The sequence below is a fragment of the Lycium barbarum genome, chromosome 9, assembly GCF_019175385.1.
Source record: "Lycium barbarum isolate Lr01 chromosome 9, ASM1917538v2, whole genome shotgun sequence".
Taxonomy (NCBI): domain Eukaryota; kingdom Viridiplantae; phylum Streptophyta; class Magnoliopsida; order Solanales; family Solanaceae; genus Lycium; species Lycium barbarum.
The window spans coordinates 5,242,098-5,313,996 of NC_083345.1; the positions used below are offsets into that span (position 1 = coordinate 5,242,098).

At 33.3% G+C, this 71,899-nt stretch overlaps 6 protein-coding genes and 1 long non-coding RNA gene across 10 annotated transcripts in view; 5 read left to right on the top strand and 2 right to left on the bottom strand.

Annotated features, from left to right (window-relative positions):
* Window positions 1–521: 521 nt before the first annotated feature.
* LOC132610123 (cyclin-dependent kinase inhibitor 4-like) lies at window positions 522–4,220 on the top strand. The gene is made up of 3 exons (XM_060324400.1): window positions 522–1,193; window positions 3,464–3,652; window positions 3,732–4,220. Exons 1-3 carry the CDS (start codon window positions 853–855, stop codon window positions 3,799–3,801), a joined length of 600 nt encoding a protein of 199 aa, XP_060180383.1. The 5' UTR covers window positions 522–852; the 3' UTR covers window positions 3,802–4,220.
* Window positions 4,221–16,321: 12,101 nt separating this feature from the next.
* On the bottom strand, window positions 16,322–19,149 carry LOC132609999 (transcription factor FAMA-like). 3 transcript variants are annotated; one of them, XM_060324235.1, is made up of 5 exons: window positions 19,013–19,149; window positions 18,789–18,918; window positions 18,297–18,674; window positions 17,486–17,905; window positions 16,841–17,002 (listed from the first exon to the last, which is right to left on the bottom strand). In XM_060324235.1, the coding sequence occupies exons 2-5, from the start codon at window positions 18,810–18,812 to the stop codon at window positions 16,913–16,915; spliced, it is 912 nt and encodes a 303-aa protein (XP_060180218.1). In that variant the 5' UTR covers window positions 18,813–18,918; window positions 19,013–19,149; the 3' UTR covers window positions 16,841–16,912. The 3 variants fall into 3 exon arrangements, with proteins under 3 accessions (XP_060180217.1, XP_060180218.1, XP_060180216.1); XM_060324234.1 differs by lacking the exons at window positions 18,789–18,918; window positions 19,013–19,149 and adding an exon at window positions 16,322–16,588 and having other exon boundaries at window positions 16,906–17,002; window positions 18,297–18,778; XM_060324233.1 differs by lacking the exons at window positions 18,789–18,918; window positions 19,013–19,149 and having other exon boundaries at window positions 18,297–18,778.
* Window positions 19,150–24,621: 5,472 nt separating this feature from the next.
* Window positions 24,622–33,741, bottom strand: LOC132611201 (26S proteasome non-ATPase regulatory subunit 1 homolog A-like). The gene is made up of 13 exons (XM_060325609.1): window positions 33,440–33,741; window positions 31,402–31,465; window positions 31,180–31,285; window positions 30,602–30,713; window positions 30,335–30,503; window positions 29,102–29,595; window positions 28,873–29,008; window positions 28,527–28,775; window positions 28,218–28,438; window positions 26,603–26,861; window positions 26,100–26,332; window positions 25,493–26,009; window positions 24,622–25,322 (listed from the first exon to the last, which is right to left on the bottom strand). Exons 1-13 carry the CDS (start codon window positions 33,589–33,591, stop codon window positions 25,002–25,004), a joined length of 3,033 nt encoding a protein of 1,010 aa, XP_060181592.1. The 5' UTR covers window positions 33,592–33,741; the 3' UTR covers window positions 24,622–25,001.
* On the top strand, window positions 33,613–37,357 carry LOC132611202 (uncharacterized). Its single transcript, XR_009571503.1, has 4 exons — window positions 33,613–33,747; window positions 35,006–35,077; window positions 35,989–36,039; window positions 37,094–37,357. It is a non-coding gene; the product is annotated as an uncharacterized LOC132611202 (long non-coding RNA).
* Window positions 37,358–51,721: 14,364 nt separating this feature from the next.
* LOC132611558 (probable caffeine synthase MTL3) lies at window positions 51,722–54,683 on the top strand. The gene is made up of 3 exons (XM_060325976.1): window positions 51,722–51,808; window positions 53,091–53,351; window positions 53,788–54,683. Exons 1-3 carry the CDS (start codon window positions 51,722–51,724, stop codon window positions 54,154–54,156), a joined length of 717 nt encoding a protein of 238 aa, XP_060181959.1. The 3' UTR covers window positions 54,157–54,683.
* A 12,312-nt stretch (window positions 54,684–66,995) lies between these two features.
* On the top strand, window positions 66,996–69,534 carry LOC132610529 (large ribosomal subunit protein uL13z). The gene is made up of 4 exons (XM_060324849.1): window positions 66,996–67,318; window positions 68,458–68,574; window positions 68,670–68,757; window positions 69,218–69,534. The coding sequence occupies exons 1-4, from the start codon at window positions 67,047–67,049 to the stop codon at window positions 69,359–69,361; spliced, it is 621 nt and encodes a 206-aa protein (XP_060180832.1). The 5' UTR covers window positions 66,996–67,046; the 3' UTR covers window positions 69,362–69,534.
* A 661-nt stretch (window positions 69,535–70,195) lies between these two features.
* LOC132611020 (probable pectinesterase 29) overlaps window positions 70,196–71,899 on the top strand; it is a 6,845-nt gene continuing 5,141 nt past the window's right edge. The window contains exons 1-2 of one of the 2 annotated variants that reach the window (XM_060325435.1): window positions 70,196–70,368; window positions 70,608–71,899. The exon at window positions 70,608–71,899 is cut by the window's right edge and continues 22 nt beyond it. In XM_060325435.1, coding sequence (XP_060181418.1) covers window positions 71,689–71,899 — 211 coding nt within the window. In that variant the 5' untranslated portion in view covers window positions 70,196–70,368; window positions 70,608–71,688. Of the gene's footprint in view, window positions 70,369–70,607 lie in introns of those variants that run through there. The other variant, XM_060325434.1, reaches the window with a different exon arrangement.

The window sequence follows — 71,899 nt, forward strand, 5'->3', positions numbered from 1 at the left end:
AAAGAGTATGTATTTTAGATGATTTCAATTGGTTTAAAGAACTTATTTGATTGAAAGTTTTCATAATCATTATAAAGATAATGATTTCAAATTGGAAAAGTTTTATATTCTTAAAAGTTTTTGAAATGATAGGATTTGATAGAGTGAATGTCTAAGGGTTCGCTCGACTCTGATGAGAGTCGGGTGCCCGTCATGCCCTAACACTGTTAGGATGTGACAAAAATCAATAATTTATACGTGAAATAAACGAGCCTGAGTGAAAAAAAAAGCCAAGAAAATTGTCAACAAGAACACTAAATACTTTTTTATCTTTAATTAAAGTCTCGGCGTCGAGCATCAGGTATGAATCCATCTTTCTTAGGGAATACTTTAACCCCAATAGAAACTTTTCGTCTCGAATTTTAATTTAATTGAGCTCCAATTCAGCTATCCAATACCGAGTGAAAAAAAAAAAAGAGAGTAGGAAAGAAAAAAAAATTGCAAGATAATTATATTATTTGAACTAAATATTGAAATAAGAAAAAGTGAGGTGATATCTTTGAAAATAAAATAAAAATGAAGTGTAGTGATAAACTCAATATGTCATGAGATAACTAAAGATAAGTACACATAAAAGTCCCCACACTCTCGCCTGTTTTTTCCCCCTCCTTCCCCTGCTCTACTATATATTCATCTTTCCCTTGTTATTCTCATTTCTCTTTCTCTAACAAACAACTGATTATTCTCTGCCTCTCTCTCTTTCTTGAATATTCATTTCTCTTTCTTTTTTTCTCTGCAAAAAAAAAACTCCATGAAAAGAGCTTGAAAAAAGAAAGAAAAAAAAGTTGAAGATTTTATTGGTTCAAGTGAGAAATGGGGAAGTACATGAGGAAGTCCAAAAAAGCAGGGGAAGTATCACCAATTGGTGTTCTAACAAGGGCTAAAAGTAAAACCCTAGCTGCTCTTCAAAAATCATCAAGAATGGTGGTGTCACCGGTTACCGGCAACGGCGGTGATGGTGAGTCCTACTTAGAGCTTCGTAATAGAAGGCTAATCAAACCCTTTTCAGTTCTTGATGGGAAAAAACAGAAACACAAAGATCCCAATTTGGCAAACCCTAACCCTAAGGGAAAGGACTGTTTGGATGCTCAAGAAATGGAAAATGAGAATAGCTGCTTTGGAGAAAACTTGTTGGAATTTGAAGGTGGAAAAAGGTGGGGTTTGTTTTATTGTTTTTTTTTTTTCATTTTCAGAAAATCTTATGTCTTGTTTGGTTGCCAAGAAAATTTTGAGGAATCTTCTGTTAAAGGTTTTACTAGTTTGCATGTTCATGTATGTTACTGAAAGATTAGAGCAAGGCTTGAAAAAGATTCCTCTTTTTTTTTTTTTTTTACTGTTTCTGTTCTGTGTTTTCACTTGATGACTAATTTTTACTATTTATTGCAAAAATAGTTTAAAAGATTAGTAATATATCTTGTTTATAGATTGCTCAGAAATGTAAATTTCTGGTATTGATTTTTGGTGTTTGGGTTATGAATAGTTTAGATTTTTCTTGATTTAGAATGGAAAAAAAAAAATCTCTGGCTGATTTTCTAAATCTTTTTTCTTGCTTCTAATTTTATATTTATTTGCTTTAGTGGTTTTTCTTAAAACTGGGATAAGAGTGTTGTTTATTGATTCAATATTTGTGTGTAGATTTTTCTTTGTTTCTCTGTATCATTTGGATGATGCAGACAATTGAAAATTTGTGTTCTTGATATTGGTTCAAGTTTTAAGGTTTTGTTCTTCATTCTTGGATTTGGTGTTTGCTTTTTTTGTAGAAGTTACTTTCCACACGGCTCTTTATTCCTCACTCTTCTTTAAAGTTCCTTTTTATGGAGTGTGGACATTTGTTGCAAATATATGAAAAGTAAATTCATGATAAATTTAATTTTATTGAGAAAGTATAGGGCTTATAAGGTCCCCCCAATGGAACCAACCAAAAAAAGGAAAAACTTTAAAAAGCAAAGTCTGCTATACTGGTTTATCTCTTTTAAGAGTGCTGCATTTGGTTACTGAATTAGAACTTTATGGCTGTTTTCTTGAGATTGGTTCATTGATGGAGATTTTTCAAAACTATTAGTAGTAGATTTGTAATTGAACCTCTATCTTGGAGGATTTGTAAATCAGCAGAAACGTTGACGTGCTCATATGGTTCCAATTGAATAATTATTACCTTGTTGACCCAAAATGTATTGCTGATCGTTATCTGAAGTAGTAAATGTTGTCGTATTTGTTTTAGAGATGCCTTATGTATTACCTTTCATTAAAAGAAAATCTTACAGATGTCTTCTTCCATCATGTATATCTTGTTAGATCCTGTTATAGTTTACTCTCCATGTGGTAAAAGTGAGGATTTGTAATTCAGCAGAAACATTGATGTGCTCGTATGGTTCCAATTGAATAATTATTACCTTGTTGACCCAAAATGTATTGCTGATTGTTATCTGAAGAAGTAAATGTTGTCGTATTTGTTACCAATCAAAAAAATGTTGTCGTATTTGTCTTAGAGATGCCTTTTGTATTACCTTTCATTAAAAGAAAATCTTGCGGATGCCTTCTTCCGTCGTGTATATCTTGTTGGACCCTGTTATAGTTTACCCTCCTTGTGGTAAAAGTTAGACAGTTGTATGAAATATTTCTTATAACTACAAGAAAAGAAATCTGGAAGTAGCTACGAACTTCGTCGCTAAATAGATTAGCCATGGATTTTGTGGTTTAGTTCCATCACTAATTCTTGTTTTTTAGTAGTGTTATACTTCTAGATTGATGCAAGAGGACCATCTTTTGGTTGAATCAATGTTTCTCCATGGTTTAGTTGAGTTCTCTATGGCTTTTTTAGCTTGCGCATTTTGGCACTATACTCACCTAACACCACATCCTTGTTGCATTTGATAAATGGCTCTGATTTTGTTCTAATGCGGGGAACTAATACGATTTGCATCACTTTTTTTTAACTTTTTTTTTGATTTGGTGAGTGAAGTAAAGCAAACTGGATGAACTATTTTCTTGATGATTCTGCCTAACATAAGAAAAGAAAAAATAAAAAAAATGGATGGCTGTACTACTAGCTCTTTAGATTTGCCGTCCCATAGGCTATAGTCCATTTATGGTCGTTGAAACTTTCATGGTGAAAAAAAGTTGTTTTGTCTGTAACTGCATGATGCATGCATATTAGTACTTTTCTGCCTTAAATTTGCAAAGTAGCAATGATTGTTGAGAGTCATTTACCTTTAAAAAAATGAATGTGGGGTCCTTCTATGATTGAAGTAATAGGTGGATAAGAAAGCTTTTTGACAGCCACTAAATATTTGCCTTTATTCAGTATGTGTAGCCTTTGCGATTCTGAATTTACCTTCCTTATTTTCTACTATTGATCTGCAAAGATTTAGATCTGAAAGTTTAAACATTTGAATAGAGTTTCCTTCTTTGCTCTTTCTTACAGGACTACCAGGGAGAGCACACCTTGCAGTTTGATAAGGGATTTGGAGACCCCTGGTTCCAGTACGAGGCCGAGGCGTATTAATGCAAATGAAGTACCAAACTCCGTGCGAGCGAATATCCCAACAGCTCATGAAATGGATGAGTTTTTTACCAGAGCAGAAGAGCAGCAGCGGAGAAAATTCATTGAGAAGTACGACTTTGACATGACACATCTTGTACTTGTTATTTATGTTGTCGTCTAATTGACCGTGTTTTGGAACCATTTGCAGGTACAACTTTGATCCAGTGAAGGAGGAGCCCCTTCCCGGACGTTATGAATGGGTGAAAGTAGATTGTTAAAATGCCTTGTCCTGCATTTTCTATGTTTCATCTTTAGGCTTTTAGATAAAGATAGGAAAATAGCATGTAAGTTTTAGTGGCTCTAAGTGGTGGATGGTGAAATTTCTATTTCCCGTCACTCTGAGACTTGTAAAGAAAATTAGAAGGTAGACTAATGATCTGTAACATAGCAGAACTTGTGACATTAAACAACAAATACAAGGAGAGAGATCCTTTGACTAACAGATCATGCAAAAGGGAAAGAAGGGGGGTTGTTGTGGGTAGGCTTAGTAGTAGTAGTAGTAGTAGTAGTAGTGGCATAGAAGGTAGATCTACTAATCTCTTTGTTTTCAGTAGTCTCTCTTGTTCATAATTGTACTGATGGAACTTGTTTTAGACATTCTGAATAAATTGACCCTCAAAGTTTTTGGCCCCTTTCACTTTTTCTTCTTTTTTTCAATCTTATCATCTTTCTCTATCATGTTCTGCTTAAATGTATGGTTGCATTTTGGCTTGTTCCTCTAACATGTGAGACATAAACTGTTCATCAACCGCAACTTGTTGCTGTCTTTCACTATAGAGATGAGGCACTTATTGCACAATTGACCTGCCATTTTTTAGCTGCTTGTGAAAATGGTAGGTTCACTACTATTAGCTTAGGGGGTGTATTGTGGGGTTGCTTTGGTTAGTGGGAATGTCTTCAAAAGATTCTCTTTTTCTTTTTTTTTTGGGCTTTTGTTTTTCTTTTTGTGAAAAAGATAACTATCATGTCTTTCTTTGTACTTATTATTATATGTCAGAACAAAATTTGTTACGATTGGTTTGCAAATTTTGTTCGGATTACCGTTGAAAGAGGGAAATTTTTTAGCGGTGTTGGTGGTTTGGTAGAGGGGTTGGGGGGCTGAGGAGGAGAAGGGCAGGTGAAAATGAAAAAAAATCAATTCAAAAGAATTATTTAAGTAGCCGCTCACTCAATCTCTTAAATTAAAAATAGCTGGTGAATGTACAACATATATATCCTTTAGAATGAATTATGCTGGCTGTTTGTATAAAGATCCCGAAAATTTATTCTACTTGTGCTTTCACAATTACGTGACCGAGTTTTTAAAGAGATTTAACCATAACTACGACAGTGGTTGGATTTAGATTGATCTTGTTTTCTAATCATAGTTTGGTATTGATCGAAGAAGAGGTGTTAAGACCGTCAAAGTAGTTAAGACTTCAATTGTTTGTTAATATGTTAGATTGATTTCTTGTTCGTTTGTTTTGAACTTCTTGTGCCTATTTGAAATTTGTTAACCAGTCCCCTGCTTGTCCATTTTTACGTGATTAAAAAAGGGTCAATTTGGTACACAAAGTATATTGTGTTTATGCAGGATCGTGCTCTAAAGGAGTATGATATAGATAGTGTATATATGCAAACGTCAAGTCTGAAAAGATTAAAACAAAGGAACTCACTTTTTTTATAAAAAAAAATTAACTCACTTTTTTTTGAAAAAACAAATCTCTCTTTTGGAGCTATTTTGTGGAAGGGGAATCTTTTTACGGCAAAGTCTTCAATGGCTTTTCCTTCCACTTGCATTTTTATCCATGCAAAAAATTCAAAAAGAAAAAGGAAAAGTTACAAGAAAAATAACTTTTAATTTGGTACTTTCTTTTTCTCTTGTTCATTTTCTTTGGTACTCCTCATGTTCTAAGATATGTTTGCTAAAGTTAAATGGAGAGGAAAAGCATTCCATCGTCTTGGAAATGCCATGTGGTGAAGTTCGTTACTTCTTTAATGCTAGTACTCCCAAGGTCCGAAATAAGTGTGGTCTTAGCAAAAATCACGTCCATTAATAATTATCGTGCCCACGGTAAATACTAAGTAGCCAAGTGCGGAGCGAATGACTGCTGAAAGCATCTAATTAGTAAGCCCACCGCAAGATGAGTGTTTTCCTATTCCGACAATAAATACAATGTACAGTTTACTAAACTACCCCTATTTATTAGATGTTTTTTGAGAATTGAACAATATTAAAGAGGACGACTTCTTTAACACTAAGGGCATAGTTGAAAACACTTGTCAATTTTTGTCTTCAATTCCTAAGATGACACTTATTTTGGAATAATATTATTTTGCCAAGATGACACTTATTTTGGGACAGAGGGAGTATTATTTATTATGTAAAATTTAGGAAAAATCAATTCCCAATAATCTCTTACTCCATTACATTCACACATTAGACATAATTGTCTACTCTGTTTTCCTTAAGTGGGCATTGATTGACACTTCCTGATCAATTGTTTAATCCTGTTTGAAAATATTGCCTCCCACAATAACTTTGCTTTTGACTGCTTTCAATTTATTTGATCATTACGATTGGTCAGTATATTTTGATATCGTGTGCTTGTCTTAAGTTTAAAAGTTTGAAAAGATTAACGAAAGCTTTTATTTTACTACCTAATGTAAATAAAAGACAAGTCCTTGTCTGTTTTACAAATTATTAAAAGTGGCCTTGAAAAGACAAAGACTATGCATCATGTTGATAATATTATGCATAATGTTGACATATTTCATTCTTCTTGCTACAAAGAAAACAACAATTATACCTCGATCGCGAACTAATGGATAGAGGTTGATATATGTGTCTTCACTAATGGATAGAGGTTGAGATTTCCAGTCATATAAAATATTTTAGAGTTCATTAGTACAAGAATTATCTTGACTAAGCTCTATTATTGCGTTTATTCGACATATGATAGAGCTTTTTTTAATAGTAATTAACTTTATTTTATGTTATTTGAAATCCAATCATTCTCTTTTAATATCTTCTAATACCCGGTTTCATACTTGCATAGTGCATGTACTAGTACATCTGGAGATATATGTAAAAATTATCTAGTAAGAAGTGCCACAAATACTTAGAAACGACATGTTTTTAAAATGGTTGAGGGTAATTCTCAAAGTGTTGCATAAAATGAAGAAAGAAAAAGGGTTAAAGGGTAACTTTCAAACTGTTGGTTCGAACAAAAATGGGAGGCAGGTAGACCCAGATTGTTGAGGTTTGTGCTTATCTGGTAACTATGAAAATTACTATGCTCAGATTGTGTCTCCTCTCTCCTGTTCTCCTTCCATCCCATAAACACAAAATATTTACATGTACCGACTTTACATCAAATTGAAAAATAATAATTTTAGGAATCAAATATTAAAGCTAGGGAATGTATATATGTATTAATTTGTTGAAAAATATTAATTCGATCAAGTCCACCCGCAAGCAGAGCTAGTTAGTCCATCAGTCTATTAATTAATCCTCCACCCAAAACTCCATTACCAGCCTATATAAACACCATTATGGGTGTTGAAAAGAATGTACTTTTCATATGATAAAAACGACTAGACTTTTGAGAACTGCTCTATATTTTTAGGTTATGGACAGAGAAAATATGTTCGTATCGATTTCTGACGACCACTGACTCAAATTGTGATTGGTGTAGATCCGTCTCCGTTAAAAGAAACTGTAAATCTCCTAAACTCGTATTTTAAGTAAATACTACATTATTAAACCATAATATATTGATAATTATTTAAATGCAATACATATGCCTTGACCATAAAAAAATGTGGTGAAATGGTAAAGGTTCCTCCATCGTTATCAAATATTTCGGGTTTAATTTTGGGAATTGAGCTTTCTTTAGTAGGGAGCGCTAAGACCTCCGCCGCCCCTCCCCTCATGCATCCAAGAAGTACATGTTCTAATGGTCATTGAAATGGATTGAGAACCATGATAAAATCAACAAGGTGATTCCTTCCCATTTATCAAAGCTTTGGAGGACAAATATATTACCCTGTACGTACATGTATTAGTGGGAGGTATAGCTTGTATCCCGTGAAATTAGTTGAGTTGTGGGTAAGCAACACAAAGAGTACGTGAATACGAATCAATAGAGCCAGTGAATTCTAAACACCGGATGGGTTAAACTAGAAATAAAAAACGAAACACTTCTAGAATTCAGTGATTTGATGTAAATATAGATCGAGTTAGAGTAAGAGCCCGTTTGGATTGGCTTATAAGTTAGCTTATAAGCTGTTTTCAGCTTTTTTGAGTGTTTGGCTGGCCAGCTTAAAGTCATTTTATGCTTAAAATAAGCTCAAAAAAATAATTGGACCCATTTGACTTAGTTTATCTAAAGCAGCTTATAAGCTGAAAACAGCTTATAAGCCAAAAAAAATAAGTTGGACTACCTCAACTTATTTTTTTCAGCTTATAAGCTGCAAACAGCTTTAAGCTGTAAGCCAATCCAAACGGGCTCTAAGTCTTTTTCCACTCTTACTTCTTTGAATATTTCTCATTTGACGACATATCTAGTGTTTCTTTCTTGAAGTCTCTGCCATTACATTTACATGTAGCAACACATGTAATTTAAAGCACAAATTACATGTGCTTTCCTAGAAATACGGCTGCCATTAATGTGTACAGTTTGTTGCGGTCCTATGCCAATGTCTTTTTTCCCTCAGAGCACAACAGCCAACTGATCCAAATTTTCCTTTTCAATACGTATCTCCCAAAAAGGATTGCTTCCAAAATTTCCTTGGGCCAATTTGATATTAAATGTTTCAGGTCATGGCCTACACTTATGATCGTTTGTGATGAAGCTAACGGTTGATCTTTATCTCTCAATAATTTGGACATGTGAAAAGTTTAGTCAGGGTCGCTGTGACAAGTGCGTCCAGCACATAAACAGTGATATGTGTACCCTTAATGTTTTTAACTCGAACTATATAATATATGTACGTACAAAAATTTTAAAAATACTGTATATACTTTGAATTCGTTTCGGACAGTGCTATAGTTACAGAGAGGGGAGGTAAAATTTGTCAATCATCACATACTAATCCTAATCGGTAATTGGTGTGATTTGGTTCAATAGTGTGAAAAATACCAAGGTGCAATCCATACAGCTGACACAATATAGATTTAGATAAGGGAAAAGGATCAAATATACCCCTCTACTTTTGTTTAATAGTTAAATATACCTTCCGTTAGTCAAAGTAGATAAATATACCCTTTCTGTTAGTCAAAGTAGATAAATATACCCCTTCCGTTAAGAAAGTACACAAATATACCCCTCAGTTGACAGAATCCCCAATTCCACCATTAATTATACCCACCACCACTACAACCAACCCAACACAACCACCACCACCACAACCAGTAAATTCTTCATAGCCTTCCTTAACCATATCCTCGGACATCACTGAACAAAACAATAAAAATCATTCGATCTCAGTAAATACATTAAATCCTTAATACAACATTGAATATCATATGCAAAATACTAGAGAAAGCATGATTGTCATCAGTCAAACATGATTATTATAATATTTCACACTTTATAAAATACTTAGCTATCCAACAAAGAGCTCTGCTTGGAGCAAACTGAGATAAATTTCTTCAAGTATCACTGTATCACATATCCAGGTAGCTAGCAATATTAAAATCAATAAAAATGAAAGCTTTAGGCTCAAAAAGGCTAGAAAATCCCCACCACAAGCCTCCTTTCTAAACAACGGTCCTCCAATCTAAAATTAAAAACTAAAAATCAACAATCTCTTGAAGTTTCAGGCACAAAACAATTGGGGTTGTGGTTAAGGATGGTTATGAAGAATTTACTGGTTGTGGTGGTGGAAGTGGTGGGGTGGTTGTGTTGGGTCGATTGTAGTGGTGGTGGGTATATTTGAGTGGAAAGAATTTAATTTGCAGGTCGGGGCAGGTCGAGCATAGGTTTTTTAAAGTTAAATCGGGTAATTAATGGTGGAATTGGGGATTCTGTCGACTGAGGGGTATATTTGTGTACTTTCTTAGCGGAAGGGGTATATTTATCTACTTTGACTAACGGAAGGGGTATATTTATCTACTTTGACTAACGGAGGGTATATTTAACTATTAAACTAAAGTAGAGGGGTATAAAGTAGAAAGAAATGTGAGCGGAGGGCTAACTTTAGACGTATAAAAAAATGCGTGTGACTTAACGAAATAGTATGAAACTTATAGAAGTTCAGCATTAAGGTTGGATACACATACTCGGAATATTCAAGTAGACTAGTCTTGTGCTGATGATATTGCTAAAGATACACATATTTGGACGATCAAATTCATATCTTATCGGATGCCAAAAATATGATTGATACTATACTAAAATGGATGAAAATCTCATGGGAGATAGATGTTACATGTGAAGTTTTCTGCAAATTGACGAGTCTTCGAAGATGTAATAAGGTATATATTCCTAGATCTTGAGATATATTACCTCACAATTTAGCTAAATTTCTATTTCGACGTTGAATAGGATTGATTGGGTTTATGCTTTTCCGAGTTAAATTTTAAGTGATATTATTGCATCTTTTTGACTATTTGAGATCACCTATTGTGCATTAATATAATAAAGTTATTAAAAAAAAAAAGTGTTACCTTCATTTTTTTTGCAGGTTGTGCTGCTCAATATGACACAGCAAATATTCCGTGAAATAGTACTTGAGGTGCATGTAAGTTTTTGAATATCATCATTTAAATGGGTAAAAACTTAGCTTTTTTTGATAGATGGTACAATAGTTTTTGATATTTCAACCATTTTAAGATATCGAGAAAGATAAATTAAATTCACAAACAGATATAAAAAACTTTAAACAAATAAAAGTTTTGTTGCATGTTTTCTGCTGTTCAAACAGCTAAACCGTCATGGCGTCATCCTTAACGTTTCACTCTTTAGGGGTGCGATTATTGGTTGGAGATTTTATCAACTGTCCAAGATTTCTATGTCTTTATGGCAATGTAACTGCTACTAATCAAATGATTAATCTTGCAAGAAATTGGTTGGATTTGTTCTTATCCTCTATATCTCCTGGGAAACTTGAAGTTAATGCTAAATTCTTTTTAAGGAGGAATTTTGGCATGTTGCCTCTACTTGCTTCTTAGATACCTTTACCTTTTTGGAGTACAATAATAAGTTATAGTATTACCTATTCAAATAAATAATTTGAATGAAATCTTTTAATAGAGGTAGCGATAAAATATGAAAGTAAACCTTAAGGAAAAGGATGGTTGGATCAAATTTGGATGGACGAAAAACGATTAGTATAATAAACATTCGTGATCTAAATCTTCTAATGCTTATTTAGGTCGATTGGCACTACTAAAACTCAACTAGTTTAAATCAATTTTTTTCCTTCATTTTCATTTTATTTCCCAATTTGTAATTATATTATTGTGTTATAACATATTTCTCAAATCTCTCCTTGTCCCATCCCCCAAATACCTTCACCTCCCCCCTCCCTCTCGACAAAAAAAAAATGCTCCAGGGTAGGATACCTGTAATTACCTTCTAATTTATCTTATTATATAAAAAAAAAAAATTATATCGTTAGCGGACAGAATTTAAAATCATACTTTTATAAGTTAATTTTGACGCCCCCATATGTAATGGATCCTTAACAAAATTTCTAAGTGGGCCGTACCTTGGTCCCGCATATACATTGGGTCGCAACTTGGCTTTTTTTGGGACTGATAAACCAGTTTTTAGTATGACAAGTTAAACAACTACTCAATAAAAGTGGATTCATTTCTTGTATAAGCAATGTACTTTGCTGAGTAACTGGATCATGAGTAGCCATTCTCAGCTGATTAACGCAAATGTCAATTTTTAGGCTATCATTTAAATTTAATTCTTATTTTTAAAACTTGTGCAAATATAACCATTTGGACTGAGAAAATATTAGGATGTCGTCTAGCGTGTACAAAATTTTAGATCGTGGTCTAACGTTTTCTCATAAGATTTGCAATTTGCTCAAAAAATAGCTTTAAACCACGGCCTAAAAGGTCCATAAGTTGCAGGAGAAATAAAAAGAGAATCATTTACGAAGGAATTGTCGCAAAGCGGGACAATTTGCCAAATTCTGATTAATAACCCAATCCAAAAGTGACTACTTTCTACGAATTTCCACATACTAACTATTTTTCAAAAATTGATCCGAAAGGTGGCTAGCCAGTGCAATTTTTTCTATAATGTTTGGCTCTTAGACTTGAGGCTAGTTGTGGTAATGAATTATTCAATTGAACACAAATTCACTTGTTAGATGATATTTAGGTAATTCTCAATGTTGGGCCGAATAGAAGCACAATGAATGGGCTCAATATGAATTTTTGCCAAACTTCGACAGCTAGACTCGACCTAAATTTAGCCCAATCTGACCCATCTTGATATCATTTTCCTAATCTTTTATATTTCACATTTAGGAGAAGGGTCATTCACTCCCTATTCTTTTAGAGGTTGCTTGCGACGGTAGCATTATTTAAGAAACAGAAGAAACATCCCATCTTTTATGTAATTTCCATAATATATATATGTATAAAAAATAAAAAAATAAAAAAAAACTCCAACAAATTGTTCTATTAACATTTGACTTTATTTATATGAAGTTTCTTTCACACTGACTACGACATGAATTTAAGTTTTATGCTAGATAGTATAAATAGAGTTAGATCACTTATAAGGTATTACATGTAAAATTATGGGATAAATATTAATTGATAAACCCATGAAAATAGCAGTTAACATGCTAAGACTACATTGATTAACATTGTAAGTGTATCCAGCTTAAATAATCACAAACGATGAGAAAAAAAGAGTGAAAACGTTCTTGTCGGTTCCCAACCACTTAGGATAACAAAGACGTAAAGTACTGTAGTGCTAACGAGAGCTTTTAGCATAATAAATCAAAGCCTAATAGGTTTCAATTTCATATCCCCTTTCCCTATTTCCCATTTAGTAGGAAATATTAAAAAGAAAAAAGAAAGTAAAGCACCAAGAATGGAACATCTTCCCTGCCAAAAGAAAATGAAAAATGAATGTAGAAGAAAATGATAACATAATCTACAATGTTGGAGGGTGGGATAGATAACATCTCTTCATTCTTAATCAGAGGTTCCAGATTCAAGCCCTGTATATAAAAAAAATCGTAGTAAGAAGTGTTTCTCGTTCTAACATTTGTCTTACACCGACAGGAATCCAAATTAGTCGAACCACAAATAAAAAGAAAATTATACAAGTCAAATGTTTGAGTAATAGGAACATAGTAAAAGCCAAAGTCATCTGTTATTAGGACTGGGTACATTTTTGTCCAGTTGACCTTTTATGAACATATATATCTGTCAAAAGAGGAGGGTATCATATATATAGAAACAACAATCAGCAAGAACACACCATAATGTTCTGGTCTGATTTTTTGTGAAAGTATTATTGCTACCATATGTTTTAATTTCAGTAACCAAGAGCTACTTAATTCAGCGTAAAGGACCACCTATATATTCAAGTTTATTGTATTTTCACTTGCTAACTATTTCTCTCTCTTTGGGAGGGGAGAAAGTGAAAGAATGATCCTCTGTGTTCACTTACAAATTAAATAGTAAAAAAATGAGCTTACAATAACTTTCTGTAATTTTGATTGCTAGCAACTTCACTAAGGTGGAAATTAGTAATGAATTTACCAACGCTTCTAGATAGTAAGGGTCCCGGGAGAAAGTGAGTGATTTTTTGTGTCCACTTACAAATTAAATAAAAGAAAAGGATCTTATAAAACTCTTCTGTGTTTTGAGTGGTAGCAACTTCCACTACGATAGAAATCGATAATGAATTTACTAAGGCTTCTGAGTAGCGAGGGATAAGCTAGCTATTATAATCACCAAAATGATCTTGATTAAGCTAATCTCGTGAGACAAGAACTAGTATATGTACTTTCAAGAACAAAACTGGTGCAAAGATTGTTGTTAGTCTCATTGTCGATCTATACTCAATCGTGTTAGGTGTGAATACTTTTAATGGTGTATACGAGATCTTTTGAGAAAAATCGTGTGAGCTTGATTAAAAGTGGACGATATCAGACCATACTAAGAAATATCTTTGAATATTTTTAACTCAACAAGAGATCACACATCATGCTGTCATTATATTTTTCAATTTCTTTTTGGCTTATCACACTCAAAATTATGTACTTGTCACTTTTTAAAGAAGGGAGTTGCGTTTGAGTTTAACTTGGAGATTGAAGACTTCTTTCTTTACTCGTCAGTGTGATAAGACCAAGCTCATGAGCTTATGGCCCCAGGTCGGAGCAAGTTGTTAAGACCACCTTTTTTATGTACCCATATGTTTCCCCCATGCGGCGACATGGGGGCGAAAAGGAAACAGAGGGATGGACTTTCTCTCGCTTTTGGCATGCGGATCCCTAGTGGGAGGCTCGCACGAGGGGCTATTAGCTCAGTGATAGATTGCGCCCCTGATAATTATGTTGTGTCTGGGCTGTGAAGGCATTGTTTTAAAAGACAGTGTCAGGACTCGCCCCGGGGCTCGCCTCGGGGCAGGGCAGTGGCAAAACGCCTTGGGGCTAACGTGCGGGGCTTAGTTCCTATGAGGCTTACGCCCTAAGCGCCCAACCGTACGCCCTAAACACGCGTAACGCCCAACGCCCAGAGCTCGCCTAACAGTTCTTACACAAATTATATTTTAAATTCATTAATTAAAATCATTCACCCTCATAATTGTTTAACAAAATAATGATACTTAATAGTTTTTCATCTATAGAAATAGAAGATTGGGTGTAACTCATATAACAAGTCGTAGTATTGGATATTTACTATTTGAGAACGTCGTGAGGGTGAATATCACTTAATTTTTTTAAAAAAAACACATAGCGGAATTGTACATTTTCACTTGTCATTGGTCATAAGTCCTATGTATCAGAATTATCATATAATTTTATTTTTTGTTCATGAAGAAGTTATGTTTTAATTGTAATATTGATTAATTTTATTGATTATTTGCTTATAGGGAGATAAAATGAATAGTATGATAGTAATAGTGTTTTAAGAAACTGTGTTTTTTTCGTGTTTGAAAGTTAAAATGTTAGAATTGTTTTGCATTTCATAATAGCTTTTATTTCATTGTATTGTTTATACTTGTAAAATTATGTTATATATAATTACAAGTTATAAGCGGTGTATAATGGATTGCTTTGATCATTTTTTTGTGAGGATCAAGCGCGCCCGCGCGCTCACACACACACACACACACACACATATATACATATATACATACATACATATATATATATATATATATATATATATATATATATATATATATATTTCATTTATTTACAGTTTTTTTTAATGTAATTTTACCTATTTAAAAATATTTATTGTAATTATATTATTTTAAGAAATACTAAAAATTAAATACCCATGAGGCTTACGCCTCGTCGAAGCGTATGTAAAACGCCCCGCCTTACGCCCCCGCCTTTTAAAACACTGTGTGAAGGCTCTCATCCACATGGATAGTCCAATCAATGTGCTCATCGATGCCTCTCATCGAGATCATTAATATTATACCAAACCCCATCAATTGAATCATTTTTTTGAGAAATATGAGACATTTAAGTTATACAAGAAAAGAGATCTATTAGCTAACATATTTATAAATATTTTGTGTTTCTTATATAACCATAAAAGCAAATGATTGGACAGTTCTAGATCTTACTGATGCATATGTCTGTAGACTATACGAGTCAAAATCGAAACCCCACATGCCATTCTTTAGCATGCGCGCATGAATTATCAAACTGCAAACATGACAAAATTATTTATGTAAGAAAACTGTCTGGGAACCCCAAAAATAAAATAAATAAATAAATAAATAAATGATGCCTGATAAATTAGAAGACCAAACCAAACTCCTAGGACAGGTGACCCTACAAATTAAAGGAGTCTAATACTTCCAAGATTTAATCCTGACAAAGTCAATTCCCTCCAAAAACAAGGTACAATTTGGCAGTGCATGAACGTTGACCTTCTCTAAGTCACATAATTGCAAAAAGAAAAAAATCCCCTCACTTTATATCCATTTATTATCAATTGACACCTTTAGCAGCTTAGCTATAGATAGATATTGTCATTATAACCACTCTTATTTTTTCCATTACATGTGCCGCTTTAGCATTTCTCTCCAGAAATGTTATGTTGATAGCGACCTTTGCAGTTGTATTTTTGGCATGAGAGAGGATCCTTTTATTTCAAGTTTTTTCAATTAGTGTATCTCAGTGTTTTTCATTTACTTTTCACTCGCTATTCGGTATCGTATTGAGTTGTGACTAAATTTGAATTCGTGCCGGAATCTACAATAGAATAAAGCGTTCCCTAATAAATATAATTTCACACTCAAGGCTCAATTATGAGACCTCTGATTCTCCACTACAATCCGTGTTGGTAGTGTATCTTAGGTATTATGAACATGAAAACGACCATCCAAGGGGACGTCATGGGATGCAGTAGTGGATTTGATCCATCCACCCTTAACTATATGTTTCGGGTTAGAGCCTTGAGAATGAAGAAAATTTTTGTAGGGAGCGATTCTATATTAGTCAGTTTAGTGAATTTTGGATACAAGATAGTTAAATTTGAAATAAAAAAAAGAAACATGAAACGAGGCAAAACTGTCAATTTTCTCTCTTGGGGGGATGATCGTGACATCTGAATTGTGTGTACGTTGATTGCTCTTTTGGACCTACTATCTCTCACCAACAGAGACATCGAGCAATTCTATCAATCCAAGTTGGCCAAATGGACAAAAATCACTTAATATTTTTTGTTTCTGCTTACACAATGATCATTTTCTTATTTACCTATTTCGTTGATCCTACACCACAATCTTGATGCAATCAAAATTTTGTTGTAGCTTACACCATAAGGAATAGAGAGAAACACATGGTGACAATTGCCTGCCATGCATCAAATCATTTAGTTACTAGCTAAAGACCAACAACAGATATATGACAATTCACAAGAAAGAATTCTGAGCTCATCGTAAAGCACAAAGAGACCATAAATGTATAGGATCTTGCCAAGTTCATAGATACACATCCATGATTTTGTGCTTTCAATGAACTTTGAGTCACATATATTTGAATTTAAAATTTTATTTGAATGCTCAATAATATGTTTATGAAGACCCTAATAAGAGCTCAACTCCAAAATTAAACAAGAATTGCTATATGATATAAGTTTACAAGAAAATATTTTGGTAGCCTCCCACTACCTTTACTTCATATGGCACTATTTGCATGGAAAAAACTGAATATTTGCTGGATCAAATTTGCTATATTATCAGCTGTAAACCTCGTTTCACCAGAAATCTGCACAAATGAAAAATCAAAACATGATGAAATAATTTCGTGAAGAATTTAATTTATATACATTAATAAGTAGTTAATAAAACTTTACACTATTGACGTAATCTAATCGACAAGAGCAAATTATTACTTTATTTTTTAGGTTACAATATCAACTAGCAATGAAGAGTTGAAGAGTTACCTATTGTTGTATGTCAATTTGTCTATACGCAGTTAGTACGTGCATATAACTTTAATTCAGTGGCGGAGCCAAATAGATCTAGCGGTCAATTGAAAACTCTTCATTATATCGTATATTAGAAAATTATGCTGCGTATATAGGTACAAAATTACTTTTTATACATATTGTACATATAAAATCTTGAATAACCTTATCAAAATTCCTTACATCGCCACTGCTTAAACTTTTAAGTAAATAACAGTATGGTCGTTAATTAACAACTCAAGTGTTAAATGAGATAGTCACACTGTTCAATGAATACGCACCTTAACATTGAATGAATATAGAACAGTTTGTTCAATGGTGGTAACATTTGTATGAATAATGTTAAGCTGGAAATCTTCTAAAGCAGAAATAGTGTTAATGAGTTGGCCTGGCCTTCTTTTTGACAAAATCTTGATCATGGCATTATCAAAACCTATAAGCTTCACTTCAACATCAGCCAAACATGACTTGCTCTCAGCTGTTTCTTCTTGAATTCCAATTTCATTTTCATTTTCATTTGCAAGAGGAAAATTAGGAGCAAAAACTAATGGTGGCTGTGGAGGATTTTGAATTTCCATGATTGATGTTGATGAATCATCGCCATAGATTTTCCTTCTCTTCTGTGATTCAAGGCATTGCAAGAGTTGCTCCAATTCTCGGACAAATTCTATTGCTCCACCAATAATTGAGGCTTGATCTCCCTGGGAAATTCCCAAAAGAATATAATAAAATGTCAAACATATAACTCCCTCCTTTCTATTTCATTTTATACGGCGGTGTGTGACTGATACAGATTTTAAGAAACAAGAAAAGGACTTTTGATATGTCCGGATCCTCCAAAAAAATATCGTTGCACCCGTCTCGGATCCTCCAAAATACTTTAGGAGGATCTAAGCAACATAGCATATGCTTATGTAGTACGCAATCTTAAACATGTGATATGGCATTTCTATGGCGATAAGAGTGTGTCATTAAAGGTAAAATAAAATGTTTAAAGTTAATAAAGAGTTATACAAATAAAAGACTATCATTGAGAAGAGTGTGATATAAAATAAATAGAGAGAATGACATTTAAGTTTGAGAATTTAATACCCTTTGTACATAGGAGCTTGGCATGAGAGACCTCAATACATGAAGATGTTCATTCATTTGCTTCCTTCTATTCCTCTCCACTTCAATATGTGTCATTCTTTGGTTCTCAACTTCCTCACTACTCTTCATTCTTGTTCTTTTCCTCTTCTTCTTGCTGTCATTTGCTTGGCTATTTTCAATATTTTCACCAAGAAAACTTAATTGTGATGTGGCATTAATTTCTACTTTATCACTAATCTCTTTCAACTTCTCTTCCTTTTGTGGCACCATCAAGGATTCTTCATTAACCATCTCATGTGAATGTTGATAGTTATGACAATATGGATCATCAAGAGAGTAGTAGTCATTTAGACTTGGAAAATTTGTAAGCAAAGAGGGCTGCAACAATATTTCATGTTCAAAGGGAAACAACATGGTGAAAACAAGTATCAAGGAAAATGATAAAAAGAATATTAAAGATGTACCAATATATAATAGATGTGTGGGGGATACCTGGTTGTTTTCTTTTTTCTCCATTGTATGTTTTTTTTTGGTATTTTACCCTAAAATCCTATTGGTACACAAATTCATGCAAACTCTGTCCTTTGGTGAATTATCAATCCTTGGGTCCACCTCTAGAAACCTGACAAATTCAGAAACAAACTATCATGACACTATTAGGAAGAAAAAAAAAATGAAATAGTTGTGGATAAGAAGACGGGAATTTGTGGATTAACCTTTGGAGAAGAGGATATAACTCATAAGTATTAAATTAAACGGGATTTTCTTGAATGGAAAAAGACAAAAGGTAAACAAGATGATCCATTAAAGAGTATATATGGTGTTGAAGGGCTTGATGAGATTATCTGAAAATGATGGACCAGGGTATCCTGCTAGAAAGGCTGCCTTTGACTTTTTGGTTGCTTTTTGCTTCGGTAGCAATACATGGCCGTGCATGTTCCTATTCATTTTAATTAGCCGGTCTTTAAAATTTGTATTTTGAAAATAACTTTTAAAAATATTATAATTATTATTATATATAGCAACATATACAAAATGTATTTTATGTACTATCACTTTAGTTATAATTAAAAAATGGAATTAAGTTTTTGAGATGGAAAGAGTCGAATTTTTTTCTCATTATCATGACAATAAAAGTTGTTCATCGATGTAAAAGAAAATTAGTAAGAATATGAGAGAAAATTAATATTTTGATTCTAAATTTTTTCTTATAAATTATTTAATATTTTATATGTATATCGAGGTTGATATTCATTTCAATTAAGTAATTGTTCAGATCCAAACATAAGAACCATTGTTGTATATATTGGATTTTTTAAAAGCAAAACTAATAAAATATTTTTATGAAATTAATTAAAAAATATATTATAATTTTTTATGTTACAATTATAGATAAAACAAATTGTTACAAAGAAATCAAAATTAGAAAGATATATGTTATATCATTAATCACCAAATTTTAATTCTGAAATGAAAATATAAAAGAAAACAATAACCAGAGACCGCAAATGAGAGTAAATAAGTAAAGTATTGACAATGAAGGAAAATGGGGATAAAAGTCACTCCCTCCCTTCACTTTTACTTGTCGACGTTAACATATCAAGAAAAAAAAATCTTTTTTTTATTTTACCCTTCACATTAATTATTCATTTTTAATCATTTTCTGTGACTATTGAGACAATACACCAATAAATATGGATATTATGATAAAATATAGTATACTTTATTTATTAATTCTCAAAGAACGTGAAAAATCAAAAGTGAACAAGTTATGTGTAGGAGAATTAGAATAACTTTTTGTACAAATTTGCATTGCTATTGTTCGTCATCTCTTCACGTTTAAAGTATTGACAAAGAAGAAAAACGGAGATAAAAGTCACTCCCTCTGTTTATTTTTACTTGTCCACGTTAACATATCAAGATAAAGAAACTAATATAGTAATTATTAATTAGTATGAAACTTCAATTATGTTGATTGTGTATAAAGATAACGACTACGCATATATTATAGGCATATATATTTGTATACATGTCATCCTTTTTCTTGTATTCCTTTATTTATCGTGGCGACCATCAAGCTAGGCAATGCAAGAAGAGTGAGGAGAATCATGCAGAAGGGGCTGGCCATTAATTTACTTCTGTGTGTTCTTATTATTAATTTTACCCTTTAATTACTCATTTTCAAATTATTTTCGAATGCTATTGAGACTTACACCAATAAATATGAATATTATGGTAAAATATATACTTTCTCTGTCCCATATTACTTGTCACTTTCCCTTTTGCACGCTCGCTAAGAAATCAGAAGTAAAAGATATATTTTACTATCTTACCCCTATCTCTCTCCAATAAATACATTTATTTTCAAGAACATTTATTATTAAGGGTAAGATGGGAAAGATTTATTAATTTTATCTTATAATTTTATGTTGGTTTTGTAAATGAACAAGTAATTTGGACATATATTTTTAGTAATGTGGCCAAATAATATGGGACGGAGAGGATAAGATGTAAAACATTTAATTAATTTTATTTTGGTTCTGTAAATGAACAAGTAATTTGGATATATGTTTTTAGTAATATTGAGTAATTCATTTATGAACAAGTAAAAGTGCAAGGACGAAATAAATATATGTCGGACAATTAAAATTGAAATGCATACTTGTATACATGAGCAGAGAATAAATATCCAGTAAAAAAATAGTTTAGTAATGTGGCCAAGTAATATGGAATGGAGGAAGTACTTTATTTATTAATTCTTAAAGAACTTGAAAAGTCAAAAGTCAACAAGTATAAGTGAACGGAGGAAATAAATGTGTCGAAGAATTAAATTTGAAATGCATACGTGTATACATGAGAAGAGATAAATATTCAGTACTATGACATATGACCACGTGGTATAAAAAAGTAGTTGGTTAAAATGTACAGTTTATATAACTTGTGGTACAAATTTTTATTGATGTCTTAGTCTTCTCTTCACACTTAGATATATTAGAAATAGAAAAGAAGAAAAATATAGAATAGAAAAATAGACATATATTTTTAGTAATGTGGCCAAGTAATATGGACGAAGGGAGTGCTTCATTTTTATTAATTCTTAAAGAACGTTAAAAGTCAAGTATAGTAATGTGGCCAAGTAATATGAGACGAAGAGAGTACTTCATTTATTAATTCTTAAAGAACGTGAAAAGTCAAGTAATGTGGCCAAGAAATATGGGACAGAAGGAGTACTTCATTTATTAATTCTTAAATAACATGAAAAGTCAAAAGTGAACAAGTAAAAGTGCATGGAGAAAATAAATGTGTCGGATAATTAAAATTGCAGTGCATGCATGTATACATGGGAAGAAAATAAATATTCAGCAAAAACGTGAAAATTCAAAAGTGAACAAGTAAAAGTGCACGGAGGAAATAAATATGTGTCGGATAATTAAATTTGAAGTGCACACATGTATACATGAGAAGAGAATAAATATTCAGTACTATGGCATATATCCACGTGCGATTTATGACAAATTCAAGTGCACGGAGGAAATAAATTTGTGTAGGAGAATTAAAATTGAACTGCATATGTCTATACATGAGAAGAGAATAAATATTCAGCTAGAACACGAAAAGTCAAAAGTGAACAAGTAAAAGTACACGGAGGAAATAAATGTGTCGGAGAATTAAATTTGAAGTATAAACGTCTATACATGAGAATGGAATAAATATTAAGTACTATGACATATACCTACGTGGGATATAAAAATAGTTGGTTAAACTGTACAATTTATATAACTTATGGTACAAGCATTCATTGCGTGTATAATTTTTAAAACCCATGGTACAACCATGGGAAGTTGTGTTCGTCCCTTTACCACTTCATATATAATAGAAAAATATATATATATATATATATATATATGTGTGTGTGTGTGTGTGTGCGCGCGCGCGTATATATATAGAGACGCTAATCAGGATTTCAAATTTATGGATTTTAAATTTTAGAACGATGATATTAAGTGTTAAATAATGAGTTCTAAATTTAATCTTTACGCATATTTAATGAATTTCTTAATACAAATGTATTGTTCGAATAAAAGCTACTGGGCTTGATCGAGCCTGTGTCTGGGCTTCTATACACTTAATACGTGCACCACTACAAAAAAAAAAAAAAAAAAAGACACATATATCTGAAAGAGTTTAACTTATATACATTGATAATATAACTATTTTACTCTTGTATGTTACTTGAAAAGTAATTGCACGTAATTACTTATAATAACTGGAGTTAGTAATCTAAAAATAAAATATGCAATCTTTATAACAAATTACTAGATGATGAAAGCCCGTGCTAGCACGAGCCCAACACAAAAAATAGCACCACACTTTTTTTTTTTTTTAGTTTGTCTAAAAAAGAATGATATATTTTTATGTTTAGAAATCATTTAACTTGAAACTTTCCCTTTTACCTTTAATGAAATGATTTAAATCCACACAAATATCTATGACTTGTTTTAGATTACAAGTTTCAAAGATTTTTCCTTTCTTTTTTAAACTTCGTGCCTAGTCAAATTATGTCACATAAATTAGGACAGAGAGAGTAACTTTTAGTAATATAATTATGAAATTTTTATTATAGAAAGTATTATAATTCAATTAATTGAAAATATCAATAAATTATTTTACTTAGTCCGCTTCTCCCATATATGACTTTCCTGGTTTGGTTCTTCAATTGAAAGATTTGAAATACACATTCTCCTATCGAGTTTCATGCCATTATCTCTTTCTACTCAACGACACTGAAAAGCGCTTTCATGTGTTAGCATTTGTTGTAGTCTTAAATTTTTAAGTATATGTGTATACGTTTCTTGACCGTTTATATTTTGTCTTCTTGATGTTATTCCTCATTATTTGTGTAAGACGTATGTGTCTAAAATTAGTGCATTTTTATCCTTACCCAAAGGTATAAGTTTTAAATTTTTTGGTTTTATGACTTCTTTAGCGGTTTTTGTGTTCAATTTAAATCGTTATTTCTTTTTCCCTGAATTTCTCTTCTTTAAATTTTCTCTAAGCGTACCTTTACCATTTTCTGAACTTATTATCATTAATTAAATGTCCTTTTTTTTTTTTCAATTGTCTCCTACTTCTTCACTTGGACCCCACCTAATTTTTTATTTTTTTTTAAACTATGAACTATTATAGAAGAGTGGGTTGACGACCAAACCCACTCTTCTATAATAGTAGAAAAATTGTACCGATACTATTAATATTTTATTATACCGTCAGTAGGAGAGGAGCCTGTGGGTTAATTTACACCTCATGAATTCACTCACCTCCCTAACGTATTATTAATGTGAATCACAAGCAGAACTAACTTTATCACCTCTTTGCACGAGGCTTTAATAAATACTTAAACCCTGTCATATGATTTTATGAATTAAAGTGAGTGAATTTTTTTCAAAACTTTGAATTGAACCTTTCTTATGGATTGAATGTTTGAGATTGGTTTAATCATAATATCATGCACGTGAGCACCTTTGCAGTCTAGACATCTATATTTCTAACTAATATCTCTTTATTTGGATAGTTATATTTCATGTGATACCGTTCGATTTTTAACTTTACACGCTCTGGCAGAGCTTTCCATTGAATGATGAAATACCAAGGAGCTTTTACCAAAATTTTAGAACTTGTCATTTCATTATTCGAGAACTTTGTGGAGTCGATCATGTTGATCCAAGAACCATAAACAAATAGTAGTCGTTCCTAAGACCAACTTTTGTATAATTTTCCACTCGGTATTCGGTAACTTTTGAGGCCCGATCAATTGATATTCACATTCGGAAGTCCCATTGCGGGGTAAAACACCCCCTATCAAAAGTAACTCCATTGACAAGGTTCGAACCGAAACTTTTTATTAGGAATGAAGTATTACTACTCCACTACAACCTTGCAGTACGCTAGCTAAAGACAGCAACCACAACCAGTATGAGCTCGAAGGAACGTTTTAGTTGAAATTCAATAATATACGAGAAGCTCTAAGTAGAAATTCAATAACCAAGAAGCTTGCTCCTAAATTTGGTACATCTATCATGGCATATGCATTGACGCTAACGTGATCAACATAATTAGTCGGGCGAAAATTGACTCATTCAAATTTCTAAAAGTTCACCTAATTATAAGTTTGCTCGAATTAAGCAGCCTCACCACGTGAGTTTGATACCTCGAAAGTGCATTTTTAATCAGATGTGGCTCGTAGAGGAGCAGGCACATCAGTACCAAAATGTCAAAACAGACACATTTCCAGACATTTATTTTAACTAATTAACTGCAAGAACAATTAGGGAACAGTGGGACCTTTTTTTCGTTCTTTTGAAGATCCAATCAACATAAAATCTTAATTAAATCATAAGTAAATTTCAGAAAGTCTAGGACAGAAGATCTGTGGCAGATTTAGGCAAATATCACGAGCAACGGAAATTTCCAGTCATCGTCTTCCTAAGTCCTCTTGCAAACAAAATATGATGACAAGCACAAGAACAAGTCTGGTAATCAGGAGGCCGAATAACAGCCCACAGGGCTCTTTGCGATGTATCCCACGACACAATTGACCATGGAAAGTGCTATTAATCCATAAGTTTCCACCTCTGCCCATTCAACATCACCTTCCAATATGGAATGAAAACCAAAGTATTGGTGAAGCTTTTAAATTACAATAAATCACGACGTGTACTCAAATGCTGGTGGTGGCTGTGGCTCCTCATCAACAGCCATTGCTGATGCCGGTGTCTGTTGTCCAGTTGATCCACCAGTGCTGGATGCAGTTGATGAGGGTGCATCGGTGAGGGACAACACTTCAGGTTCATCAGGACGTAGATCTCTCAGAAGCACAAAACCGGAAGGTGATGATTTAACTGGCACGTATCTGCTGTCTTCCAAGAACTTAATGTATTTCTCCTGAGCTGGAACCACTCTAGCAGGGTTGGTCAAGATCTCAAATGATGGCTCCGGTTCGTTTCTCCTCTCTGCAGGAGTATCCACCTGCCAATAAAGGAGATTACACTTGGTAAACAAATTTAATGCTAATTTATGCACTACATAACCAAAGCAGAATATTATGCCAGATCATCCATTCACAGATGTCGACAATGTCATAGAGAACAGATCATCAGTCCATTGAACAAAACAACATGACAGAAACGTATACGGACCTGCATGGACTCCCCATCCTTATCAGTAGACTTGCCCTTCCCAGAATTTGTTGCACCAGAAGATGACTCTGCTCCAGGTGCCTTCTCGGCATTGGCTTTCTCAGCCTCTTTTTTGCTAGCCCTTGCCTTGGCCCTAGCTGATGTTGATAGAACAGCTGTGGGAAGTTTGACGGAAGACGTTGTCGTGGTTACAGTGATTGGCTTAGGATACTCAAACAGTGAGGGTTTGGCGTGTGATACAAAATCGAACTTTGGCACTTTTAGGTCAGAGTTCAGACCAATTAAGGCTGTTGGCGAGAATGCTAAGCTAACAAAATATATAAGCGGATACCAATACCAAAACTGACTAAAAACAGCTAGTCCAACGACTGCTGTAATTTTATCATGCTTCGTCTTTGAAAGTAATTTTATGGTCACGTTTCTTCCACCAGCATCAAGAATTCCAGAGGCCAAAATTGCACCCATTTTACTCATGGTATCTTCATGCTTATCTAGGACAATTTTCTCCAGCTGTCGCCTGAACAGACGAAAGCATAGAATGATAGCAAGCTCAGAGAAAAGATGGAAAAATAAGGGGAGATGCGATATGCATTTTCAAATGAAATACCTGAAGGCACCAACACGGGAATCACTGGCTTCGCTTATCTGGACCATCACCATGGCCATCGCTATGAGAGCACCTTGGCGAACAAAATCAACTACATCTGATGTCAAAGGCTCCAACAATGAGATGGCCTCACTCAGACCGGTACCTGCACAAGAAATTCCAACTGCCATTGCCGCGCCATATCGCACATGTGGATTGTAAGACTCCGATAACAATGAGACAATACGAGGCATCTGCAAATCCATTCAAAATAAACAATATTAGCATATCAGAACAAAGAGGACTTTTTCTTACTCCCCCACCCCCCAAACACCCTTTTTTTTGGTGGGGAGGAGGGGGTAGGGGGAACAGGAAAATAGAAAAAGTAGAAGCCTCAAATGTGGATCTACAGACCGCTAAAAAGCAGTAATTCTGCTGACAAACAAGACCTCAGATAACAAGAGATTGATAAGCACATTATTAACAAGCATCACAGCCTCTGATATGAACAGAAAAGTACCAACCTGCTCTGGCTCAGAATACATAACAAATCCAAGTGCCAAAACGGCAGTCCGGCGGACATCATCACTAACATCTGATACAGCAAAATGCAGCAACTGTCGGATAGCCTTATTATTCGCAGTTCCTCTGTAAGCCAATGCCAAAGCATACATGCCACCATAACGCAATATAGGGTCTTGATCCCTAGTCATCTGCTCGATCAATGTATCTGCTTCTTCTTCCCTTCCATAGACTGTAAGGGCAATACCTAGTGCCAAACCCCTGCATGTAGTAGCATCAGAATGAATGTTCAACGCCAGTAATGTTCAACGCCAGTGCTCTATGGACTCTTGTACTGTTAATCTTTTTACATAAAAATTGTGTTCAGGTATCACCACATATATAGTGAAATAGAGATATTTCCATCCTTAATTTATGCCACATTATTGATCTCTTAATTATTCTTAAGGCTAATTACATATTCATGTCCTCTCTGGTTTGAAGTATTAACTTTTTGCTAACGACCTTCGTGAAAGGAAAATAGCGCAAAATATAGGGGTAAAAGGAACAGAAATTCCCATAAACAAGAATTACACATAAGATTTTTCACCTTGAAATTTGAAATTTATGGTTTTTCACGTTCTTGGAATTGATAGACAATTAGACACAATATTCAAAAGTCATAAAGAACAAAAGAGGATGTATACTTGGTGACTGAAAGAAGTGATAGATCTAAATTTGTGATTTTACTATATATGATGCAACATCAGCGAAATTTTTTAGAATTCACAATGAACAAAGAAATCAACCCATCCTGTCTCCTTACAAACCTGAAACTCAAACACCGTTTACAATGGACAGTCCTATCATTCTTTTGAAACAGAAATTTAGACAACGCCAGCATATCTTTTACGTCAAGTCGGCAATGTTCTTCATTGCATTTGCTTTGCTATTGACTTTTCTTTCAATTCTGACACTCATTGCTTTTTTATTTTTTTACATAAATGCAATAGTCACAAGAAAACGGATGCTACATTGGCTTAAGTTGAAAGATCAGACACAAGGATATGAAACAGTGGGTTCTAAAACAAGGAGAAAATCTCTGGCCATTATTTTCTTATATTTGTTATTAACTGGACTTGTTGCAAAGGAAGTAGGGAGGTTAGTGTAACTGAGCCAGCCTGGAGGAAGATTTCTGTAATTAGCTGTTAATCTTTATTTCAATGTTCAGTCTATCAAATGTATATAACAACCAATTTTGTTTCCATATATCAATTAATGAGATTTATTCAAAAGTACAACTTCCTCTGTAGTTTTATCAAGTAAAATCACCTCAAAATACCTATTATCTCTCCATATTATTACAATTATTCATTTACCGACAATGCAATCAGTTTTCACACCATTCAAATAGTGAATTTCCTTATGTTAGTTCAATTTAAAAACTTATGTAGTCCATCAATGTTTTGTTTCTTTTTCTTTCTTGGCTAGGTTTAAAAAAATCACAATACTGTTCTTTAAAAATACAAAAGCAAAACCTTAAAGAAAACTTATCAAGCACACATATATAAGAGTAACAATAGGATCAGAGCTAGTAAAGGTAGTTGCAGTTCAGCGATTAATTAAGCTGTCAATTACCTGATTATCTTCTCGTGTTGCGTCTCATGAGCATAAGCAAGCATCTCCCTTGCCTTCTCACTTGCAGTTCCAACCATCAATAAACCCATACCAATACCAGCAGCCTCTCCAGCAACAGCACTGTCAGTATATAGCACGTTTTTAATGTCATCATAAATGTCTTCGTCAGCAGTTCCTAAAGCTGCCAACCCAAGTCCTAAGCAGGCACCATGCTGAATAACCTGGACAAACAATAATTGCAAATGTGAAACCAAAAGCTGGAAAGAACAAGGTGACAACAAGAAAGGTACAGTTCACTAATACAAGTACCTCGACATTTGTATTACATAGACTATCCCGAAGAAACTGCTTGATGCCCTCTCCGTGATTTGCATGAATTAAACCCAGAGCATACAAGGCACCACCTTCTGAATATGGACTACCACCTCCACCAGCACCACCTTGTGGCAAGTAAGGGGCCATAAGTGATCTCCCCTGCTGTAAATGGCCACTGTGAATAACACCTAGTCCAGCTGTTGCACTGAATTTAGCCCAATTTGTTGCACGGCTTAGCCAGTCCTGATATTGTAAAAAAGGATTTCCATTTGAAATAATGTTAGGCTGTAGATATAATTCAAATGAGAAGGTAAACTGGTAAAAGGTAAAATATAATCACCAGGTTCTCCCTGAGGAATGTATCCACAGTAGTTCCAGCATGCATGATCGCATTCGCATATATTGTTGCACTGTGACAAACACTATTTCTCATCTCAACAGACTGCTTTATTGTTTTAAGAATAAGGAGATCTGACCTGTACGCGAAGATTAAGAAAACTAAGAATACAAGTGTTCCCATTAATCAATTGAACAAATAGGTGTCAAAAAATAAAATACGTTTGTCTTACTTGTTATGGCTGTATAAGAATTGCAAGGTCAACTGTATTGAGGTCTCCCCTGATAGAATCCCTTTTAATTTTCCCAACCTTTCAGCATATATAACTTCTTTTGGATCTGCAGTTGTTAACGTTCCACCTGAAGGTCTACTTTCCTCTAAAGGTCTACTTTCTTCCAACAACGGAACATCCTCTGAAGCTTCTGCATCTTCAGTCGGTGCTCGATCAGAATCTACAGGTAACGACTGTACCGGCTCTGAAGATTGTAGATTTGGGCTGGAAAGCCGGTCTCTTACCCTCAAAAGAAAAGCTTGGTGCTCGTTCTCTACAAGGTCAAAAGCTATTTGAAATGCCAATAGAGCATCATCTTTATTTTCTGATCTTAATAGCTTTTCCAATATGCTCGCTACATCCTCTGGTTTATCCAAAAACATAAGCCACTGGCACATGCTCAAATAGTTTGGAGATGGTGACTTCTCATACACTTCGACAAGAAGACGAAGCACCTGAAAGAGAAAGTAGGAGGATTGAAATGAAAACTCTCTCTGAATCTGCTTAAAGAATATCTACAGAAGTAACAAATTTATTAAAGTATGATCCCTACATCCATAGAGAGAGAGAGAGAGAGAAAAAGCGAAGCAAATGAGGATAATGTCAGAGGCAGATATAGTACATAAGATGCGTCCGCAGAGGCGGATATAGTACATAAGATGCAGGGTCATCTACGCCCGGTAACTCTGGCTCAGACCATGTATATGTGTTCATAAACTCACTAAATAACTGCAAATAATAGATTCCAAACAAAAAGTAAATTGACTAGGCTGCGGTAGAATGCCGAACTTGACCGCATAATGTTCAAACCAATTCCTTTTTTCTTCTTCCATTTCTATTTTCCCCCATCGTAGACGATATTAAGATGACGCCAGTGAGGAGTGACGGGAAGAAGATAAGACTCAAAGTGGAATTTTGGTGGAATATGATTCTAGGGGAGCTCACGGTATACGCCTTACCTCAATGCAAAAAATTTATGCTACAGCATTAAGGTTTTTTTATAAAATAAAATAAAAAGGATATAGTAAACACGCAGGGACTAATATCTCTATGAGGAACAATACAAAGCAATCATCGCAATAACTAAACCTGGCAAGAAGATCACACAAATTATACAGAGTACACGGATGGAGAGGGAAAGGAGGAAACTTAAGATCAACTATGTTACACAGGGTGAATACAGTAAGACTATACCTCACTCCGATATTCTCTACGATTGACGAAGTTATGGGAGACATTACTGCAGTATGCTAGAGTTGCATCAACATTATCACTCCTCACAATTGCTTCAGCAACCTTATCCAGCCTTCGGCATTCAATGGCCATGCCAATGGCTTGTTGATATTTCCCATCCTTTATACATCTAATACAGAAGAAGGGCAATTATAAACCAGACTATAATGTGAGAATTACAGGTTCAGATTCTTTTTCTTCCACAACAGAAGATGAAAATGTACTTACTTATCAAGCATTCTCTCCACAATAGCCTCCAGCCTGGGATCCACCATTGTGGCTTCATCATTTGACTCTGCTGCCTTAGTCTTATGGCTTGCATACTCATCCAGGGCTTTAGCTGAAGCAAGGAAAGGAAGCATATTGCAAATCCAACAAAATTGAGTCAACTGACAACAAAAAGGACATCTAAAATTTGATATGTTGTAGTACATAAAATAACTAAGTGCGCACAAGTCTCTATTTGAAAGTTTAACCAACACTTATCACATGAACCAGTTAACTTATTTTACTTCTTACTCCCCAATAAAGCATTAATTCTCAAGCTTCACGTGATTTCTCCCTAGTTCTCAGTGATATAACAAAATACTTCACTTTTATGCACCCAGCTATACAGAAATAACTCAGAATCTACAGGCTAGAAGTAGGAAGCAACAAGAACCATCTGCAAGAGCAGTTGCAAAAATATGGATATTGAGGAAGAAGTGTTGAAAGATGGAGATTCATCAAAAGCAATATATGAATCTTGAGAAAATATGGAAGAGCCAAATTCATAAGAACAATATGATCACATATGAAATTTATACCTAGAACTGTATGAACATAGTCAGAATCCTCAGAAACGTCAAAAAGAGGGCCAGCTCCAAGGGCATAGGATAATGAGACATTATGTTCACCCAAATGATAGAAAACCTGAGGAAAGAAACAAAAAATTAGAGAGGAGTGCCAATAACAAAATTACTTCCTTCCATAATAAACTATCTCCCGCGTGAGATGGGAAGGAGTTGGTTGGGAAACAAAAATGTAACCTTTGAAGCAAGTAATGCAGCTAGTTGTCTTTGGTCAAACTCTTCATCCTCGTACAAGCTTTCACTGCACGAACAGGAGTTAGAAAGGTCTGTGAGATCCCATAGCACATGCCATGAATGCTCAGTTGATAGGAGATTAAGACTTGAGCTCAGGTTTCAGAAATTGCATAACTTGTTAAAGAATATATATATAAGATGCATTGCATTAAGTCACCCAATATCACAACTGACACGCCCGAGCAAACTAGATACAAACAAGCAAACTCGATAGTAAACAAGAATACCAAGTTTCTACAGATGCACATCCTAACATGAAGTTAAAAGCTCAGAGTTCTCGATAGCCTTGGTAGAATGATTAGATGATACCTATATAAATTAGTGTACAACCAAACCGGTCAACAAGGTTGGGTATCCGCTATTCAAGAGAACTATGTTTGGCAAACAATTTGGTGACTTAATAAAGAAAGTTCTATGGTCCTTTGGGGCTTTCATCTAGTGGTACGAGCGCAAATATAACCAGTCAAGCAGAAAGTAACAAAATTTCTGCTCAACAGTCCCACTTTAACCAGTCGTTTAATCTACTTTCCTCTTCAATCTTTCCCCTAAAGCCACAATCTTTCAAGAACCCAATTCACCACCAAAAACAACAAAGAAAAAACAAAAGAATTCACCAAAATAGGAACATAAAAGCAAAACAAAAAACGAATCTCCTCTTTATACAGCTTAGAAGTTCCAATTCCACATATTCTCAATCATATCAACTAACAAAAAACTACTCCCTCTGTCCAATTTATGTGCCACTCTTTAGTCAGTCCCAAAAAGAATGCACTTTTCTATATTTAATAACAATTTAACTTTAAACTTATCATTTTATCCTTAATGATATATCCACACAAATATCTATCACTTATTTTAGACGACAAGTTTCAAAAATCATCTTTTCTTCCTTAAACTCGTGCCCAGTCAAACACCTTCACAAATGGGAGGGAGAGAGTATCAAAATTCCACACTCGATCATAAAGAAAAAAACAAAACAAAACAAAACGAATTTCCTCTTTATACACATTCCAATTCCAAAAAAGTCTTTAATTTAACACCACAATATTCAAAAGTATCCCTTTGTTTCTTAAACTTCATGCCAACTGAAACTAAGACGCTTAAATTGGAACGGAGGGAGTATAATAAAGAAAACGAATTTCCTCTTTATACAACTTAGGAATTCCAATTCCACATATTCTCAATCACATAAACTAACAAAAAAAAAAAAAGACTACACCCTGTGTCCCAATCCCAATTTATGTGACACTCTTTAGTTAGTCCCAAAAAGAACGACACTTTTTTTGAGATGGTTTTTTTATATTTCGATAAAAGAAAGACATTTTTCTATATTTAGTAACAATTCAACTTTAAACTGAGATGATCATATCCACAAAAAATATCTTTTGACTTATTTTAGACCAGAAGATTCAAAATTCATCCTTTCTTTCTTAAACTCCGTGTCCAATCAAACACCTTCACATAAATTGAGACGGAGGGAGTATAATTCAAACTTCTCACTTTTTCCCTCTTTATACAACTTAGAAGTTCCAATTCCACATCAATCACATCAACTAACAAAAAAAGCTACTAATACAGACAAAAGATAACGAATTTCCCCTTCATCCAGCTTAGAAGCACCAATTCCACATAATTTCAATCACATCAACTAACAGAGAAAAACTACTCCCTCCGTCCCAATTTAAGTATCTTACTCTCCTGTTTGGTCTGTCCCAACCAAAAAAACAATGCAATTTTTTACATTTACTAAGTTTTCCAATTGTCAGGTGTTTAAGACCACACACATGAAAGGACTACACACATCTTTAATTTAAGAACACAAGATTCAAAAGTCTCTCTTTGTTTCTTACATTCCGTGCCCAGTCAACTTCAATTGGGACAGAAGTGAATAAGTCAAAATCAACAATTTGTTCTTCCAAAGCAAAATAGATTCAAGTACCACATCCCAGTCAAACTAAGAATAAGGGGAAAGAGGAATTACATGAGAGGGACAGAAGTAGAGATCTCAGGCCAAAAGTAATCAACAAATGTGTTGAGATTTGAGAGCGCGTGCAGCTTCAATTGCGGGTGGGGCTCGTTCAGCATCGCTAATAAACCACCTGCCGAACTCACCATCGTCGCCGCCGTCGCCATTGCCGCCGCCGTTTAACACTCCGGTTTAGGGTTTGGATCTGTGAAAGTTAGGGTTTTTACGATGGAGAGAGTAACCGGAAACCTAATGAAGCGGTGGAGAAGAAGATGAAGAGAGATTTGAAACGTGGGATTTCTTGTTCATGAGGAAATAAAAAGGTTCTTCTTATTAAGCTCACTTCTACGGACTCCTTTTTTATTTTTATTTTTATTTGGGATAAATTTAATAATATACAATTCAGCGTAAAATAGTACATTCAGGTAGATATATTTTTAATTTACATTCACATAATCAATTTTTTTTTTCAACGTTGTTTATACATGATGTACAACATTATATACTTATTGTAGATAATGTATAAGCCTTATATAATAATGTATAAAAGGACCATTTCAAATAATATTAGAAATATGGAACATTTCGGATAATATTAGAAATATGAGTCATTACGGTTAAATATTTTCTCCAAATGGACACAGAGTGTTATTTTCCCTTTTGATTTCTCATCTCTTTTTTCGAGGCGGGGTGGTGGTGTTTATTGTTTGGGAAATTTTCAAAAATATATTGCCCAACATAAAATATTACATTATACCCATATTTTTAATTTAGATAATAATATACTTGGGGAAAAAACATTATACATAATGTATTTTGTATAAAAGTGTATAACAGTGTATAAAAGATGTTGATACATAAATATAGGCTAAATCGGGTGACAAACTCAAAATATGTGCTAAAGCGTGTAAATATTTTTTACCAATAGATATAGAGAGTGATTTTCCCTGTGTTTCTCATAGGCTTTTCGTATTTGTATTGGGGTCTGAATTTGGAGTCCGACTAAATTTAGAGAGTGTTTAGCTAAGCTTATAAACTTAAATACCTTTTGACTTATTTACACGTTTGGTAAATACTCAAATGTTATGTTATATCCCGTGTTTTCACACATTTGGAAAATTGAAAATAATCTTGATTTGTAAGAAATAAGGTCATAATTGATTTTATGCAACACATGAGTTGTTTATGAAAGAATATTAATAAGGAAGAGTTGGAGAAGGCCAAGGGCAAAATTGGAATTTCAGAAATTAGTTTCGGGAATTACAAAATAAAATTTGTAGTCAATTGGGCTTGCAAAATAAGAAACAAAATGAGGCCCATTTTTTTTTAAGGGTGGCCGGCCAACAATGGCCCAAACCCATGGCCTTAATTAATTTTCTATGTGCTAATTATTATATAGTAGTCTTTATCTCATAAGAAGGTTCAAGAAAAATAAGATAAGGAAAGAAAGCAAGAACAAGAGCAAAACAAAGAGACCATTCGGCCCCAAGCTAGCAAAAATCACCCTAAAAAATCTTCCTCCAAAAATTGATATCTTGTGATTCGCTTACTAAATTAAGTGTCCTCTACAACTTGGTGTAGTTGTTTTGGAAGAAAGAGCACTTATTTCCTCAAGTTGACTACTTTGTCAAGTGAAGAAGATTGGATAGAAAGGTAAGAATTCATCCCTTTTTATTATGTTATGAAGGCTTGTTTGTATTGTAGTATGTAGAAATTAGTTGAAAGTATAGAGAAATGGAAGTTTGCAAAGTGGGTATATATATATATGCATGTAGCCGTGTGTGTGTATATGTGTATACCTATAGTGTGTTGAATTTTATGTTGTATTCTAGTTGTGGTTATGATGGAAATTATATTGGAAACGAAAGTTGAAAGAATTTGGTTGAAGTTGGAAAATTGCCATGTTGGCCGTGGGTTGTGTTATGATGAAATAACGATGGATTAATGTTGTTTAATATGTTAGTTGTGTTGTTGTGATCCTTGCAATGTAAATGAAGGTAGAATGATGTAAGTTTGCATTGAAATGGAATGTAGGAGCTTATGTCGTCTTAGTATGATTTTACGTCGTTATGGAAATTAAGTTGCTAAGGTACAAATTATGATGATTGTTGATGAACTTGGAAGACGGAAACATGTTATGAATAAATATGCTAAAGATTAGAAGCTTCGGATGAAATGTGGCTTTGGTGGAAAGTTGGTATATTTTGTATATCTTGTGTATAGATTGTAGAAATGATAGGAAATGCTTCCGAATGGCATTGTAATGATTTTGATTAGTAATGAATGTGAGTATGATGGTGTTGATTTGACAATACGAAGTCGGAATGTAAGTTATGACATTATGTTGGAGATGTGACTAGTTATGTATTATTGTGTTTTATTGTGATTGTTGTTGTTGTTGGTGTTGTTGCTGGGTTGTTATTGATTGTTTTGGCCGAGTTGAATTCTCGGGGATGCTATATGTATAGGGGAAATGTTGCCCAAGTTTCTGTAGAAAAGTGTTGAATTGAGATTTAAGCCCTAAGGTCCTATGGGTAACATTTGGTAAATATGACCATTTGCAGATTTTTGACGAAACGGGAAGTGAGCTTGGAAAGGCGTAAAGAGCTTAAAAGGTATGTAAAGCTATCCCGATTCTTCTCTTGGCATGTCCTAGATGTACTAGGATTGGATTTACGCCTCGGAGAATATTCTGTCCATCGGAATCTGCGTACGAAATTGTCGCATTTTCGTTCAATAAAATTGAACTCTTTAAGTACGCTTTGTTGGAAAATTATGCAAACCTCCCCAAATTGCTTAGGAGGTTATAGATTGCCCTAGGACCTCTGTAGGTGATCCCATAAGCTTAAAATACGTACTTTTTCCCACCGCTTTGTTTGTCCCGAGGTGGGCCCACTATTTCCGATTTTACCCTTACGTGTTTTATGACTTGTCTTCGATCGTTTTCTTTGGAAATATTCTAACTACTCCTTAACTACTAAATAGAAACTATGTTAAATGTTCCATTAAGCCTTATGAATTGTTTTGGGTCTTGAAAATGATCTCAGAAAGATTATGATATCTGAATTCACTTACTATAATTCCGTCCGATATCATTGATTTGATTTATTATTCGATATGCCTCATTGAGTCTCTGAAAAATAGATATGGTATTTTTATTGCATTTAGTTTCTCACTACTCCATTCGTGGATGCCTCAATGTTTCCCACACTGAGTCCGAGCCAGGATATGTTCTCAAGCGACTTCCACTGCATCGTTCGTCGTGCCTCGATGTGAGGGGGCAGGTATACATGTACATGGGTTGTGGAGTATGTTGTGCCATGTACACTATTTTGATATGATATGATCTGATATGGCCATCGGATATGTTATGCTATGTTATGGGGTTATCCCCTATTCTGATCCTTATGTGTTGTGGCACCAGCGTCGGGGGGGGGGGGGGGGTGACCACGTTCTGTCTACCGAGTCCCTTGGCGGGGGCCGGATATGATATGGCATATGTTTCTGTACACACTTCTTATGTTTTGGAAATATGCATTTGATATTCTGGATTTTGCATTCTTTTTCTGTTCGTTCTGTTTCCGGTTATGACTTTATCTCTGTACTTCCGGCTTTACATATTCCGTACTGACCCCCTTTCTTCGGGGGCTGCGTTTTCATGTCGCGCAGGTACTGACGACAGGTTTGCTGATCCGCCCGCTTAGGACCTTATTCTGCTATTTTGGAGCGCTCTTTTATCCAGAGCCTATATTTTGGTACAGTCTTCTACTATTGTACATATGTATATCATTCAGGGGTACGACGGGGCCCTGTCCCGTCTTATGATTCTGTTATGTTCTGTAGAGGTCTGTAGACATGCATGTGGGTTCTGTATATGTTTTTGGGTTGTTATGATCTGTGATGGCCTTATCGGCTTCCACGTGCTATATTTGTGCATATGCGATATTTAGTAACGCCAAATTAACTCTTATATTGATATATTCTGCTAATATGCTAGTTTGGGGTTATTGGGTACGTATGGGTGTCCAGCACGGACACTAGCCACGGCCTACGGGGTTGGGTCGTGACATGTTATAAGTTAAGTAGGTGTTTGGCCTTGAAAATCAAATATTTTTCACTTTATTTGGTATTTTGGAGGTGAAGATGGAGTTGTGTTTGGTTATAGTTTTGCAAAGAATATTTGGTTGTTTAAGTAGGTGTTTGGTCATAGAAACCAAAAACTTTTTCACTTTTGTTTGGTTTTTTGGAGTTGGAGTTGTGTTTGGCCATAGTTTTTGAAATTGTATTTTTTTTTTTTTTTGTTGAAATGTAGTTGTTTTGGTTGTGAAAAACAAGTTTTTCTTGTTTTTCAAATTCCAGAATACAACTTCAAGTTGTATTTTGAATTTTCATGGCCAAATGTTGATTCCGAAAAAAAGTGAATAATTCTTATGGCCAAACGGGACCTAAATATATTGAAAGTGAAAACAAGTTTTTTGGTGTTTTTCAAATTTCAAATAGTTGTATTTGGAATTTCCTTGGCCAAACGTTGATTTTCAAATAAAGTGAAAATGTTTTCCGGAAAAAATTTCATGGCCAAACGGGTGTATAAGCTAATGGGTTGGTCACCCAACTTATGATTTTTCAACTTATAAGCACTCTGGGTTTGACCAAAATATTTATTATTTATCCTTAATTTTTTTTTTCTAACTCTCAAAATACAGAGCTTTTGAATTCCTAAGTTTAATTTGTTCAATTTAAATTTAGGGACATTGTGCCCTGTAGTTCGAACCTATGCATAGTTCAAACTTTATGTTTGTGTCGTGAAATTCAATTGTTGTGATCTCAACTTCAAGAAGATTGAATAAATAGAATAAGAAAGAAACACTAGTAGCAGTGACCAATTTGATGTAGTTTTTTTACGATTTTAGTGACGAAAACAATGCATATGTTCATGAGATTGTGTCCCTAAGTTTGAACTTCAAATGTCATTTTGACAATTCAACTAAATTCGCAAAGCTATGTTGGCTCTATACAAACTTTGAGGGTCAGTTGTACCAAACTGATTCTCTCAAGTATTTTTCGGGAAAAAAGATAAGAAAATATGTTTCTTTGTTGTAAAAATACCCCAAAGGCTTCTTATTCAACGTACAAAGAAATTATATCAAAGTCATCCAAGCCAAAATAAGTTTTTTATATTTTTATTCTTTTATCCCTCTAACTCAAGTTATCTGTCGTTTTTCGCCTCCCAAAATTCAAATTCTATGAACTCTGGCTAACATTTTAAAATGTGTTTTTAAAAGTTTGAACTGAAATTCAGATGAAAATATAGGATTTTAAGTGGAGTATATTTTATTGTAAAGATTACAGTAAGTTCAGGTAATTGTCCATACGTTTGATATTTAATTTGATTTGAAAATCTTGATTATGTCAATTTGTTTTTATTGCAAGTGTCTAATCTACATACTTTTTTTAAACTATATACTTTTTTTGATAGCATTGTGTTGGGGCATAATTGGTGCACACGTCGACTTATCTATCAGGTGCCTACTACTTCCTATTAGTATAGGTACAAATAACTCTATTATGCCAAAATTTAAACGGATGAAAAGAACTCGTCTATCCAACAATTTTTTTATGAGATTTTAATCTCCGTCCCCTATGATTCATTTCATTTTTATTGACAGCTAAACTATACCTTAGGTGCTCTGATTAGGAATGGCAACAATCGATGTTTTAGTAAATTTTAGTTGACAGTTGTTCTTCACAAGTGTAGTTGGACTTTCAAATTCCTCATCTTTGTCGAAAAAAGTAAAAAGAACGAAAAAGGCTTAAATATGTCATCGAACTATTGGAAATGACTCATTTATGTCAATCGTCAATAGTTTGGCTCATTTATGTTATCGTCGTTACAAAATGGCTCATTTATGTTATCGCCGTTACAAAATGGCTCATTCATGCCATCGCCGTTACCAAAATGGCTCATTCATATCATTTTTTATTAACGTCGGTTTTACAATACCAGATATGACACGTGGCCTCCAATTAGAGGTCAACATTGTTTAATTAAACCTTCCCAATTTTTAATCCCAAATTAATTAAAAAATCCGACACATACATGGAAAAATGGCATGGATGGGCCATTTTGTAACGGCGATGGCATAAATGAGCTAAACTATTGACGAGTGGCATAAATGAATCATTTTCGATAGTTCGATGACATATTTGAGCTTTTTCCGTAATAAGAAAAGCTTATTAGAACCAATTCAGTTTCTCTTACTAGATATGGGCTTGTTATTAGGAGGAAGTACTGGACTAAACTCAATTGGACCACCAAAATTAGATTAAAGCTAACTGCAATTGGGCTAATCTGGCCACATAGGTCGCAAGCCTGTGACTCAATCGGTCCATTAATATTTGGGCATACACGGCTGGAGAGAAATCTCATCCATCCTGATCTAATCTGAATAGATCTTGTTGTTTAATCCTAGGGGAAATGACTTATATATACAACCCACGCATCTAGTTTGCAATCGATGTAGCCCAGTGTATCGTCGGTGTAATGTATATAAATGACCCATGCATCTAAATTACAGCCGATGCAGCCCATTGTATCATTTATGTATAGATAATATATTTCTTCTGTATAGCTATATATAAACATTACATATACTCTCTCTGTATATAATGTATATGTTTTTGTATAATTATGTATAAACACACGAAACCAACTGAAATTGCAGTATATAGATAATGTATATGTTCTGTATAGCTATATATAAGTTGTTCATTTTCTTTTGTAACTTTTGCATTTACGTGATGCCTTTTTAATGAAATTACTTCTTCGCCCAAAAAAGAACACTTAGATAGACATGACACGCAATTGAATTTCGGGAATAGTACTTTTCGAGCAAAGAGTCAAGTTACAGTGGTTAACTTGTGCACATTATTATACAACACATATACACCCTTATACACTATTATACATCATCTATACATTATATATAAACTGTGTGACTAATGCATATGTTCTTGTATAATCATGTATAAATAGTGTATAAACAACGTATCCATACTGTTGTATGACCCAAACCGACGGGCCACGACGAGTGTCTGATCTCTAGTGACCAAACACCCCTATACTCATATCTGGATAACACTGCATACTAAGGGCCCACTAGCAACTCAACCTGGACTAAGATGACTCATAAAAGGATAACATCAAATAATATGCATATGTACATTTACATACACACACACACACATATATATATATATATAGTGTTTTAAAAGGCGGGGGCATAAGGCGGGGCATTGTACATACCCCTCAACGAGGCGTAAGCCTCGAGGCACGGGGCGTAAGCCTCATGGGTATTTAATTTATAGTATTTCTTAAAATAATATAATTACAAAAAAATATTTTTAAATAGGTAAAATTACATAAAAAAAATAAAAGAAAACTGTAAATAAATGAAATATATATATATATATATATATCTCCACTATACGCCACTTACAGCTTGTAATTATATATAACATAATTTTACAAGTATAAACAACACAATGAAATAAAAGTTATTATGAAATGCAAATCAATTTTAACATCTTAACTTTCAAACGCTGAAAAAATCACAGTTTCTTAAAACACAATTACTATCATACTATTTATTTTATCTCCCTATAAGCAAATAATCAATAAAATTTATCAATATTACAATTAAAACGTAATTTCTTCATGAACAAAAAATAGAATTATATGATAATTCTGATACATAGGACTTAAGACCAATGACAAGTGAAAATGTACAATTCTGCAATGTGTTTTTTTAAAAAAAATATTAAATGATATTCACCCTCACGACGTTCTCAAATAGTAAATATCCAATACTACGACTTGTTATTTGAGTTACACCGAATCTTCTATTTCTATAGATGAAAAACTATTAAGTATCATTATTTTGTTAAACAATTATGAGGGTGAATGATTTCAATTAAGGAATTTAAAATATAATTTGTGTAAAAACTGTTAGGCGAGCCCCGTGCGTTGGGCGTTAGGCGTGTTTAGGGCGTACGGTTGGGCGACTAGGGCATAAGCCTCACAGGAACTAAGCCCCGCACGTTAGCCCCAGGGTGTTTTGCCACTGCCCTGCCCCGGGGCTAGTCCTAACACTGTCTTTTAAAACACTAATATATATACTGCTGATAACCATGCAAGCCGACTAGGCTGCCGCATGATCTGTACACAAAAGAATATGAGCCGACAAGGCTACGTCACATGTCATCTACACATAACTGTCTACAAACCTCTAATGGAATAAAAACTGTAGAGAGGACGAGACAGGGCCCCGTCATACTCATGTACATATCTATATCTCAAGAGTAGCATACCAAAATGAACTGCTGCTCCGGATCAAGTGGAGCACACTGACCATCGTTGGGTGAATGTCCTACTGAGCTGGACCGTCTATCTGTCTACCTGCACCTGCGGGCATGAACTCAGCCCCCCGAGCAATAGAGGAGTCAGTACGAACAATGTACTGAGTATGTAAGGCATAAGAGGAACGTATACATAAGAATCATGAAAGGAATCTGAAAACTCATAACAAACTGACTGTCTAAATGCATATGTATGACTAGAGATACTTCTGCGACGTGTAATATACATGCTTTTCTTTAAAAATCATATAATAGTATCGAGGAACATACGACCCGATCCATATATCATATAATAGTGCAGAGGAACGTACGGCCCGATCCATATCTCATCTAATCTCGCGTCCAGGACGATATCATACACCGCCAACTAGTGGTGCTGCCTGGCCATGTAGGCACGGTATTACTATCATTATCCATATGCCGCCCACCGTAGTGGTGTTGCCCAGCCATGTAGGCACGGTGTGAGAAAATAACTTATATATAATGCATGAAAGGCTCATGAAAGATATACTCAGGATTAACCTGTAAATTCCTAGGTTTTAAAGATGCCGTTTTAATGTCCAAATGATAAAGGACAATGTTGACCGTGGTTACCGGAGTGTGGTTAAAGAAGACTGTTATTAAGAACAAAGGTTAAAAGAAAGAAATGAACAGTATAACAAGATTCGTGACTGGACAAAGTCCGGATTAAAAAAAACGAAAATTTTGGGAGATAGACAGAAAATTAATTAGAAATATAACTAATGATAAGAAGAAATATAGGAGTGAGGAAGTACTGAGTAGGATTGCTAAAAAATTATTTGAAAGATATACTCAAGATTACTCTAGATAACAAAGATCTATAGAAGTCATGAACATAAACATAAGGAATCAAGGATGCGATGAATCCTGCACCATTTAAGAGTAGAGTCTTTGGAACTGGCTCGCTTACTTTGTTCGTTCAGACAATAAAGATCATGCCAAAAGAATAAAAGGGACGGCCTTAACATACCTTGAAGCGTATCTACTCATCTAACGTCTACTTCTTGAACTCGTAAGTCTACAACCAAGATAACGTAAGCCACAATTAGACCCTTTTATAGCACTTACCATGCAATTCAAGTGAAAAGGGGACTTACGAACTTCGGACAACATCCCCCTTCATAACTCACTAGTTCTTCACTCTTCCAATTTAACTTAAATATCAACAACAACAATACTAACAACCCTATCAATACTTACATATCAAAATATAATCAATTCTACTCCAAATCATCCCTCAACATAGCCTTCAAGTCCAACTCTACTCTTATTCAACTTACAACTTTCATAACTATAACTCCCTTTATTTAAAACCACTAAAACTCTTGATAATTAACTTAAACACAAAGGTAGAAATCATATACATACCTTGAGGAGTCTAGGTTTCCAAGAATCAAACTCCAACTCCAATCCTAAAGCTTAACAACTCCAATAGAACCCTAGGAGCAATTTTCCCTTCACAAGCTCGGATTTACGAGGCTCAGATCTTGCTAAATCTTTATTATGGTAATGGAAAATATTGAAAGGAATATTCTAGGCCTTTCTCTGATTTTGGAAGTGGTAAATAATGAGAATAATACGTGAGGGTCAAATATATATAAGGGAACTAGAAAGTTCCATTGGTGCGGGTCGACGGTGGGTCGACGGCTCGCCGACGTGCTCCGTCGACCTGCCACCTGAAACTTTAGAGGAGGCAGAGTAGGGACGGTGCACCACGACGACATGTCGACAGCCCGTCGATGGTGACTGAATTCTGCAGACTCTCCTGAGTTGCTTCGGCCCGCGTCGATTTGATTCGATTACCTTCAAATCCTATCAAATCGCAAAGAACGTATACTTACATTTTGGTACACGCGGGGTAAGGCACTTAAAGTCTCAAAAACTCAAATACGGATCCCACACTAAGGGTATAGACCACCCATAAGCCAAGGATGGCTTGCGATGAAAACGAGAGGTGTAATAACTACTATACAAAAAATTCAAAGGTGAACCAGAACGTCTTCTTCAGCAACTTTTAAGCGGCTCGAGCTCGAATCGGTTCAAACTAGTTTCAATCGCCACCAATCTATTTCCTATAGCTAGAGGCGTATCTAGCATGTTGTATGGGTACAATTGAACCCCTAACTTAAGCCATGAAGCATAAATTTATGTGTAAAAAATTATTAAAATTGTAATAAATAGTCGATATGAACCCATAACTTTAAAAATATAATGGGTTTAATGCAAAGAATCTTAGGATTTAACCCATATAATTTAAATCCTGAATCCGCCTCTGCCTATAGCAGATCTCCAGATTTGGAATAACCCAAAGCTTCAAGAATGGTGGCCGTTAGATCATTGAATTTTCACCCACAATAATTATCAAACCCAGCTCAATCGAACACCGAACGAACCCACACTTCAAAATCGACTTCCTTGAGCTATTTCTAACAAAATGAGACAACAACCGTTTGAGATTTTATAATAAATTTTCAAATTCGGGAAAATCCCGATTCCTCCAAAATTATTGAAGTTAACCCACTCTTTTCTTTTTTCTCAACAATACTGCTACTACGTTTAAGTGAGAACAATCCAAGATAAACAGTAGTGAGCGGACATGCGGCGGATCCGCCATCACCTGAGTTTTGCACCAATCGCTGACCTTCCATCCCCTTAATATCCCCAACAAAAATAACAACCTAAAAATACTTATTCTATCTATAGCACAAAAAACTTGGATAAAAATCTCAAATTTAAACAGAAAAATGGAAGAGCTCAACGGAAACGGAAACGAGGGAAAACTTTGAAGGGTTAAATCAATAGATTGATTATGGAAGGTTCAATTCGTTGAGAGAGAAAGGGAAATATTTAGAGAGCGAAGAGGAAAATCGATCGACTGGGTGTAATTTTAGGCTACAGGGTAATAACTAAGATATTGAACTAAACAGGTAACCCAGATCACCGAAGGGCTAAACCTAATAATAAACTAATAATTCAGAAGCTAAATAATTGTGCGCAAATATATAGCATCTTATAATTTATGAACTACACTGCAATTTTCATCCTTAGCTCACTATTTTAGCCTATCATTTGTTTCCATTATACTTTGAATTAACTTAGATAATATAATTAATAAATTTAAAGAATATTATTATAAAATTAATGCAAAATTTTAAATAATAAGTTTTTTGAGTAATATAATAAAAGGTTAAAAATATTAAAAATTATTTCAAGAGTAAGAAAATCCATGTTAATACATTATATTAAATAGAGAAGGGAACAAAAGACAATTTAATACGAAGTCACATGTCAATGAAATGATGTTAAGTAATTGATAACAATGACAAAGGACAAAAATTGAGAAAGGAGAAATTTTCTAATATTAATTTTTATAATGTTGATATTTTTGTATAAGATTATTTGAATATGAGATGAAAAAATCATTTGAAAAATTATATTATGGATAAAATCACGTAACTGAAACCGTAACAGATAAAGTTGAAGATATAGAAAATATTGAACAACAAAAGAATTTCAAGCCTTGCAATTTAATGATATCAAGTAATAAGTATAATACCTATAACGATAAATAAGGAATACAAATATCAAAAACTTTAATGTAGAAATATAGAGAAATAAGACTTAAGTATATATAAAAAGATTGAATATAAACTTAAATAGCTAATATTCACCGAGCATCGCGCGAATACATATACTAGTTATAATAATAGAACGAATACAGAAAAGCACTAGCAGCAGCTCTCTGCCTTAGAGGTCCAACAGAGAGAGAGAGATAACGGTATCAGGTTGTTTTCTTCCCTTATAAAATGCCCTTGAAGTTTGTATAGGGGCAGCCTAAAACCGCAAAAAATATAAGAAAAAAAGACTAATTGTCATTTGAAAGAAAATAGAAATTAAAAAACAATAATATCTGTAACAGGATTCACTCTCTAAAATCAGGTAAATTGGTCTTTTTCCGATTATGTTGACTCTGAGGGGTCGTTTGGTTGGAAACAAGTTATCCCAAGATAAGTTATTCCGGAATTAGTTATTTCACTCTCTTACAGGGATAAAATAACACTATAATTCCGGGATAACTAATTCCGAGATTAGTTATACCACCATTTTATCCCAACTAAACGTGGGATAAATTTATCTTAAATATAATCTCGGGATTATTTATCCTTATCCCTTGTATAAAACGAGCCCTAAGAGGTGTTTAGATTGACTTTTTTAAAAGTAGCTTATAAGCTAAAAGTAAGTGTTTTTTAACACTTTTTATCTTTGCCAAACAGCACAAAAATTAGAAGAGAACTTAAAAGCCAATAAACATTTAAAATAAGTCAATCCAAACACCCTCTAATTAGCATTTGTCCTAAAAATGAACTGGTAAAGTTTGACCTTATAACTGCAATAAATTATATCAAAGTGTCATTTAAAAAACTAAATGAGATTCACGAATAATTCCCTCAACTTTTATTCTTCTTATTTTCTTTTTTCCCTTTGTTGGCAATTACTTTTATGCTTAAGCAATTAAAAGCAAATCATGATAATTTTACTCAATTTTGCATTACCATTAAATATGTATTCTATATGGAATCCTTTTAGGCTAACAAAATCTAGATTTTATTCTTAATCAAGACAATCTACCTATCCTGTAAAATGGAAAAATGAACTTTCTAATTTTCCATTTTACACAAACACATAGTTTCCGATATATAAAAGAAAAAGGAGAGATACAATATTATGTCCACCACATATTGTTTTTTTGATTGTGGTCATTGTACTAGCCACTCCCTCGCTAGCTCAATATGAATATAGCAAACTAGACGAAAATAACAACGATAACTACGTCTGTATTTCAATCAATTCATTAGATGAGGAAAAACTGGGCCGTTTTGTTTTTTTAATGATTGGGAAGAAGAGAGGATAATAAGTACTTTACTTTAGTACAAGTACCACCATCAAGTTGAAGAGTTATTCAATAAAGAGCTGAATGAAAAATCAGTACCGCCATCTTAGGCCTGTTGAAGCACCAAAATTGTCACCTTCACCTAATTATGGATTTTAATTAACAATTTTCTTTTGAGTAGAAACAATGTCTTGGAAGCCGTTTAAGTAACATAGGAATTTATGTTTTGGGGGAAAAGTAATTGTTTTACATTGATAATACTATTATTTATATTTTCATCAAACTTCGTGATGATTTTTAGTTACCACCGTTGATAATTCAGATCTCTTTCTTAAAGTTGGTCTTTATTTAAATTAATAATAATAATAATACGTTGGATTGGTGCCACAATTAATAAATCCTAACATCATCAGTTACGTACATCAACATCTTAATAAAATCACAGCCTTATCATATATACGTCAAGAATAGAAAAGGAAATATCATTTCGTATTGGGTATCTCATTGTCTACTATTGAACAGAGTCTTTCTTTTTTCAACACTAAATATATAGTCGTTCATCAATAACAATAATTTTTTTGTTTGTTTGTTAAGAAGTAGAAGAATAAAGTTATTATTATTATCAATAATTGCAAATAAGTACTCTTTAATTAAGTTACTTGGCTTAATTAGTGTAAAGATTCAAATAAGTATTTAACAAAGTAGTGCTTTACATTTATAACGACATCAAATTTAATGTAAGAACTATCTAGAAGGTTTTCTCCTTTTTAGTTTATTTTCAATATTCTTAATAAATGCTAAACTTTCATGTTTATGATTTATGACAAAATATCAATCACTCAATGGTATGCTGCCTCCACATCTTTTGCAAAATTTGTCCTTATTGATCCATTCTGGAATATTGACCTTGGCGTTTGAATAATATATAATAGCAACTTGTGATCTTTGTTTTCCTTTAATCAATTTTGAAATAACTTAAATTTCATCATAAAAATATTATTCTACCAACTACACAAATTATAATATTGTAATCGTGAACGAGCTATATTTTGAGGAGACTTTTGTGGACTATATTATAATGACCCTAACAAAAGTTCTAAAGAGCATTAACTTAGTAATATTCAATTCTTAAATTCTCACTGACTTTATAGTCAACTTACCACAGTGGAGTGGTAAGTAATCTTTCATCATCATTAACTAAAAGTTTTAGGTTTGAGTCCTGAGAATGAAGCTACATTTGGTAAAAAGCACTTTACCCCAAGTGGGATTTCCCAATGTGAACTTGGATTATTCAGGCCTCGGAATGGAGACATCGGATGAGAACCCCCCCCCCCCCACCCCACACACACACAAAAAAAAAAACTTACCCAATCTTTTTTTTTTAATAATCATCTGGTATCCAGAAATACACTGGTACTGACCAACTAATAATTCGCACTGTGTAGAGTTTATTAAAAAGGAAGTGCTTTACCACTCCTTATCTAGGAAATCTTTCATTACCCGTATCTCGAACCCAAGACATTTGATTAAGGATGAAGTTCATTTAGAATTATTGGTTACACATCCCAATTACCTATATGCTTATCTAGAATTATTGGTTACACATCCCAATTACCTGTATGCTTGTATATATATAGAGAGAGGCTCTTATTCCCTTCTATTCTAATTAACTTCTAGTTCCTAAGTTTCAACAAAATTGGATCATTTGGCGGGGCCAAGAGAAATGGAAGTTGAGCAAGTTCTTCACATGAATGGAGGGGAAGATCAAGCTAGATATTCCAACAACTCCTTAGTTCAAGTTAGTCTACTCGACGTCTCTCCCTAGCCTTTTAACTTGCAGTAATAAAATACCTTCTCTGCCTAGAATTTAATAACTGTTTCCGTTTGAGATTAATCTAAAGGTTGTTTGTTCTTTTAAATTAACCATTCATTTCTAGGACCTTTTGTCCATCACTATTTTATTAAAAATGGAACAAAATGATCTTGCTTTGCTCCTCGGTTGAAAATAGATGTCTTGAGCAATCAGAAAAGCACTTTGATAATAAAATTTCATCTTGACCTATTCAATTAAGGTATTAATGTTTGTTCTATTATAATAATATTGAAAGAGTACTGAAGTTTAAACAAGAAAAATATGTAGCAAGGAAATGTAAGAAAAAAAACAAGGCTATAAGCCATGTCTATTGAATCCATAAATAATCTTGAGCAATGTTGATGATGATACAAGCAAGACCAAACATTCATAGGAAATCCAGGATGAATAAAATTCCTTTTTAAATATGTCCATATAGTTCAAGTTAAAAATAATAAATTTACAAAATAACAAATTTACTTCGACTCACAGAACCCGTCCTATATATCCGCCTCTGCTGATATATTGATATATTGCTTTATTTTGTTGGATTCTTGATATTTAGAAGCTGGTTATTGTCACGCCCCGAACCATGGCCTGGGCGTAACACGGCACTCGATGCCTGACTGCATGTGACCGAGCGAACCACATGGCTTGCTGAACCATCATGAGGCATACATGAGCGGAAATATAACGTGAAGTGCATGATGAGCTTTTATAAAATATAGTAAGTCATAATATTAAACATAAATACTTGATTAAGTCATGAATGCGGACAATATCATAAGTAAGCCAAACCGGCTAACCAACTCTGGAAGTCTAACATGACACTTGTCTTGTCTATGAAACCTCTAACATGGGTCTGAAAAACACGTAACATACTTGCTGGGACAAGACCCCCAGCATACCTTTAGATACAACACTAGATAAAGAAAGATAATGCCTAAACCCCGAATGAGATGGGGCTCACCAATAAGCTAGTACGTGCAGATCCTAATGAGCAGAGGTGTCGTCCTGTAAATCCGTACCTGCATCGTGAAATGCAGGCCCCCGGGCAATAAAAGGGGACGTCAGCACATTGAATGTACTGGTATGTAAAGCAACTGAAAGAAACAACATGGGACATGGAATAACATGATAAGAACTGAAACTGAAAACCCGGACATGAACATGAGCATGAGTATATATATATAACATAAGTAAAACATGATAAGTAGGGAGAGCATTTTATAAACCGACACATGATATCACCACGTGGATACGTGGAGTTTGGTACCTCGCCGGACCAGCAGAGCCCCTATACCTTGCCAGGGTATAAGGTGGTAACGTGTGTGATGGATCCATTCAGTGTAAAATTAAGGTATCGTCCTAACTGGGCGGAGCGATCCTTGTCTATGGTGGCTACATAGTTTCAGGCTATCTGAGCCTTCTCGGTAATTCGTGCAACTCCCAAAAACATGAACATAATATAGTTGGCTAAGAAGCCCATGATTTTCGTGAATTAACTTGTACTTGTCTTGTAATCACGATTTCACGAAATAACTTGTAAACATGGTTTCATGAAATAACTTGTAAATATGGTTTCATGAAATAACTTGTAAATATGGTTTCATGAAATAACTTGTATTTAGTATGTATGTATCTTGTATCATAACATGAAAGTAATTATATAATATAGTTGCATGAAAACTTGTAGACATGTAGGATATTCATGAAACAATCATTCTTAGTCAAAAACATGCATGCAAGAACCCATGGAATACAAGGTATGGGTTTTCATAGATTACAGACGGATTCTCAATAATCATAAACAAATATTAAGTACTCTATGATGGAATTATAACAATTCATACATAATATAATCATGGACATGGACCTAGGGTTATCATGAGCATGGTATAGAAACCCTAGTTTTTAGTAGAGAATCATAATTTTATGGATTATGAGGCGTGGGGAAGAACAATGATGTTACCACATGTAGATAGTAACTCTACATACTTGGTAATGCTCCAAACTTGAATTAAAGATTTGTACTTGAAGAAGATTTCCAAAATCTTGGTTCTTGAACCTTGAGATGAGTTTTCTTGAAAACCCTAGTTTATGAACAATGATTTCTTGCTTAGATTACAAGGATATATTTTAGAATTGACTTGGAATGATTAGAATAGGCTTACCTTAATGTTCTTGATGATGGGAGAGAATAGAAGGTCGTTCTAGGGCTTGGAGGTGTGAAGAATGAAGTGAAAAAACCTTAGAACGAAGTTTTAAAATTACTTTCGGACCCATTTTACGCCCCATTTTACGTCCCGTATAATTTGTACGGACCGTATATCATACCGTAAAACCATTCCAGTGATTTGGACTTTCTGGACCAATTTTACGACTGGAATATATGGCCCGTATAATTTTTACGGTCCGTTTGTTCCACCGTATAATTTTTTTACGGTCCGTATGTTTCCACCGTAAATCGACAGAACACTGTTTAGTAAAACGGGCATAAATTTTTATACATAGCTCTGTTCAAGACCCATAATATACCGTTGGAAATCTATTTCAAAGGGCTACAACTTTCATCAAGGAAGTTTTCCCAAATTCCAAATTAATAAAGGGGTTATGGTTGTTGGAAGTAAGACCTTCTATAAACTCACTTGCAAACATGCCCCGTAGAGTGGCTTTCAACTTTGCTTTGCCCAAAGACTCTTCTCATGTCTTGATTGGGTTTCAAACACCATTTATACACTACTCAAATTGGGTTCATTATACCCCGTCTTATGAAACAAATCTTAGCCCGAATGCACGAGGTGTTACAATTATACTCAAGGTGAGAACCATCTTTGAAGAAAGCATACAAAAAATATACCATTCAGGATTCCCACAATGTATAACACTGGCTGAATTGGGATGTTCTTCAGGGCCAAATGCATTAATACCAATAAGTGAAACGGTAGATATTGTGGACAAATTAAGCCATGAATGGAATATTCAAAAGCCTCTTAATATCCAAATTTTCTTGAATGATCTCGTTGGCAATGATTTCAACAATGTTTTCAAGCTTCTACCAAATTTTTATAAGCAACTTGAGAAAAAGAGGGGACAAGCTTCATGTTTTATTGCAGCTATGCCTGGTTCATTTCATGGAAGGCTTTTTCCTCAAAATACTATTCATTTGGTGCATTCTTCTTACAGTCTACATTGGCTATCTCAGGTTGGTCATTTCCCTTTCTTGTAGAAGTGTTTAGGTATACACTGATAGCCCAAAAGATTTTATATTATCGGTGTGAACATTACACAAATAAGTCGTTGGATTCCTGTTTACTTTTCTTAGTATGTATACATAGATTATACATTAATTATACATGATTATACACTTATTATATACGGATTATACTATTATACATCGGCTAACTATTTTTGGTTTAAGCAATTGGATGAGCGACTATTTAAGTTAACTATTCTAATTTATTTGTAATTCATTTGTTAAGTGATTTTGATTGTGTAAATAATTTTACACTATCTTTGCGTAAACTTATAGCCTGTTTGGCCAAACTTATTTTTTCCTCAAAAGTACTTATTTTTTCAATAAGTGCTTATTTGAAAAAAAGTGAGGTGTTTGGCCAAACTTTTGGGAGAAAATAAGTGCTTCTGGGGAGTAACAGAAACAGTTTTTCAGAAGCTAAAAAAAACTGTTTTTGCCCAAAAGCACTTTTTTTAAAAGTACTTTTGAGAAAAATACAAATAGAAACACTTTTTAAAAGCTTTGTCAAACACTAATTGCTGTTCAAAAGTGTTTTTTTAATTAATTGACCAAACACAAACTGTTTTTCGCCAAAAGTGCTTTTTTAAAAAATACTTTTTAAAATAAGTTGATTTTAGAAGCTTGGTCAAACAAGCTATTAATCTCACCTCTTCAAGGAGTTTAACTTGTTCGCTGGCATCGCAAATATTTTTTAGCCCATCAGGTTATTATTTATAAAGCAATTATATTACTACATTATACTACCCATAATTAAAAAGTGGAGTTAGTTAAATGACTATGGAGCTTACTTTTTAAATAAGTTGATTGGTTACATGTCTTATTTACTACTCCCTTCGGAAAAAAAAAAGTGTCCACTTAGCCTTTTTTTGTTGAGCCAAAAAGAGTATCCACTTATCAAATTAACAAAGAATTAATCTTGTCTTTCCAGATTTGTCCCTATTAAGTATTATGTGATCAAATCCCAATACATATTTAATTAGGAGCACTTTAGTCAAATTACTTCTTTTTGTCTAGGAATTAGTATTTTCTTAAGGAGTGTGCAAATAGCTAAGTGTATATTTTTTTTTATCCGGAGGGGGTATCTTTAACTTATTGTAATAGGTTATCTATCTTCTATTTTTTTAGTGAACGATTCCTATCATTATTTGTTAGATGACCTGATAATGTAAATTTTTTTTTGTACATTATCACCGTATAAAAGTTGAACCCATTTTCTAACTATTTTTTTTAGGTACCAAAAGGTTTGGTGGCTGAATCTGATTTGCCATTGAACAAAGGCAACATTTATATAGCAAAAACCAGTCCTCCGAGTGTTCATGAAGCTTACTTGACTCAATTCCAAAAGGATTTTACTAATTTTCTTAGTATGCGTTCTCAAGAGATTGTAGATTGTGGGAGTTTAGTTCTTACTTTCATATGTAAAAATGATGAAGAAGATGGATGTGATTTCTGGGAGTTGCTTGGGATCACCATGAATGACATGGTCATTGAGGTATATATTCTGGGAGTTGCTTGGGATCATCTTCTAAATCTATTCTTGACTCCATTTAGATCATACCACTAAAAAGAAAGAATTTTCGCTAAATGTTTCCATCGAGATTGGCTCGTCACTAATCCGTACCCACGAGCCTATTTCCAACAGGTTGTCCATCGAAAATTAGCGATTTTCTGATTGAGGTGTGCTGTCCGTCAGAATGGAATTTCGGAACATCCTTCGAAAATCCCATCCGTCATAATGGGATGATTTTCGATGGAAAGTTCATCGATAACGTTTCTGACAAGCAAATTTGCACCCTGGTCAAAAATCATCACATAAAATGCGATGGAAACAGTATATTTTTTTTAAAAGATATTTTTAAAGAAAACTATAGCACAATGAGGTATAACATATGACTGATTAATACCTCTATTTTATTTATATTGACCAGGGGTTGATTGCAGAAGACAAGCTAGCCAAATTCAACCTTCCACTATATGCACCTTCAATAAAAGAAATAAAGCAAATCATAGGGAAGGGCGGCTCTTTCAAACTATTGCATCTTGAGACATTTAAACTGAAGCGGGATTCAAACATGGCTGAGAAAGAAGAAGCAACATTATTTGACGAGAAGAGTAGGGCCGCATACATAGCTGGAAATATGAGAGCTGTTCAAGAACCCATATTAGTTGAACATTTTGGAGAAGAAATCATGGATGAATTGTTTGAAAGATATGGGAAGAAAGCAATAGAGTACATGAAGAATTATGGGAAAGGCATTATTAATAACGTCGTTATTTCCCTCAGTAAAACGAACTAAGGAATGGAGAACCTTTCAGTAAAAAGTGTTTTACCTCTTTAAAAAGTTCGAAGTGTATTGTTTAAGCATTCACTTTTTATTTCCAGTAAACCAATCGTCTAAATTGATGTTTTATTTTTTGTGAGTACACAGTAAAATCAAGATAACTGTGGGGATTGCACTTTTTTAAGGTTCCTCTTTGCCTAAACATGTGTCTTTTTTTTTTTTTTTTTTTTTTGGATAAACGGAAATATATTATTAATACTAGATCATTACATTAGGTGGACAGTGGACTTATGGGAGCTCCATCAGTACAAGTGATTACACACATATTACCAAGACTAGCTAGACTATTACACATAGATAATCCTACTTTTCTACTAGTAGTGACGCCTAGTTTATCGGCTTGTAAAAGAGGTAGTAAAGTACTAGGGGGTTCTGCTAATATAGTAGGTTGAGATGCCAAAGCTTGATCTGCTCCATTCTTGCCAAAAAGTCAGCAACTTTGTTACCTTGCTGAAAGTTATGCCGTACCACTAGATTCTTCAATTCCCTCAGTAGACACCTGCAGGAATTACGAAGAGAGTTATAGAGAGGATGAAACTGTTGTAAAAGATGGATTATATCTGTGGAATCAGTTTCGATTTCAAGAGGCATAAAGTTTTGGAAGGCTGCAAGCAGAAGGCCTTGGTGAAGTGTTTGTAATTCTGCATGAGTGTGATTTATAGCTTGAGCCCTTTTCGTAAACCCCAATAGCCAGTCATAAGAGTCATTTCTAACGAGCCCCGCCCCCCAAACCACTGTTGCTATTAATTGCTTGTAAAAGTACCATCTATGTTAAGCTTATATATAACAATGTGTGGGAGGTTTCATCCATTTAATATCAATATACTGAGTAGTGGGGCTAGAGGTTTTATTGGCACAGAATTTATATTCTATAGCTTTACCAGTTATTGTGTTAGTGGGAATAGGAAGTTGAGTAAGGTCAAAAGAGTTCCAATTTTGAGTCAACCAGATATGCCATAGAGCAAAAGGTCTAACCATAAAATTTGTGGGGTTAGGAGAGGGAACTGAAGGTCCTTTAAAAGAGTGAGCCAATGTGAGGTATTATAAGGCAGATTATGGTCATGAATACTAAGATCCATCCAAATTTTTTTAACTATGGGACATTCCAAAAAGATATGGTGGATAGTTTCTTCCGGGAAAGTGCATATTCTGCAACTATGGTCAATGGAAGGATTAATATGGTACAGGTAAGCATTTGTGGGCAACCTGTTGTGTGAACACAACCAAAGGAAGAATTTGATTTTATTAAGAGTGTTGAGGGACCAAATCCAGTTAAATTTGTATTAAATTGGGGGGGGGGGGGTCTGGTTTGAGGATGGGGTAGATGGACTTAGTTGAGAACATACCATTACTATTAAGTAAGGGGTATCTATAGAGTTTGGTTCAGAGGTCAGCTGAAGTGAGGAAGCAGCTGTGGTGACAAAATTAGGCTGTGAGAAGCTAAGTTGATCCCATTTCCATTTATCAGTGTTAGACCAAATATCAGACAGTTTCATGTTAATTTCTTGATGGTGAAGAGGACCATGCACAATGAATCTTAATGGAGGAAGTTGAGGAATCCATTTGTCCTGCCAGAGGTTAATGTTGTCACCAGTGCCTGGTGACCAAGTTATGGCCTGAGAACATGTCTGACCTCCTGTGAGGATATTCTTCCAAATGAAGGACTTTTTTCAGCAGTATGTTGACCAACATAAGAATTAATTAAAGTACAGGCCCAAAGGGAATCAGATTTTGAGAACGGCCTCCAAGCTATGCTAGTAAGAGTAGCTATGTTTTTATACTTAGCTTTTTTAATCCCCAAACCCCTTTGATCCTTAGGAAGAGTGACAGTATCCCAGTTAATCAGATGAAGTTTTCTTTTAAGAGGAGTATTCCCCCAAAGAAAATTTCTCTGAATTCTATCTATTTGCTTAAGCACAGAAGAGGGAAGCATAAAATATTGCATGGCATAAGCACGTATAGCATTAAGAGTTGATTTTATAAGAGTGACTCTCCCTGTTAGGCTAAGGAATTTAGTTTTCCAATTAGAGAGTCTACTATTCATGTTATCTAGAACGTACTGAAAATCAGAGTTTTTAGGTTTGTGCTAAGGATGGAAAAACCTAAATACTTTCCAATTTTTTTAGTAGGATTGATATTTAGAAGCTGACTGACAAGAGCTTTGGCATCATCGTGACAGAAATGTGAGAGGCTTTCAGAAATAGTATGAATGAACTTAGAGTTAGCTTTAGCCATTGGAGTCAAGTAATCTGCAAAGAACAGGTGGGAAAATTGGGGTCCTCTAGGGGTGATGCTTGTGGGGTCCCATCTAAGAATGTCAACTTGATGTTTGATGTAAGTGGAGAACATTTCCATGCACAAAATAAATATGTAGGGGGACACGGGATCACCTTGTCTTATACCTCTAGAGGGAGAGAAGAAATTAGTTCTAGTACCATTAATAAGAACATAAACATTACTAGTACAAATACAGTTCATAATAAGTTTAGAGATGTTGCTAGGGAATTTAAAAAGATTCTGGTCTAAAGGGTTTCTGTGTTTGCATCCTAGTGGAGTTGGTAGTAGTGACTAAAATAGGAGTATGGTCAGAGTGAGTTTTTGGTAAGTGGACTACAGACACATTAGGGTAATAGTTTAACCAAGACTTATTTGCAAATCATCTGTCTAATCTTTCTAAAATAAAACCTGTGTCTTTTCAAACATTGGCTTGCTTATTATTCTCCTTTTCCATGAAATTTCTCTATTTTCATGATTCATATATTTTCTTTTTCAAAAAAAGTAGTAGAGTACTCACAGAGAGGATTGAATGAAATTCAGATGAACATATAGGGTTTTAAGTGCAAAGACTGTTTGATGTTCAATTTGAACTTTTAATTATGTCACTTTTCCTTTGTGTCAGGGCTAATTGGTGCGCATCTCGACTTATTTGTCAGGCGTCTATTACCTCTTATTTGTATAAGTCTATAGATAATTTTGTCCGTTCCTTATCTTTACTGAGATTTAAATCCTCATCTCTTATGGTCCATTTCATTTTTGTTGATGGCTAAACTACACCTTTGGTACTTTTATTAGGAGTGGCTACACATGAGAAATTTTTGTGAACATAGCTGACAATTGCTTTACTTTCAAATTCCCCAACTTCGTGAAAAGAGAACAACCTCTTGGAACCCAATCAAAATTCCCTTACTGGATATGGGCCTGTTATTAGGAGAAGTGCTGGACGGGACTTGGTCCGGGCACATAGGTCGCAAAAGCCTATGACTCAATCAGCTCATTGATAGTTGGACGTACGATGAGAGTCTTAGGACCCATTTGGCCATGAGGATTTTTCAATTTTTTTCGAAAAATTATTTCACTTTACACTACAAGAAATGTGATTTTTAGCTACGAAATTACTGGCTATGGTACGAAATTCGTCACTAATTGTCCATTTTTCGTGACGAAAATTATATTTCGTCTTTAAATACATAAGGCACATACTTTTAGTGACGACATACAAAAAATCGTAGCAAAGTTTTGTCCCCTAAAATTTCTCACCAAAAAATGAGTTAGCGCCATTTATTAATTACTTTTGGCCACGAATTTAAAGTTATTAGTGACACGTTATTTTGTCATTAATGATGTACCCAATTTGTGACAAATCATTTTTTGTCCTAAAATTAGTTAAATTTTGAACACCAAAAACTTTCGTCACAAAAAATATAGTGATACAATAGCGACGAAATAGTATTTGTAGTTAATCATTGTAAACTTTAGCCACAAAATTTTGTATTTAATTGTGACCTTCAGTTTGTAACTAATAGTTGAAACAGTTAGTGACGATTACATTATTGTCACTATTTAACCTATAATTTAGTCACAACTAAATTTTGTCACTGAAAATACAATTTTCAAACAGTTACAACTTAACTTTTGTAGTTAAATAGTGCAATTATTGGCTACGAAAAATATTCGTAGTTATAAACTAAAAGATCATCAATGATAGACATATCATTGATTTGATAAAATAAAAAATAGAGTTTTATCTGCAATAAACATGCAACACACAAGCGGATTGGTCCATTGAATAGGGTCTAGATTGCCAAATGTTGGATAATTAGGCCGAATTTTGAACCTTGCAATTGTAGCCAAATTCTATTTAACTCGCAACCCAAAATTATTTCAATCATAGCAATTAGTTGCCAGAATAGTCAATTTGTTTTAAATTAAAATCAATTTCTTGCACAATTAAACCGAATTCAAACATAATTTTGAAAAGTGACCAAATTGGAGTAAAATTGAGATTGAAGTATTTATCAAATTAATAATTAAACTTTTTGGACAAACAAAGATAAAAATAAATACAATAAATAGATTAAATATATAGTAATAAGCCGTAAATAGTTATAAGTTAATCCCTCCGTCCTAATTTATGTGATATAATTTGACTAGACACGGAGTTTAAGAAAAAAAATATTTTGAAACTTGTGGTCTAAAACAAGTCATAGATAATTGTGTGCCTGTAAATCATTTCATTAAGGGTGAAAGAGAAAATTTAAGTTAAATTATTTCTAAATATATAAATGTATCATTCTTTTGGGATAGACTAAAAAGAACAATGTATCACATAAATGGTGATAGAGGGAATAGTAATTTTAAATATGTATGTAATTAGACAATTCTTTTTTGAACTGATTTGTAATTTCTAAAGCATCAAATACATTTTGTACTTTAGGAAATAACATATAACTAATTTACATAAATAAAATTAATAGTTAAATTATATAAAGTATATACATAATATATATTTGGGTATTTTTCTCAACGAAATGGTAAAATAGTACAAAACAATATGAAAAAAATATTTTGGACTTTTATAATACTAATAATAAATAGATATTTCTACTCCGTTTGAAATTCAGGAAACTTAATAAATTAACTTAAGATGTGGAGCGTCAAAATTGGATGTCAACACATATATGGATAATTAATCTACGTTCAATACAAATATTTTGAACTTTTATTACGTTATATAGATGTTTTATATGTTCTAATTTCTAATTCATATCTGAAAAAATCAGTCTAATGATTCTTTTCGTATATTTTGAACTTTTTAATTATATATATATATATATATACAGTACAATTTTTGTAATGATCAGCGCACTCCACAACTCTAATGCCCAGTTATATTAAAAGCGTGATAGTAAATCTATCGCTAATCCATTCCATTACAATAGATAAAATATATATTATATGAAAAGTTTTACGATAATTTTTATTTGTGTTAGCTCTACCACATTATTTTGCATTATTATTATTTTTTCAAATAATTTGGCAATGATTACGTATATTGGTAAGAATTACTGCGAGATACAATTTATCTCAATCATTTTGGTTACATTTATTTGAACCTTGCAATTGTAGCAAATTTTGTTTAACTCGTAGCCAAAATTATTCCAATCATAGCCGTTAGTTGCCAGAATAGTCAATTTATTGTAAGTTAAATCAATTTCATGCACAGCAAATTCAAATATAATTTTAGAAATTGACCAAATTGAGTAAAATTGAGATTGAATTATGTATCAAATTAATTAATCAAATTTCTTGGACTAAACAAAGATAAAAATAAATACCATAAATAGATTAAATATACAGTAATAAGCTATAAATAGTTATAAGTTAGTAATTATAAATATGGGTGCAATTATACAATTCCTTATTTTGAAATGATTTGTAATTTTCACAACATCAAATACATTTTGTACTTTAGGAAATAATATTTAATTAATTTACATAACAAAATTAATACTTAAAATATATACATAATATATTAAGGTATTTTTCCAAATGTAATGGGAAAATAGCACTAAAATAATGTGACAATATTTTTTTTGACTTTTATAATAATAATAAATAGATATTTTTACTATGCTTAAAATTTATGGAGCTTGATGAATTAACTTAAAATGTGGAGAGCTAATATATATATTCATACAATTTTTGTAATGATTGGCGCACTGCACATCTCTAATGACCAGTCATTTTAAAATTGAGATAGTAAATCCATCGTTAATCCATTATAGTATACAATTAATATATGAAAATTTTTTACGATAGTTTTTTTTTTTTCGAAGCTCTCTCACATAATTTTGCATTATTATTATTTTTCAAATTATTTGGCCATGATTCTTTCATTGTATCAATAAGAATAACTGTGAGGAATAATTTATGTCAATCATTTCGATTTAATTTATTTGAACCTTGCAATTGTAATCAAAATCTATTTAACTTGTAGTCAAAATTATTTCAACCATAGTCATTAGGTGGCAGAATAGTCAATTTGTTTGAAATTAAATCAATTTCTTGCACAATTAAACCAAATTCAAATATAACTTTGAAAATTGACCAATTTTAAGTAAAATGTAGACTAAATTATGTAAATTAATCAAACTTCTTCAATTGAAAAAAGATAAAAATAAATACCGTAAATAGATTAAATATACAGTAATAAGTCGTAAATAGTTATAAGTTAGTAATTTTAAATGTGTGTATAACTAGATAATTCTTTATTTTGAAATGATTTATAATTTTCAAAACATCAAATACATTTTGTACTTTAGGAAATAATATGTAATTAATTTACATAAACAAAATTAATACTTAAATTATATAAAATATATATATAATATATATTAACGTATTTTATCAAATGAAATGGAAAAATAGCACCAAAATAATATGAAAAATATATTTGAATTTTATAAATAATAATAAATAGATATTTCTACTATGTTTAAAATTCATGAAGCTTAGTGCCTGTTTGGCCATGAGAATTATTCACTTTTTCCGAATTGTTTTTCCACTTTATTTGAACATCACCGTTTGACCATAAAAATTTCAAATACAACTTGAATGTGTATTTGGACAACACCTAAAACCTTATATTCAATTTTTTCACTTTCATTACATTTTAACAACCAAATGCAACTCCAACTTCAAAAGTTTCGAGAAATATTTAGTTTCTATAGCCAAACGCCTACTTAATTAATAAGTTAACTTAAATGTGGAGAGTCAAAATTGGATATCAACACATATATGCATAATTAATTTATGTTCAATAAAATATTTTGAAAAATGTTTTACGTCATATATTTTTATATGTTTTAATTTCTACTTCATAACTCAAACAATTATTCCATACAATTTTTGTAATGATAGACGCACTGCACATATCTAATTACCAGTTTTATTAAAATTGGGATACTAAATCTATCACTAATCCATAACAATAGATAATATTATTCATTAGATGAAAAGTTTTAAGATAATTTATTTGTCGTAGCACTATCACATAATTTTGCATTATTATTTTTTAAATAATTTACCATGATTCTATCACTGTATTGATAATAATTACACCGTGAACAATTTATCCTAATCATTTCTTATTTCATTTATTTGGGACTCTTCAGTATTAATGCTGCGCTCCAGATTTGGAGGGACACTACCAATACCCGATGCCTTAAACTTACCCCATATTCATGCTACCATATTCCAATCATTTTTGTAAATATATGGGTCACACACACCTGGAATTTTAATTGCATTATTAAACTCGTAACTAGTCTATTTTAAATATAAAAATTTGTGGGTGCTTACAGTTAATATGTACATTTATCCTAAAATTAAGCCTGCTCATATGCATACATAATATCGATCATATACAAAATTGTTTTCAAAGTGTTTCACATCTTGTCCAAATAAAATTTGTGCAGTAAAAAGTGTTGAAATCATTCATAATACAAAATCAAAGATAGGAATATAATTTTAATATTTAATGAGAAGTCGTTTAAGTGAAGAAGTCACGAGTATGAGAATTTTACATTAAAATATTGGAGGGAAGATAAAATAACAAAAGTTAACTTTCAATTATTTTACCTTCCCTCCAATATTTTCATGTAAAATTCCTAGTGTCACCCATTCCCTCCCTGTAAACCACTAATAACTACCCACTAAGATAAACATGAAGTATTCAACTCTAATGCAAATACATAACCTCCCAAGAAAGAAGAATTCCCAACGTGTTAACCATCTTCATCGTGTCCTAGGAAGTGCGGGTTTTATGTTCTTATTGAGGTTGACCATAGAACAAAGGTCACTGTTACAAATCTTGAACTACATAAAATTCAAAAACATTTTTTCTAACAAGGTTTTGTTGAAGAAAAAGTTGTTAAAATTCCTTTTTTATTTTATTTTCAGAACAAACGCCACCCAAGTGCAACACACGGTAAATTAATTTTCTGCTCTTTGATTTCTTCTTTTTCTATCAATTCATTTCTATTTCTCCAACTGATGGTCAATTTCCAGGTAAATCAACTCCGCTCTCCTTTAAAAAAAAATCCTCTCTCTTGTCACTTTAATATTCTCTTTGTAGGAGTTGAGTATTTGTTCACGTACAAGGAGCAATTATTGCACAGGATTTGCCAATTGTTCTTTTAATAAGGAGGTAAATTTTTAATAATACAGCGTAGATCTTGATAATTGAATTGTTACCGATTTCGTAGAGATGTTATTTTACTCGTTTTTATTATTTGCTTCACTAATTAAAATTAGTTTTATCATTATAGTTTGAAGATATATTTTGCTAAAATCATGATAAGTATATATAAAGGTATTAGTATAATTTTCTTTTCACACAGGTACATGAAGGTATATCTACCAAAAAAAAGAAAGGAACATGAAGGTGCAAAAGTGCTTCATAAGTTTTTATATTACGGAGGCTGCAGTAGCACATGAGGAAGCAACACGTTGTGTCTTTTTCAATTTACCATTATTCATGTATTTCAATTAGACTTTTTACAATTGGATTTCACTTTATTTACTCAATGTTTGGACCGAGATGTCTCAGAATAATTATAGATGTTATTAGTAGTTGGTTTTGTATGAATTTTTGTGATGTGTTTATTTACATATTTAAATACTCCGCAGTATATAAAATAATTTTATCCTTGAAGATTTATATATTTTAAGACAATCCCTTTTGGTCACAAAAGTATCTATTTGCAAAAAGTAAAGTGTATTGTACATTCTCATTCGTCTCAAATTGATTAAATTCAGTGAAAAAGGTAATTTATTCCAAAATGACCTTCATATTAATAACCTAATTATAATTAACTACAAATTGACTTAATATTTGATGACAATTGAAATTGTCACTAATTAAGATAACGTATAGTGACGAATTAGTTTTGTCCAAATAAGAAAAATCAACTACGGAATTGTTACCTTTCCTGGACAAACAAATCTGTCACTAATTTAATTATTTAGAGACGAAAATTTCCTTTCGTACACAAAACATATACCTTTTAGTGACGTAATCACATTCTTTTAACTACAAATTATGCATAGTTTTAAAGACAATATGTATCGTCACTAATTAAAATTATAGTTAGTGACAAATTAGATTTGTCGGTAATAACCACCTTTTTAGCGACGTTACAGTGTTTTTAGCTACAAAACTTTTACGCTATTCATGACAAATAGGTTTGTCATAAATACTACGCATTTGGGGACGAAATTTTATTTTGTAGTTAATATAACTTATTCAGCGACGAAACACTAAGTCGTCTTTGTATACTTTTAGCGACCCACTTTTAAGGACGAAAGGTTGACGATTTTCTTTTTGTCACGAAAGATTTTTTTGTGACGAAATATAACTTTTAAGTGACAAAACAATTCGTCACAAATAGTGAGATTTGTTGTAGTGTTATTTAGAATTAAATTTTGCTGTTAATTCTAAGTCCCATTGTCAGGACCACATGAAGTCGATTAATTTGAAGAAGAGGTGTAAATACATTTTTTGATGTCATTTAGGTTTATCGTACCGATGGTTTGGTTTGATAATCTAAACAGAAATTGTCACGAGTTGCTCTTTTTTGAGATAATTATTTAGTAAATCATCCTTTTTTTTTATTCATCTTATAATTACAAGTTTATTATACATATTTTTCTCAAAATTTATACATACTTTGATTAGATTTTATAGAATTTATGTGTACTTTATACAAGTTTATTATACATATTTGTAATTATAAGATGAATTTAATAATTTGAGAAAAATATCAATCATAAGTTTATTATACATATTTTTCTCAAAATTTATACATACTTTGATTAGATTTTATAGAATTTATATGTACTTTATGATAATCAAAATATACATACAATTTTTATACATATTTCATATATAAAAAATATAAGAATCTATACAGTTATTCATATTGCATACGAAAATTATACATATATGTTTTTTGGTGTATGAACTTTTTACATAAAAATTACCGATTATAATGGACTTTTTGAGTAAAAGTTGGAGAAAATTAGGTAACAATATCTCTTAATTTTGAATGGTGAGAGAAAAGTGGATGAAATAAGGAAGCAAAAGTTGGAGAAAAATAGGGAACTATATCTCTAAATTTTGAATGGAGAGAGAAACGTGGATAAAATAAGTAAAACAATTTCCTTACCTTATTTAATGTGTTTTATTTGCTTCTTTTTAATTTACCTAATTCGTATAAATTTTGTAACAAGTCTATTGATATATTTTGTTAACTGAAAAATATCGTCATGTTCTATAAATATACCCTCTTATCATGTACATATATGTTTTTTGCCCAACTAAAGACTACCCAAAAATAGGGACGTTTGTGCAATGACCCAAAACCAAAAATAAGACATTTACTGGGCCAAAAAGATAGAAACCTAAAACACATACACAAATCCACAGCCCATTTACATTCCTTTCATCATCATCAACATCAACATTACTGCTATGTATAAGGGAAAACTTAAGTAAGAATTTTCAAATTTTTTTAAAACTTTTTAATTAATTAATTTTAGGTCCTAATCTTATTTATTTAAGTTAATTTTTTTTTTGTTTTTGTTTTTAAGGTCTACTTTTCAAAAACTATTGAACCTCCTACCTCATTTTCCATGTTCTTTGGTTTTCTATTTGGTGCTCGATATCTGCATTTGAGCCCAATTAATCCAGATAATTTGCATTGTATAGCGCCCATTCGGAGGAAGCGCTCCCTCTAAAGATTTTTTCCATAGCCATGTTCGAACCCCTGATCCCTAATTAAGGGAGAAGCAGCTCCATTCGTTGTACAAGTTAAATTATGTATTTGTCTTAAAAGTTCATTAACTATGTATACATTATTTATTTAGAGCTAAATAACTTTAGAAAATTAGAATACATAACTTATAAATGTCAAATTCTGGCTCCACATTTGATTTGAAGTAAATAATTTCATCAAAATGGAAGTTAAAGTATTAAAGGAGTGCAATTAAAGTTTTGCTTTCATATTGAAAATATATTTATATGAAATTTAATTATTACTAACGTCATTACCCACTTGTGTGACTACAATAGGTATATGATTGTTGTTGTTGTACACTTGTACTAACACAAATTATATTTCTTTAATTAAAATATCTATTTTTATATCTTGAGTTTGGCCCGAGCTTAGCACGGGCCTCACACAACTAATATAAATAAAAGGAAACACCAAAAAACCCTAGCAGCAGCTCTCTTCAATAGAGTGTGAGAGAAGAAAGAAAAACAAAATGGTGTTAGCACTTACGCCTCAATTTTTTGTTAGTCTTTATTTTTTGTCCGTTAAGACAAAAAAGCTTTTCGCGTGGCATAAGTTTTTATTTTCGCATCAAATAATTCATAATTTTATACCTGACACCCTTAAAAAATTTATGCCCAATTAGACATAAATTCGATTGCTAAGACATAAAAATTAAAGGCCAACCCACCTGAACGGAGAATCATGCAATTTCTTTAAAATTGTATTTGTGCAACTTTTAATTGTCCTAATCTAACTGAAGAAATTGCACGATTGTCCTTCAAATGGGTTAGTCTTTTAATTTTTATCCTTTAAACGGGCTGGTCTTTAATTTTTACCTTTCAAAATCAAATTTATGTCTAGTGGGGAATAAGTTCTTTAAGGTATTCGACATACTTGTGAGATGTTACAACAAGAATATAGCCAGTGTAGTTCCACAAAGTGGAGTTTAGGAAGGGCAGAGTATACGCAGACTTTACCCTTATCTCGAGAGATAGAGAGGCTACTTCCGATAAACCCTCGGCTAACTTGTAAGATATTATGAAGCGAAACTATAAATTTATGCCCCGCACAAAAAGTTGTTTGTCTTTAAGGACAAAAATTAAAGACTAGACAAAAGAGGGACAAAAGTGCAATTGACCCAAATCTAAATAAGACCAATTTTTTGCGCGGATTCCCTTCAAAGGCACTGGTCTTTAAATTTTACCCCTGAAATTGCTGGGCTTTAATTTTTGCTCTTCTCTTAAAAAGGTGGCCGAAATACTCCGAGGTTCTGGGTTCGAACCCCGCTCAGTTAAAAAAAATAAAAATGCAAAGCAAGGCTTTTCAAAAAGTTTTCCTTATGCGACATAATTTGCCTTAAGGCATGATTAAAGTCTGCCTTATGCGGCAGACTTTTCGCGAAGCCTTGCCTTGCGAATTTTTTATTTTATTTTTATGACTAAGCCGAGTTTCGAACCCAGAACCTCGAGATATTTTAAACGAAGGACAAAAATCAAAGACGCGCAATTTGAAAGACAAAAATTAAAGACCACTTCCAAAGAAGGTCAATCGTGCAAATGGGCCAAATAAGACCTTTACTGGACCAAAAAAGAAAGAGACCTAAAAGCACATACACATATCCCACAGCCCATTTACATTCCCTTCATCATCATCACCAACATATAAATAAAACGAAACACAGAAAAACCCTAGCAGCAGCTCTCTGCAATAGAGTGTGAGAGAGAAAAAATGGTGTCAGGTTCAGGGATCTCAGCAAAGAGGATAGTGGTGGATGCTCGCCACCACATGCTTGGAAGACTATCTTCCATCTTAGCCAAAGAGCTCCTCAATGGGCAAAGAGTAGTGGTAGTTAGATGTGAAGAAATATGCTTATCCGGTGGACTTGTGAGGCAGAAAATGAAGTATCTTAGGTTCCTACGTAAGAGAATGAACACTAAACCTTCACATGGTCCCATCCATTTTCGTGCTCCTTCTAAAATCCTCTGGCGTACCATTCGTGGGTAATCCCTCTATTACCTTGATGTATATAGATAGTCATTTTTATGGTGATGTGTATATAATTTTTGTAAATGTAGGAGAACTATTGAAATGTTAATATTGTTTAGATATATTTTACTTTTTGTAAATGTATTAGTATTTGATTATATGGTGTCTTAAGGATGATTAAGAACATGTGAGCTAGATTTAGAAGTGTAGATACTCCTTGGACAAATACATACTAGTTTATGTTGTTGGAGATAGTTTGTTCAGTTCTGTATGTATTAAATGTCTGCGTCAATGTCCATTGATTTTCGTTTGTGTCGTATGTACCTTCTGTCAAGCATTACATTACCATGCCTGTCCAAGTGATGCAACATTGTTTAATTTTATGTTTATGGATATGGCCTTTCTCAAAAGGTTTATGTAGTTTGGTTAGAGACTTGTATTTTGCACTAGAAGTGTGAGTTAAGATAAACTCTAGTTTTGAAGAACCATTTTGCGTTGGAAGATAACTTACCTAGTATTTGAATGATATTGACTTGAAAACTATGTTACTCGGATCTCTTAAAATGTCGGCGGGTGCGTGTTGGGTGTATTTTTGGAGGATCCGACACGGGTGCGGCAACACTTTTGAAGAGTCCGACTAACATAGCTTGAAAAGAGAGTAGGTATAGATTTTGATGACGTTGACTAATTTGGATTGGCACATAGTTGATTAATTGATGTGGTTTAGACAACCACCCACTTTCTCTATCTAAAAGTATGATTATAGATGACGCTGATTAATTTTGGACGTTTGTGTTCTTGATTCTAGAGAAGAAAACCTATTGGGTTTAATTAGATTAGTTATACATAAGAAGTGGATTTTTAAACACGAATACAAGGTCTAGGCCAAAACTACTTGTTCTGCCGAACCATAGACAAAGCTTGTAGCTCCGCCTCTTGACTGGATCATAGTTGATTAATTGATGTGTTTTAGACAACAGCCTGCTGTCTCAATCTAAATATCTTTGTTTTTCCTTTCAGTTGATGATTTTTTCCGTTAGAATTAGTACCTTTAGAACTACTGAGTCATGAACGGTTTGATGATTAGGCAAGTATTGCAAGCTCCTTCTACTTGTACAATTGTGAATGATAATGTCTATTCATTTTATGTTAGGATGATTCCCCACAAAACTAAGCGTGGAGCTGCTGCGCTTGCCCGTTTGAAGGTTTTTGAGGGAGTTCCACCCCCATATGACAAGATCAAGAGGATGGTCATTCCTGATGCGCTCAAGTGAGTTGCACGGCAGCACCCATAAATCATTTGTTCTGGTATTATTATTATTATTTCTTTTAATACTGAAGTTTTTTACCTTCTTTTTTGGCTAGGGTATTGAGGCTCCAGGCTGGACATAAATACTGTCTCTTGGGCAAGCTTTCATCAGAAGTCGGATGGAACCATTATGATACTATCAAGGTAACTTTCTTGCATCTGGTCTTTTTCATTTTACCCTACTTCGATTCTCTCTACTTGTTCTTACTTTGCATTTAGAATCAATGGAGCAACATATAGCAGTTAGCTATTTCTTTTAGGGGTTGTTTGGTTGGTGTAATAAGGGATAATAATTCTAAGGTAAAATGCGGGATTATTTAGTCCTGCGTTTGGTCTGTTGTAGTTTATCCGAGAATAGGGATTAGCTACCCCTTAAATAATGTTCTTGACTTTATTTTTATGTTCTTTATATACCAATATGAAGTGTAATCCTCTGTTCTGCGTAGAAGCTATCATGGCCCTTATTCGTTTTAATATAAGCCTTGGCTACTACTTCTGCAGTTTTTAAGGATGAGCTTTCATGCTTGTAATTTGCATCGATGGTAACAATATAATGTCACAATATTCACATCGGTGTTGACATCTTTGTTGATGATTACTGCAGGAGCTCGAGAACAAGAGAAAGGAGAGAGCTCAAGTAGCGTATGAGAGGAGAAAGCAATTAGCGAAACTTAGGGTTAAGGCCGAGAAAGCTGCTGAGGAGAAGCTTGGTCCTCAGCTCGCCGTTATTGCTCCGATCAAGTACTGAAGTCGAAATATAGTTTGTTTGAAGTACAATTTTGCTGGAGATTAATGTTTTGTCATTAGTTTGTTCCTTGTTAGGACTGGTGTTTTCAGTTTAACAATATTTGCCTTGTGAGCAAGACTTCTCTGGTTTTCCGTGTATTTCATTGGCATAGCAAGTGGAAAGTTTTTCTGAAAGGAATGTGAACATTGAAACAACATATCTTTTAGGTAATAAAAGGATTTTTTTAACATAGCAAGAAATCTGTAGAGAATAGTATAAAGAAGAGCTATAGTTGGAGAACACGTAACTACTCAAAGCAACAGTCAACCTATTTTCTACCATCTCAGGATGAAATTTGAGTTTCTAGCAAGTAGCACGGTATATAAAATTTTAAAATCTAAGTTCCCCCTTTATTACATCAACTAACCCGGGGCATTGTTATCAAATTTCAAATTTCAAATTTCTCTTCATGATTGCGACTATTTTACCAAGACATGGTAAAAGAATGACCAATTTTTTTCACTGATTGTTCTTCATACGGATCGGCCTTAAATTTTTGTTCCTTATATATGTGGTCTTTAATTTTTATCTTTGTTGCTTGTTTAATGAAAGTATCAGGATATGCTTTGCTTCGACATAAGTTTTATAACATTTTTATCTTCGGAAACTGAACTTTTCCTTGCTCAGCACAAATTTTGTAAAAGTTAAGTTATGCAGCATAAGTTGTATTAGTATTTTTCAGATTATGTTCAGTGTTGAAAGTTTTGGTTTCTCTGGCATAACTTGTGGGGATGTAATGATACATATGTTTGAGATAAACTCTAACTATGCCGAACGAAATTTAAACTAATGCCTTTTTTTTTGGCTTTGTTAGCATGACTTGTGAGATGCTATGACACATGTGCTGAAGCTAAATGCTAATTATACCGGCCGAAATTTAGTTTACACCGTGCCAAAAGTGACGAAGAGCAAATATTAAAGGCTACACCAAAATAGTGGAATTTGTGCGAATAACCCAAAAATGGCAGGTGGGTGCAATTTCTTTAATCTTATTTTAGTTTTCTGATAATTAAGTCTAATTTGCATCATGTGACCCAAATTGCCCGTAGGATATGATAATGCTGTAATTGTTTTATGAATATTTAATTAAAAATAGATTCTGAAAACTATCTTGACAAAAACTTAGATAAGCTAAAGTTTAGTTCATCATATAGTAATTGTCAAAGCCTCAAAGGGAGCTTTTATACTTTCTTTTGTGTGTGTGCAGATGGTACCAATTAATGGCCACATTGAAGCAAATGCTACAACTTTCTGCAAAGTTCACCATCCGAGAATAGTGGTTAATCGTTAATCATCAATGCACTAACCACGCCTTCTTTTTTGCTTAAAATCATTAAATGCATTTATTAACATTAATCCAATAGGGAAATCAACCAACAATAACCTGCATTGGCTTTTTCAAAGCTATCTAGTAAGATTTCTCCAATTTTGACCGTATAATTCATTTATGAAAAAAGAAGTAGATGGAAAGATACAACAAAATTGTGATGAAACCTATGAACTTGTATAAACAATTTTTGGAAAAAACGTTTTCCAGAATTCTTGTTGGGAATAGATTTTGTACAAAAACAAAATGAATTTTGATTATCTATCGTAACGTTTGGAATAGTAAGTGCTTTGTGAGTAAATAATTTTTTTTGAAAACTACCTTAAATTATATCTTCAAAAAATAGTTTCTTGAAAAGTTCTTTTGCAAAAACTTTTTGAAAAATACTTCAACAAACACGTTTAGTTTTTGTTTTTGTAAGATTTCAAAGAAATATTTCATGAAAGAAAACTTATATTGAAGGGGAATGATCGCGCATCTATACATATTGTACAATATAGAGGATGAGAATTGCTTTGTGTGCCACAAATTCAAGGTGAACATATTTTTACTTGTTCTATATACAATTAGTTACCACAAATAGAACTTAATATTATGAAAGAGAGAGAATGACTACTAATAAATATTTTACGATGTACCAAAAATAATTAGTTGGGAGAGATCAGTGAGAGTTAATTAAGCCAGTAATTATTATTACTAGCCCACTACTAGCTGTAATTAACTAGCAACTCTTGACTTTTCACTTGTCTAAAATCTAAACATAAAAACCATTTCTCATGAACACTTCATTTCAAGGTGGCTTTTCTTTTACCCCACTTTCAGTTTTGACTTTCCATTGTCTAAAAGTTCGTAACTTTTCTTTCTTGAACTTCAATTCATCAAAACCATATATATATATATATATATATATATTCGAGGTTCTTGCTTGTTCTTCACACAAATAACTATAAGAAAAAAAAAAATGGCACTACATTTCTTTAAAAGTACAGCACTTTTGTTTTTCTTCTATGGATTAGCAAATGGAAGAGTATTGCGATGGCCATCAATTGGAACAAATTTATTTGGATTTATTCCTACAATATATGTTAGTCAATCTGGTTTAGCCCAATTTGAGAATATTCAATCTGCCATTGATTCAATTCCTTCCAATAATTCTGATTGGATTTGCATCT

Coding starts and splice junctions, on each gene's coding strand:
- LOC132610123 (XM_060324400.1), top strand. CDS start 853: ATGGGGAAGTACATGAGGAAGTCCAAAAAAGCAGGGGAAGTATCACCA. Junction 1,194..3,463: donor GAATTTGAAGGTGGAAAAAG/GTGGGGTTTGTT, acceptor TCTTTCTTACAG/GACTACCAGGGAGAGCACAC. Junction 3,653..3,731: donor CGGAGAAAATTCATTGAGAA/GTACGACTTTGA, acceptor AACCATTTGCAG/GTACAACTTTGATCCAGTGA.
- LOC132609999 (XM_060324234.1), bottom strand. CDS start 18,710: ATGTTGTTTCCCTTTGAACATGAAATATTGTTGCAGCCCTCTTTGCTT. Junction 17,906..18,296: donor CAAGCTCCTATGTACAAAGG/GTATTAAATTCT, acceptor GGAATTTCCCAG/GGAGATCAAGCCTCAATTAT. Junction 17,003..17,485: donor TATATTCATTCAATGTTAAG/GTGCGTATTCAT, acceptor TCATTTGTGCAG/ATTTCTGGTGAAACGAGGTT.
- LOC132611201 (XM_060325609.1), bottom strand. CDS start 33,591: ATGGCGACGGCGGCGACGATGGTGAGTTCGGCAGGTGGTTTATTAGCG. Junction 28,776..28,872: donor CATTCCTCAGGGAGAACCTG/GTGATTATATTT, acceptor TTACAATATCAG/GACTGGCTAAGCCGTGCAAC. Junction 26,333..26,602: donor TGTATTCTGAGCCAGAGCAG/GTTGGTACTTTT, acceptor ATGGATTTGCAG/ATGCCTCGTATTGTCTCATT.
- LOC132611558 (XM_060325976.1), top strand. CDS start 51,722: ATGCCTGGTTCATTTCATGGAAGGCTTTTTCCTCAAAATACTATTCAT. Junction 51,809..53,090: donor GTCTACATTGGCTATCTCAG/GTTGGTCATTTC, acceptor TATTTTTTTTAG/GTACCAAAAGGTTTGGTGGC. Junction 53,352..53,787: donor TGAATGACATGGTCATTGAG/GTATATATTCTG, acceptor TATATTGACCAG/GGGTTGATTGCAGAAGACAA.
- LOC132610529 (XM_060324849.1), top strand. CDS start 67,047: ATGGTGTCAGGTTCAGGGATCTCAGCAAAGAGGATAGTGGTGGATGCT. Junction 67,319..68,457: donor CTCTGGCGTACCATTCGTGG/GTAATCCCTCTA, acceptor ATTTTATGTTAG/GATGATTCCCCACAAAACTA. Junction 68,758..69,217: donor ACCATTATGATACTATCAAG/GTAACTTTCTTG, acceptor TGATTACTGCAG/GAGCTCGAGAACAAGAGAAA.